The 72,089-nt window shown below is 43.9% G+C and overlaps 1 protein-coding gene across 1 annotated transcript; it reads right to left on the reverse strand.

Moving 5' to 3' along the window:
- Positions 1 to 31,130: 31,130 nt before the first annotated feature.
- SDR16C5 (short chain dehydrogenase/reductase family 16C member 5) lies at positions 31,131 to 47,830 on the reverse strand. Its single transcript, XM_055546844.1, has 7 exons — positions 47,733 to 47,830; positions 42,916 to 43,262; positions 39,029 to 39,160; positions 36,869 to 36,968; positions 33,600 to 33,744; positions 32,451 to 32,576; positions 31,131 to 31,449 (listed from the first exon to the last, which is right to left on the reverse strand). Exons 2-7 carry the CDS (start codon positions 43,246 to 43,248, stop codon positions 31,356 to 31,358), a joined length of 930 nt encoding a protein of 309 aa, XP_055402819.1. The 5' UTR covers positions 43,249 to 43,262; positions 47,733 to 47,830; the 3' UTR covers positions 31,131 to 31,355.
- Between the last annotated feature and the right edge of the window lie 24,259 nt (positions 47,831 to 72,089).

Consider the following 72,089-nt stretch of genomic DNA (forward strand, 5'->3'; position numbering starts at 1 on the left):
CCTTTTCCATCTAATCTATAGACCTTATGCAAATTTCACCAATTTTCCCAGTAACATCTTAACTAGCAATTTTTTCCCCTCCCTGGTTCAAGTTGGATTCCTGGATTACACATTGCATTGGGTTTTCACATCTCTTCCATTTTCTTTAATTGGGATCAGTTTCTCCTTTTGTCTTTCACGACTGACATTTTCAAAGAGTATAAGCCATTTGTTTGTAGAATGTTCCCCAGTTTGGCTGATGTTCGATCTCCTCATGATTAGGTTCAAGTTGTAGGTTTTTTTGGACGGAGTCCTATCTAAGAGCTATTGTGGCTTTTCCAGTGCCTGATACTAGGAGACGCATGATGTGATTTGTTACTGTCACTGATAAGGTTAATTACTGGTAATATTAACTCTAGGTTAAGCATACATATTTCAAAGAGTTGATGTTTTAGTTATCTTCAGCTCAATGTAGTGTCATTATTAATAGATAGTTTTGGAAATATGCTAAAAATTAATGTAGACTTAAGTTAATCCACATTAAGTTTAGGCACAAAGCTTCCCCGGTGGCTCAGTGGTAAAGAATCTGCCTGCCAATGCAGCAGACACAGGTTCGATCCCTGGGATGGGCAGATCCAGTGGAGAAGGAAATAGCAACCTACTCCAGTGTTCTGGTCTGGGATATTCCAGACACAGGAGTCTGGTGGGCTACAGTCCATGGAGTCGCAAAGAGTGGGACACAACTTACTGACCAAGAACAACAGCACAGAAACAAGGGATGAGAGCATGACTACGATACCAGGCCAGGTTCTATCACAACAGAAAGGCAAATTAGAGGAAACTTTCAAATAAAAGTAAACATTGACATAAGCAAGAATAATGTGTCTTCAACTTCTGTATAATGTGTAGTTCCTAGAGAACCATTTGGATACCTATTTATGTCACATCTGCTGACAAAATCTAAGCACCAAATGTAAATTATAGCATTTGGGGGACATCATGTTTATGTGTGAAATTCCCCTTGAATGACTTGGCCCGAATTTAAAATGAGTGGGTTGACTGATGGTCCTACAGTATTTTAATCTTGGATAGATCACTGCAATGCTATTCCTATTGGTGGCTATAAAGGAAAATGATTTGTTTGCATAGTTCAACAATGAAAATTCATAAATACCTTGGGTTTGAGGATGCAATATACTTTATTTGTATGAATCCATTTAGAAGCAGAAGTAAGAGACTTGTGTTCAATCCCTGGGTGGGAAAGATGCCCTGGAGTAGGAAATGGCAACCTATTCAATATTCTTACCTGGAAAATTTCATGGACAGAGGAGCCTGGTGGGCTGCAGTCCACGGGGTGACTAAGAGTCGGACATGACTGAACACATTTAGAAGCTATTAAGTATGGAGAAGGCAATGGCACCCCACTCCAGTACTCTTGCCTGGAAAATCCCATGGATGGAGGGGCCTGGAAGGCTGCAGTCCATGGGGTCACTAGGAGTCAGACAAGACTGAGCGACTTCACTTTATTTTTTCACTTTCATGCATTGGAGAAGGAAATGGCAACCCACTCCAGTGTTCTTGCCTGGAGAATCCCAGGGACGGGGGAGCCTTGTGGGCTGCCGTCTATGGGGTCGCACAGAGTCGGATACGACTGAAGTGACTTAGCAGCAGCAGCAGCAGCAAGTGTGGGGAAATTAATCTTAAAGGATGTTGATGGCAGAAAGCTTTACTTTTCTGTAGGAAAGCAATTGGATTTCTGTGGCGTCTTTATTTTTGAACTACTCTTGTTAAAATGTGGTTTGCCTCTTACTGGTGATACTGTTAAACATGGCAAATGGTGTTTTGTTTTAATAAAAGTTTTAGCCATAGCTGAACCACTGTGGGTTTAGAAAGAACAGCAAAAATGCTTTATGCAGAATGGACTCAGCGATTCTTTAATTTGGAAGTAGAATGATTCTTTTTTTGGAATAAATCAGATTTACCAGTTATTCTACATTGCCGGTGACAGCAAGAAGAAAGGGGGGGAACGAGGGAAAGTGAACAGAAGTGGGATTCAGGAGCATCAGTGCTCAGGTCTTGGGTAGTGAAATAAAAGGAGTCTGGCTAGAATAATTCATGTTTCCATAGCTGTGAGTCCAGTCCTTCTTTGAAACCTTGTATATAGTTCAGTGGGTCTTCCCTGGTGGCTCAGTGGTAAAGAACCCACCTGCAGTGCAGGAGAGAGGGGAGAGGGTGTGTGGGGGGACGGCACTCCAGTATTCTTGACTGGGAAATCCCATGGACAGTGGAGCCTTGCGGGCTACAGTCCATGGGGTCTCAAAGAGTTGGACTCGACTGAACAACTAAAAAAACAAAAAATAAAGTTCAATACCATGAAGCGGCAATGCGGGCCAAGGGTGAAAATGGCAGTAGCTCTATGCTGCCATCTGGTGGTGAACCGCTGCACTGCTTCCCCAGTGAGTCTGACTCACCCGCCCTCAGCGGTGCACTCTGCACCATAGGAACTCCTTTGTTCTTTTAGTTTTCTTTTATTCTCTGTGGACAACGTCTCGCCTCTCCTCAGATAACTTGGTGCCCTTCCTACTGTCTCCTCTTTTCCATCAGTATACTGGAAAAGACCCTGAGGCTGGTTAAGATTGAAGGCAAAAGGAGAGGGCGGCCGAGGATGAGATGGTTAAATGGCATCACCAACTCCATGAACATGAATTTGAGCAAACTCTAGGAGATAGTGAAGGACAGGGAAGCCTGATGGGCTGCAGTCATGGGGTCTCAAGAGAGTTGGTCACAACTTAGTGGATAAACAACAACAATGTAATAATGGTCATGTTCACACATGATCAAAGGGGTAAATATTCATTTTGTGATTCATTTGCATCAACTACAATTTTTTAACTTGGAGAATAAAAACTCTGACTGATTTTAATGCAGTATTTAATAAATATTATATTTGATATTATTTTTTTATCATAAACTTTAACCAAAAATAATAGCCAACCAACCAACTGTTCATCCAACCATCCAAATAAAGATTCTTATTAAACTTAATGACCCTGATGCTGTACTAGTTACCATATTTTCAAGAATTTCTTTCTGGTCTGGTTTTTAAATAGACAAATGTTTAAAATTAAAATATAGACTTTAATATTTTATTGAATGTATTTAATATCATATAATTAAAATATGGACTTTGTTTATGGCAAGTGGTGGTGGTTTAGTCACTAAGTCATGTCTGACTGTTGCAACGCCTTGGACTGTAGCCTGCCAGGCTCCTCTGCCCATGGGATTCTCTAGGCAAGAGTACTGGAATGGGTTGCCATTCCTTCTCCAGGCGACCTTCCTGATCCAGGAATTGAACCCAGATCTCCTGCATTGCAGGCAGATTCTTTACTGACTGAGCTACAAGGGGAACCCTGTGGCAAGTGTTAGGTATTCAATAAATCCTTTGTCTGTAGCACTATGTTCCTGAAACCCTGTTTCCATCCACTGTCTGGCTCTGCCCTTTTGATTTACAAGGATCCCAGAATTGGATCCTGAGCTGTACCCACATGGAGGTTCAGGCATGTCTGGAGGTTTCTGGAAGGACCCCCAGAGAGCAGCTGTCCTGAGATGCTGGAGAGGACATTGGATAGAGTTTCTGGCCTGCTTCTTTTCAAGCTTCAGAGTAAGAATGAGAGGGACCATGGGAAGCTCAGTGGAGAGAGGTGGTGTCGCTGGGTGTTCTGCAGTGTATCGTCTCCAGGGTTACTGTGCCTTCAGGTTTATGTGCCTGATGCACCGTGAATCCAAACACGCGGAAACATTGCAGTGTGGAGCGGAGACAGGTTTGTTGCAGGGCCCTTCAAGGACACAGGTGATTCGTGCCCTAAAAAGCTCTGAGGTCCCTGGAGGGTTTCAGCAAAGCATTTTTAAAAGCCAGGTGGGGCGAGGGTGTGGTTGCCGAGTTTGTGATCAGCTTGAGCACAATTCTCTGTTTGGCTGATGGTGAGGTCACAGGGGTTCACTCTATTGGTCCTTAGGCTCCAGGAGGCCTGGGGTTGTGTGTTCATGGTCCTCAAATAGTTAACATCTTCCATTTGATGGAGGGTTTCCACATCTGCAAAGCAACTTGGGAAATGTGTGTCCAGTACTGTTCTCTTGGTTCTTCAGGGAAGAGCTGCAACAGAGGATATGGGGGAAGGCTTGTCCCGGGAAGAATCTATGGGGTCCTGCTCCGTTACATTTTGAGCAAGGAAGTTGTGACACACACACCGAGCAAGGCCAAAGGGGCCTGTGGAGACACCTCCAGGTGGGGCACCAGCAAGATGGTGGCATTGTTTTCACCCAGACAGATCATGGAGGGAGCGCTTTGGGGAGTGAGTGGGGCACAGCCTCTGGGTCGGATACTGCAGTTTGGCTGCTCCCAATACCACTCCCAGGTGGCGTTAGTGGTAAACAACTTGCCTGCCGATGCAGGAGACTTAAAAGATGTGGGTTCAGTCCCTGGGTCAGGAAGATCCCCTGGAGAAGGAAATGGCTACCCACTCCAGTATTCTTGCCTGGAGAATCCCATGGACAGAGGAGCCTGGTGGGCTAGAGTCCATGGGGTCGCAAAGAGTTGGACACGACAAAAATGACTTCACTTACTTAATGCCATTCCCAGGTTCTTTCCCTTCCTCTACACAGGCTGTGGCTTACCTACTCTTTCCAGGTTATTTCACAGGAATGGTGGCCCTGCTATTCATTTCAACAGTAAAATGCATTTGTCTCCATAACAATTTTCTCAGGATTTTCCACCCAGAAGTTGGCTGATGTTGAGCAGATTCTCCGGGCCAGTTCTTTTCTAACACATGGCACTCCCATGGCAACATTTCTGAAAGCAAGTCCTGCAGGCCACCAGTTCTTTTGGAAATCTCCAAGGGGGAAAAAAGAAAAGCAGCGTTAGGGGTAAATACATTTAGAACGCACTGAATTTAAAAAGTTAAGCCAGTTTCTCTGTCTCATATCCAGTTACCCAAACAACTAGAAATCTGCAGATTGATAATCTGCAGTTGTTGTGTCTGACTCCTTGAGACCCGATGGACTGCAGCACACCAGCCCTCCCTGTCCTTCACCATCTCCCGAAGTTTGCCCAACTTCATGTCCATTGAATTGGTGATGCCATCCAATTACCTCATCCTCTGTCACCCTCTTCTCCTTCTGCCTTTAATCTTTCCCAGCATCAGGGTCTTTTCCAGCGAGTCAGCTCTTTGCATCAGGTGGCCAAAGGACTGGAGCTTCAGCTTCAGCATCAGTCCTTCCAATGAATATTCAGGGTTGATTTCCTTTAGGATTGACTGGTTGGATCTCCTTGCTGTCCAAGGGACTCTCAAGAATCTTCTCCAGCACCACAGTTCGAAAACATCATGTAATAATTACTTAATATTAGAATAAATAATGTATTATTATCATTTATTTCCCTTTGGTGTCTAATACATCTTCAAGTCCTATTCATTTTACTTCCTAAATATTTCTCCATTTTTGTCTTTCTCTCTCCATCCTAATTCCCCTACCAAATATCCTATTTCAGGATTTGGCTGCATTTCCTAATCAGCCTCTTCCAACCCCACTGCCAGATCCTATTTAAAAACATAAACGTCACACATCATGCCCTGCTTACAACCAGGCCACTCCTCACTGGTGCTTTCTAACTGGTTTTCACTGGGATGTTCAAAGAGGTGCAAGAAAAATTCGTCAGGAAGCCTTGGATAAGCCAGTTTAAACAGAGTTCTTTACCTCCTAGAGCTCTTAAATTTTGACTAGGGGGATTTTTGCTGAAACCAATGCCTGTGGGTAGTGATGTTTATTTTGGTTGGCTGAAATTTAGTTCTGTTATTTCACTAATACTTTGATGGTTATTATAGTCTATGGTTACACCTGACATACCTGTAAAGTCTTCACATTTTCGTGTAATGTTGTCTTCCATACACTCTTCTGTAGATGCAAAGGAGCATTCTCCAGCACGGTGGGTTTCATTTTAACTTTTCAAGTCATAATCAGTCTCTAAGGTTTTTTGCCGTTTTGTTGGTCTAATATTCACATCGTTTGAATCAACACTATACTCTGAAGAACTATCATCCTCCGAGACACTAGTATACATGTCACTTGGACCATCAGAGAAAGTATCTGCATAAATTTCACTGTAAAGTTCTTCACTCAAAATTTCATGATGTGTCATTAAAAAAAATTTTTTTTATGTATATAATATACACAGGGCAGGAAGGGAAGGGGACAACAGAGGATGAGATGGTTGGATGGCATCACTGACTCAATGGCCATGAGTTTGAGCAAGCTCCAGGAGATGGTGAAGGACAGGGAAGCCTGGGGTGCTGCAGTCCATGGGGTCGCAAGGAGTCGGACATGACTCAGTGACTGAACAACAACAAAGGTTGGAACAAAAGCCTAACCAAGTGAATGTGAATGATAACGACAATCGTAAGTTGGCTAATGAACCCTTGGTCAATTGTAGGCCCTAGTGAGTTTACCTGGTGATGTTAATTGTTGTTGTTGTTCAGTTGCTGAGTCTTGTCGGGCTCTTTGCAAGCCCATGGACTGTGGCATGCCATCGTCATGTTAATACATAATGTTCATTGTTTCACTCTCTAAAACATTGATATGTCTCTGGGCAACAACATTCTGGTAACAAAAGAGGTATCTCTAGTCAGTAATGTGTGGCAGACTACTGACCTTTGTGACCCTTGTCAGAGAAGATGCGAGATAGAGCCTTTCCTAAATCTAGCCAGATGGGCCCCACACTTTCTCCAGGGAAGCACAACAGCGATTAGGATTACAAAGTAAGTCTTTTGAGAAACACTTCCTATAGCAACTGTGAGAATTCAAACCAGTGGGGATTCACTCCACTCTGCCTCCCCTGTGTATGAATTAGTGTCCCTTTTGATGTTGCCCCTAACCATTTTTCTTGGCTACATTGTCTTCCTCACAGCCCTGGTGAGATAAAACGAAATAGATTTGAGGGTCAAAGAGATTGGCCTTGCAATTTCAACCACTTACTAGACCTACCAGCTGGTGTAAGCTTCTGTTTCTTTAGTCTCTTTCCTCCATCATTAAATTCTGTATAAAATCTACCTCACAAGAATGTTTTGATTAAACAACCAAAGTGTTAGTCATTTAGTTGTGTCCGACTCTTTGTGACCCCCCGGACAGTAGCCCACCAGGTTTGTCTGGCTGTGGGATTCTCCAGGCCAAGGATACTGGGGTAGGTAGCCTTTCCCTTCTCCAGGGGATCTTCCCAACCCAGGGATCAAATCCACATTTCCTGTATTGGTGCACGTGCTCAGTCACTCAGTCGTGTCTGACTCTTTGTGACACCATGGACTGTAACCCACCAGGTTCCTTTGCCCATAAAATTTTCCAGGCAAGAATACTGGAGTGGGTTGCCATTTCCTACTCCAGGTATCAAAACCACATATTGACCCAGGGATCAAACCCACATCTCTTGTATTGGCAGGTGGATTCTTTACTGTCTGAGCCACCAGGGGACCAACTGATTAAACAATACACCATCTATAAGGTAAAAAGCTCAGTGACTGGCATGTAGAAACAGCTCAATAAATGCTATTTCTACCTATGTTTGAAGGGCCTCACTGGTGGATTAGTGATAAAGAAGCCCCCTGCCAGTGCAGGAGATGTGGGTTTGATCCCTGGGTTGGGAAGATCCCCTGGAGAAGAGAATGGCAACCCACTCCAGTATCCTTGCCTTGGACATTCGATGGACAGAGGAGCCTGGCGGACTACCATGGGGTTGCAAAAGAGTCAGACATGACTGAGCAACTAAACAGCAGCAATAACCACTTACGTTTGGACTTCCAGGGGATCTGAGCAGGAAGGCCATGAAACAGGCTCACTATTTGCTTCTGCCTCCACTCTGAATAGTAAGTATGTCTCCTGTGTATGAGGAAGGCTCTTGAGAAAATACCTTATGTGATGTACAGAATATTATCCATACAATGAGTACAGGACCTAAAGAGTGGGCATCAGGTGACCGTCTCTCCACTGTCTGTGTGAACTCATCAGCTTCATGCCGCATGGTGCCCGGTGAGGACTGCAGCGCCAGGCCAGGGACGCCTTCTTGCAGAGGCGCCAGTGATGCATTTAACTGCACATTGCTTGCATTTGTGTTAAATAAGGTGAACACAGCTGGCCCTTGCCTTGTGTCAAAAATTCTTTTTCCCCTGGAATTTATGAACAAAATCAGTGGTGTCTTTTGTTTGTTAAAGATAAATAACTGTCCAGACTTTGCAGCTGTGCTATCCACTAATTTCTATTTTAAAAATTTTGATTAAGGACATTAGGAAAAAAAATACACACACTAAAATTTTAAGGAAGATGTGAACAATATTTAAAAATAGTCATGGGGTATGTATGGAGGTGGTGTAATGTTTTCCTAAATAGTGATGTGCTTAAAATAATCTAGAAAAAGACTTGATTAAATATTCAGTGGACAGAGTATGAAATTAGGTGAGACAATTCCTAGGAGCAATATAAAAATAAGAAATCACTGAAGCTGTCAAGTCGCTGTTATTCTTCATTTTATCGGTAGATGGCACCCTTCTCCTATCTTCAAAGCTTTTATTTACACTAAGGTGTAAAGGACTGACAAGTCCATTACAACAGTAACTAAGTCCTCTTTGGGTCTCAGCTAAATACATACATACAATCTTATAACACTTAACAATACTTGCACATAGGATGAATTGCATGGCTAAACCAATATTTTAAGAACAATAAAGAATTCTATCCTGTATTTTACTTGACTATATATGCAAATTCACTTTTCCCATTCATCTCTTGGTGATTCACCAGCATAGTCCCAAATATCCTCCTCTTTCCAATACTCTAAATTCACCCTGAACCTGGTGGGCTATATATATACTCTATAGGGTCACAAGGAGTCAGACATGGCAGAGCAACTTCACCCCAGGCCTCTTAGTCTAGACAGATGACTCACCTACTACTTTATCAAAAAGATCAATCCCTTCATTTTTTCCATTCATTTATTTATTCAATCCACAATCATCCATTCAGTACCTACTATATGATAGAAGGGGCTTTCCTGGTGGCTCAGCAGTAAAGAATCTGCTTGTCAATACAGAAGATGACACAGGTGTGATCCCTGGGTTGGGAAGATCCCCTGGAGAAGGAAATGGCAACCCACTCCAGTATTCTTGCTAGGAAATTCCATCGCTAGAGGAGCCCAGTGGGCTACAGTCTATGGTATCGAAGAAGAGTCGGATATGACTTAGTGATTAAACAAAACAACAAAGATATGCCAGATACTGCTAAGTTCAGAAGGATGCAAGATGTATGGCTTATGGGCTTTGCCTTTAGCTCAAAACTTGTTTGGACTTCTTAGGTAACACTAGTGATAAAGAACCCACCTGCCAATGCAGGAGACATAAGAGATGCAGGTTTGATCCCTGGGTCGGGAAGATTCTCTGGAGGAAGAAATGGAAACCCACTCCAGTATTCTTGCCTGGAGAATCCCATGGATAGAGGAACCTAGGAGGCTGCAGTCCATGGGCTCGCAGAGTCGGAAACGATTGAGTGACAGCACCAAAACTTATTTGGAGGAGACAGAGAGAATTATTATTATGTACTACATAACTTACTACAATAGTAGAGATATGTACTGGAGAAGGCAATGGCACCCCACTCCAGTACTCTTGCCTGGAAAATCCCATGGACAGAGGAGCCTGGTAGGCTGCAGTCCATGGGGTCGCTAAGAGTCGGACACGACTGAGCAACTTCACTTTCACTTTTCACTTTCATGCACTGGAGAAGGAAATGGCAACCCACTCCAGTCTTCTTGCCTGGAGAATCCCAGGGACAGGGGAGCCTGGTGGGCTGTCCTCTCTGGGGTTGCACAGAGTCGGACATGACTGAAGCGACTTAGCAGCAGCAGCAGAGATATGTACTTGATGTTATAGGAGCCCAGAGAGAATGGACCAAATCCATCCTGTGGGAGGGAGTGTGGGGACACTGCCTGGGATTGTAAGCAGTACCTACAGCTAGTCCTGAGGGATAAAGAGGAATTGGTTCAGCAGACATCATCCATCTAGGGGAGGAGGGTTGTGGGTAGAGGAATGGAGATGAGATGCATCATAGATGTGAGGGTACTTTTCCAAACAGCTCAACTCTAAATGCTACCAGTGGTTCTTGGTCCTGGGTCCATATCAGATTACTTGGGGACTTTCTGAAAAATAACAATCCCTGGACTTCATTCCCAGATACTGTTCTTTCAGTTCAGTTCAGTTCAGTCGCTCAGTTGTGTCTGACTCTTTGCGACCCCATGAATTGCAGCACACCAGGCCTCCTTGTCCATCACCAACTCCCGGAGTTCACTGAGACCCATCCATCGAGTCAGTGATGCCATCCAGCCATCTCATCTTCTGTCGTCCCCTTCTCCTCCTGCCCCTAATCCCTCCCAGCATCAGAGTCTTTTCCAATGAGTCAACTCTTCGCATGAGGTGGCCAAAGGACTGGAGTCTCAGCTTTAGCAACATTCCTTCCAAAGAAATCCCAGGGCTGATCTCCTTTAGAATGGACTGGTTGGATCTCCTTGCAGTCCAAGGGACTCTCAAGAGTCTTCTCCAACACCACAGTTCAAAAGCATCAATTCTTCGGCGCTCAGCCTTCTTCACAGTCCAGCTCTCACATCCATACATGACCACAGGAAAAACCATAGCCTTGACTAGACGAACCTTTGTTGGCAAAGTAATGTCTCTGCTTTTGAATATGCTATCTAGGTTGGTCTTTAGTAGAAACTAAAGTCGTGTTTGACTCCTTGCGACCCTATGGACTGTAGCCCGCCAAGCTCTTCTGTCCATAGGATTTTCCAGGCAAGAATACTGGGGTGGGTTGCCATTTCCTTCTCCAGGGGATCTTCCCAACCCAGGGAGTGAACCTGTGTCTCCTGCATTGGCAGGTGGATTCTTTACCACTGAGCCACCAGGGAAGCCCCTGGGAATTAATTCTTTAATTCATCTGGGGATGCCTAGGTGCTGGTATTTAACAAAATAACTCCCCTAGGTGATTTTAACAAGCATCCAGGGCTGGGAAACACCATTTTTGCTGCAGAGAGTGATGGAAAATGACTCAAGAGGGTTCCCAGTTTACATCTGGGAAGCTCGTTAAATGTGGAGATCCCAAATCCCTGCCCAGAAAACAACAGGTTTCAGATGAATGTGCTAAAAGTGGTCAGAGGTCATTTCTGAGAAATGCCAAAATATATCAGGAAAACCTTGAGTGTCTGGTTAAGGCGTGTGAACTTTCCCTGTTGTCACTGTGGTACCATTTGAGAGGTTTATTTTGTCCTGTTTGTTTTTTGAGTTTGTTTTTGCAAGGGACTGAGATGGTTTTGAAACTGCTTTTTCAAGGAGCCAGCATGGTGGTCTTGAGGGAAGAATGGTATTTAAGGAGACAGGGAGATAGTGCAAAAAGCTCTTATAGAACTTCAGCTGGGAGGATAAGAGCCTGCCCAAGGGTGGTGGCAGTTAAGGATAAAGGTCTGGATGGAGGAAGGGGTAGATATAGAAATACCTGGGGCACCAAATTGCCAGGACTTGGTGATGAGTAGCAACAATCTGGAATCAAGATTCCCCAGATAAATAGCAACAACCTCAGATATGCAGATGATACCACCCTAATGGCAGAAAGTGAAGAAGAACTAAAGAGCATCTTGATGAAGATGAGAGAAGAATGGAAAAGGTGACTTAAAACTCAACATTCCAAAAACTAAGATCATGGGATCTGGTCCCATCATTTTATGTCAAATAAATGGGGAAAAAGTGGAAACAGTGGCAGGTTTTATTTTCTTGGGCTCCAAAATCACTGTAGATGGTGACTGCAGCCATGAAATTAAAAGATGCTTGCCCTTAGAAGAAGAGCAATGACAACCTCGACAGCATATTAAAAAGCAGAAACATTATTTTGCCGACAAAGGTCCACTTAGTCAAAGCTATGGTTTTTCCAGTAATTATGTATAGATGTGAGAGCTGGACCATGAAGAAGGCAGAGTTTTGAAGAATTGGTGTTTTTGAGCCATAGTACTGGAGAAGACTCTTGAGAGTCCCTAGGACAGCAAGTTCAAACCAGTCAATCCTAAAGGAAATGAACCCTGAATATTCATTGGAAGGACTGATGTTGAAGCTGAAGCACCAATACTTTGGGCACCTGATGTGAAGAGCGGACTCATTGGAAAAGATTCTGATGCTGGGAAAGACTGTGAGGGCTGGAGAAGAAGACAGAGGATGAGATGGTTGGACTCAATGGACATGAGTTTGAGCAAACTCAGGGAGATGGTGAAGGACAGGGAAGCCTGGCGGGTTGCAGTTCATGGGATCGCAGAGTCAGACACCACTTAGCGACTAACACTAAATATTATCAGTATCTACATACTGCAGATGAAGATGTAAAAGATTAGTAGAAACCTTAGTGAAATAGCGCCAGGAGACCAGCAGGCGGAGCACTCACGCCCCGTGACAGGAGCGGAGCCAGACAGCAAGGACTCAGCCAAAGACAAGCCATGGGCTTACTGAATCCCTCCCCACTTCTTTCCCCCTCTAAAAAATCTCCCCTTGCCTGCAGGGACTTGCTGTGGTTGCCGACCCCAAGTTGCGAGGCTCTGCGGGTCCCGAATAAGACCCTCTTTGCTTGAGAAGCATCGAGCAGTCTGTCCACTTCAAGTCTTCATCCTGGTGGCCTACGAGGGGTCCAGAGAAGACCCCTGAGGGTGCTGGGCTGGTGAACAAGAAGGTCCGGGAGCCACGTGGAGCCCATCAAGCTTTCGGCTTCTCTCAAGGACCCTGGAGCTTGAAGGTAAGTCTCCTTCATCGCAGCCTCCACCCTCTTTGCGTTTGAAGCTCTCTGGGCTTAATTTGAAATCTTTAAGGTTCTGGTTTTTCTTCCCTGTTCCGCCCCCACCCCCACCACCCCGCCTTTTTTTTTTTCCGGGTGAAGTCCTTCTTCTGTATGAGTGTACTTGTTTGGTACTTTTGTCTGATTTTTTTTTTTTCTTTTATTATTTATTTTTGGCTGTGCTGGGTCTTCATTGCTGCTCGTGGGCTTTCTGTAGTTGTGGTCAGCAGGCTTCTCATTGCCGGCTCCTCTTGTTCTGGAGCGCTTGCTCTAGGTTACTCCAGCTTCAGTAGTCTTGGGGCAAGAGCTTAGTTGCTCCGAGTCATGTGGGATCATCCTGGACCAGGGATCTAACCTGTGTGCCCTGCATTGGCAGGCGGATTCTTAACCATTGGACCACCAGGGAAGTCTCTGGTCTGATTTTTGCAGTATACTGCTGCTACTAAGTTATTTCAGTCATGTCTGACTCTGTGTGACCCCAGAGAGGGCAGCCTACCAGGCTCCTCTGTCCCTGGGATTCTCCAGGCAAGAACACTGGAGTGGGTTGCCGTTTCCTTCTCCAGTGCATGAGAGTGAAAAGCGAAAGTGAAGTCAGTCAGTCGTGTCCAACTCTTTGCCACCCCATGGACTGCAGCCCACTACACTCCTCCGTCCTTGGGATTTTTCCAGGCAAGAGTGCTGGAGTGGGGTGCCATTGCCTTCTATATGTTTCACTAAAACCATTCCCATTCAGCTGTTCAGCTGTTCCTTTGGAAGAGGAGCTGACCTATATGAACTGCCTGAAAAGCCCGACTCGGCTCCTCTGGGACCTAGCTGTTCCTTTAGAACTGGCTGTTATTAGCCCTGAAGGTTGTTTGGGATGTTTGAACTGTTTGAATTGTCTGAGCTGTAAACTGAGCTGTTTAGATTGTTTCAAAATTATTCTTTTACTCTAGGGGGAAAAAAATGAGAAATGGGATACTAGTTATCTAAAGAATTTGAGAGTGTACCCTCTGCAGGGATTCCAGCTGATTTTATGTTTAAAAACCATAGTCCTACCTTGTGCCCTTTTCTAACTAAGCAGACCCACCTGACCAAAGGAGGTTATCACATCAGTGGCCATGATGGGGACCTTGGAAATCCCCAAAGCTAATTTTCTTAAAACCAGATTGGACCTCTAAAAGAAGGTCAACCCTGAATATTCAATTGGAAGGACTGATGCTGAAGTTCCAATACTTTGGCCACCTGATGCAGAGCCGACTCATTGGAAAAGACCCTGATGCTGGGAAAGATTGAGGGCAGGGGCAGAAGGGGGAGACAGAGGATAAGATGGTTGCATAGCATCATTGACATAATGTATATAAGTTTGAGCAAACTCTGGGAGATGGTGAAGGACAAGAAAGCCGATGTGTTGCAGTCCATGGGTTGCAAGGAGTTGGACGTGACTGAGCGACTAAACAACAGTTCCCACCAGAAGTAAATTCTCTATTGTAACTGATTGATGCAGTGCATTCCTAGGTATCCAGTTGACAAACTACCTATTACCTTTTTGCCTTCACTTGGAAAGAAAAACATTTCTTTTGGGCAGTAATGCCTCAGAGTTTTTCTGAGAATCTTCCAATTTCTCACAAATCCTGGAGGGCAATCTGGATAATATAAAGTTCCCTGGACGTTCTACTTTGTGGCAACATGTATGTGATTTTGCTGCTTTGTTCTCCTTCTGCAACCACCTCACAGGGATACAGCATCTACTCATGACTTTTAGCCTTAAAGAGACCTTCTGTCCCCAAAGAAAAATAGCAGTTTGCTCACACCCAGGGTGACTTTTTGATGATAGCCATTCTGACAGGTATAAGGTGATATCTCACTGTGGTCCTGATTTGCATTTCTCTGATGGTTTGTGATGCTGAACACCCTTCCATGTGCCTCTTGGACATCTGTGTATCTTTTTTGGAAAGATGTCTACTTAGGTTTTCCAACCATTTCTTAAAATCAGATTTTTTAAAAAAATATTGAGTTGCATAAGTGGCTTCTGTGTTTTGGGTATTAATCCCTTGGGCTTCCCTAGTGACTCAGCAGTAAAAAAAATCCTCCTGCAATGCAAGAGATGGAAGATACTCGTTTAGGATCCCTGGTTGGGGAAGATTCCTTGGAGGAGGGCATGGCAACCCACTCCAGTATTATTGCCTGGAGAATCCCATGGACAGAGGAGCATGGTTGGCTCCTTTGGGGTCCATGGGGTCACAAAGAGTTGGACATGACTGAGTGATTAATCCCTTATCGATCATATCATTTGCAAATATTTTCTCCTATTCAGTAGGTTGACTTTTCGTTTTGTCAGTGGTTTCCTTTGCTGTGCAATGTTTTTAGGTTAATTAGGTCCCATTTGTTTTTCTTTTGTTTCTTTTGCCCTTAGGAGACCAGCCAGGGAGTGTGTGTCATGGTGAGAAAGGAGTTAAAGATGGGCTGCTGAGAACAGCAACATGTAGTGAGATAGTGTTTTAGGGACTGAGTGTGTCTCTCCTGGCTCCCAATTCATATGTTGAAATTCTGACTTCTCCCAAATGTGATGATGTTGGAAGTGGGGCCTTTGGGAGGTGACTAGGTCATGAGGATGGTGCTCCCATGAATGAGATTAGTGCCCATATAAGAACAGACACAGGGAGCCCCCCCACCCCACCCTTTCTTTCTATCTTCCTCTCCCACTCCAGTATTATTATTTTTTTTAATAGTTGTAGAATGGTATCCCACTAGGTTTTTTTTTAAATTGTGGGATAATAACTTTACAATATTGTGATAGTTTTTGCCATACATCAACATGAAACAGCCATAGGTATACATATGTCCCCTCCCTCTTACACCCCCCTCCCACCCCTCTAGGTTGTCACAGAGCACTGGGCTTGAGCTCCCTGTGTCATACATGAAACTTCCACTGCCTATCTATTTTGTATATGGTAATGTGTATGTTTCAATGCTATTCTCTCAAATCATCCTACCCTCTCCTTCCCCTACTGCGTTCAAAAGTTTGTTCTTTATTGTCTGTGTCTCCTTTGCTGCCTTGCACATAGGATTGTCAGTACCATCTTTCTAGATTCCATATATATACGTTAATATATGATATTTGTCTTTCTCTTTCTAACTTCAGTATGTATAATAGACTCTAGGTTCACCCACCTCATTAGAACTGATTCAAACTTGTTCCTTTTTATAGCCCACTCCAGTACTTTTGCCTGAAAAATCCCATGGACAGAGGAGCCTGGTGGGCTACAGTCCATGGGGGTCATAAACAGTTGGATATGACTGAACGTGCATACACACACCACTCTTTATACCCTGAATCAAACAAACCCAGGCCCTGAAGATGTGGATTGGCTCAGTCAGGCAGGAAGGAGCCTGGGCTGAAGATTCCAAGTATCAGCTGCTAGGAATCCCTTGCAACAGCTAGGGTGGGTGTGTCAGGGCAAAAGGGATCTGAGTGGACTCCACGAGCGTGTATGATATCCTCATTACCATTTGAGAGACACAGGAGAGAGAAGTAAAAAAGCATCACTGCGGTCACATTACCTGTGAAGGCTTATGGACATAAGCTTTTCTCCATATGATTTTAAATTGTTTTAAGTTTCCCTTTATGTAGTTATGATTCTGAACAATTTGTTTCCATGCTTTTTAAAGCCCTGGATCAATTGTGAGAAGCACTTCTCAATCATCATAAGAGTTTTTAGAAACATAATTTTTAATGTAATACAAACATAACACTTCTCATCATGATGAAAAATTTAAGAGTAAGTAGTACATATCTGATTTCATGTGCTATTTAAAAAAATAAAAGTCTGGATAGGGCTTGTATGAGTATCTAGGTTGACAGCTGTCACTGGTCAGGGGTGAGCAGAGAGCAGTGGTGCTGGGTTGGTAGGTCCAGATCTGTGGGACATGGAGGGTTTGTGCAGAGAACCTTACAGTCTCTGGTGATGCATCCATCAAGACAGCAAAGTGACTATATTCACAGGCAATATGACTCAGATGGTAAAGAATTTGCCTGCAATGCAGGAAGCCGGGGTTCAACCCTTAGGTTGGGAAGATCCCTGGAGAAGGGAATGGCAACCCACTCCAGTATTCTAGCCTGGAAAATCCCATGGACAGAGGAGCCTTGTGGGCAACAGTCCAAGGAGTCACTAAGAGTCAGACATGACTGAGCGACTGATATACACGTATGCCATCAGAATCCAAATTTGCATGTTTATGTGGGAAAGCAGGTAACACAAACAGATAAATATCAGGTGAAGGGAAAGGGTCCATGCCCAAAAGGGGAATTGCCAAAGCATATTATCATGCAACACCTTCTTACTGCTTCAGTAAGAATCCAGAAGAGAGAGTCTGTGTGTGTTTAATCCTAGTAAAAGGAAGTTTTGGAAAATTAGGAATAAGAAGCTCTTTCTTTACCTTCTGGTATTCCAGTTATGCATATGATACACATTTGAAATTGCCCCACAGTTCTTTAATGTTCTGTTCTGTTTTCTCTCCTCAGCTTTTCCTCTTTGCATTTCAATTTGGGAACTTTCCATTGAACTGTCTTTTAAAAATCAATTTATTTTTAATTGGAGGATAATTGCTTCACATATTGTGTTGGTTTCTGCCATACATCAACATGAATCATCCATAGGTGTACATATGTCCCCTCCCTCCCACCTCCCACCCCATCTTACTCCTCTAGGTTGTATTGATCCATCTTTAATTTCATTGATTCTTTCCTTGGCTATATCTAGTCTATTAATGAGCCCATCAAAGACATTCATTTCTTTGTTATGGTGCTTTGAAGTTCTATCTTTTTTTTTTATTCTTTCTTAGAGTTTCCATCTTTCTGTCTGCATCACTCTGATGAGTGTTTTCCAACACCACCAACTGCATTGGAAAGACTTCCACACTCCTAACGCTTCCAACATCAGATGTGTGTGTGTGTGTGTGTTTTATCCCCACATAAACCAGTTTTCCATTTCTCAGTGGACACTGACCAAGTGTCTTATAAATAGACACAGTTCTGACACTATCTACCTGGAGCTAGCATCTGATTCTACAGGTTAGGGCTCAGTCCCTTAAGACTGACCCCGCTTCAGATGCCAGTTGTAAGCACAGGTTGTCACCAGTGTTTCTGACCTACTGGCTTGAAATAGGAAGTTCCCATGCCTCCTTTTTTTCAGTTTGATTAATTTGCTAGAATGGCTCACAGAAGTCAGAGAAACATTGACTTACATTTATGAGTTTATTATAAAGTGAAAGTGAAGTGAAAGTGTTAGTTGTTCAGCTGTGTTTGACTCTTTTGCGACCCCATGGACTGTAGCCCGCCAGATTCCTCTGTCCATGGGGTTCTCCAGGCAAGAATACTGGAGTGGGTTGCAATTTTCTTCTCCAGAGGATCTTCCAAACCCAGGGATTGAACCTGGTTCTACTACATTGCAGGCAGATTCTTTACCATCTGAGCCACCAGGGAAGCCCTACAGAAGTCAGAGAAACACTTACACATTTAAGTTTATTATAAAGGATGTTATAAAGGTTACAGATGAAGAGCCAGAAGAAGAGATGAATTGGGTAGAGGTGGGAAAGGTTCTGAGTGCAGGAGCTTCTGTGCCCTTGGGACTGGGGGTGCCCATCCTCCAGCCATGGGAAGCATTCACCAACTGGGACACTTTCTGAAGCCTGTCCTTCAGGTTTTACAGAAACTTCATTACATGGGCATGATTGATTGTATCATTGGCCATTGGTGACTGATTCAGCCTCCAGCCACTCTTCCCTTCCCAGAAGTTGAAAGTTCCAACCCTGTAATCATGATTGGTTCCCCTGGCAACCAGCCTGGACCCTCGGGGACTTTCCAAAGTCCCCTCATTAATCTAAACTCAGGTGTGAGTGAAAGGGACTTGTCAGGTGAGTACTAGGACATCCATTTTATCTTTATCACTCATCACTTAGGAGTTGTGAGAGTTTTAGGAACTCCGTGCCAGCACTGGGGAAGAGGAATGTGTATGTCTTAATACAAATCACAGTATCACAATTACCTGTCTATTTGTGCATGTTATCTACTATTTCCATGAGAGCCCTTAATATATTAATCTATTTATTGTAAATTTCTTGCCTGCTAATGTGAATATCTGTGTCATATATGAGTCTGGTTTCAATGATTACTATGTCTCTTCAGACTGTGTTTTTTCAAAAGGCATGCTTTGCAATTTTTGATTGAAAGCCAAACATGTTTTATTGGGTTCTGGGAATGGGAGTAAATAAACTTTTGGTGTGAGGGTCTTTCCCAATGATCCCTCTTCCCAGAGCCAGGAAGGGATCTTTCTCAGACCTTTACTGTGAGAACCTGCTGGGATTCCTGGAGAAAAAGCCCATTGAAATGTGGGGGTCTTTAAGATTTTAGTTTTCAAAAGTTTCTTGTTGTCATGCTAGTTCATCATCGTTGTTTAGTTGCTTGGTAATGTCTGACTCTTTGCAACTCCATGGACTATAGCCCACCAAGGTCCTCTGTCCATGGGATTCCCAGGCAAGAATACTGGAGTGGATTGCCATTTTCTTCTCCAGGAGACCTTCCTGACGCAGGCACCGAACCCACATCTCCTGCACTGCAGGCAGATTCTTTATTATCTGAGCCATCAGGGAGGCATATCTATAACTATCTATATATATATATTTTTTAGATTCTTTTCCTTTATAGGTATTACAAAATATTCAGTATAGTTCCCTGTGCTGTACACTAGGTCCTTGTTGGCTATTTATTTTATATATGCTGCTAAGTCACTTCAGTCGTGTCCTACTCTGGGCGACCCCATAGACGGCAGCCCACCAGGCTCCCCCGTCCCTGGGATTCTCCAGGCAAGAATTCTGGAGTGGGTTGCCATTGCCTTCTCCATTTATTTTATATATAGTTGTGTGTATATGTTAAACTTCTAGGTTGTAGCAATGTGTCTGGTACCCTTGAAATTCTTTATAACACATTTGCAATGACATTTTAAAAATATAAATTTATTTATTTTAATTGGAGGCTAATTACTTTACAATATTGTATTGGTTTTGCCATACATCAACATGAATCCACCACGGGTGTACACGTGTTCCCCATCCTGAACCCCCCTCCCACCTCCCACCCCATCCCATCCCTCTGGGTCATCCCAGTGCACCAGCCCCGAGCATCCTGTATCATGCATTGAACCTGGACTGGCAGTTCATTTCACATATGATATTACACATGTTTCAATGCCATTGTCCCAAATCATCCCACTCTCGCCCTCTCCCGCAGAGTCTAAAAGACTGTTCTATACATCTGTGTCTCTTTTCCTGTCTCGCATACAGGGTTATCATTACCATCTTTCTAAATTCCATATATATGTGTTAGTATACTGTATTGGTGTTTTTCTTTCTGGCTTATTTCACTGTGTATAATAGGCTCCAGTTTCATCCACCTCATTAGAACTGAATCAAATGTATTCTTTTTAATGGCTGAATAATACTCCATTGTGTATATGTACCACAGCTTTCTTATCCATTCATCTGCTGATGGACATCTAGGTTGCTTCCATGTCCTGGCTATTATAAACAGTGCTGCGATGGACATTGGGGTACATGTGTCTCTTTCAATTCTGGTTTCCTTGGTGTGTATGCCCAGCAGTGGGATTGCTGGGTCATAAGGCAGTTCTATTTCCAGTTTTTTAAGGAATCTCCACACTGTTCTCCATAGTGGCTGTACTAGCTTGCATTCCCACCAACAGTGTAAGAGGGTTCTCTTCTCCACACCCTCTCCAGCATTCATTGCTTGTAGACTTTTGGATAGCAGCCAAAGAATTAATCTCAAAAATATACAAGCAACTCCTGCAGCTCAATTCCAGAAAAATAAACAACCCAATCAAAAAATGGGCCAAAGAACTAAACAGACATTTCTCCAAAGAAGACATACAGATGGCTAACAAACACATGAAAAGATGCTCAACATCACTCATTATCAGAGAAATGCAAATCAAAACCACAATGAGGTACCATCTCATGCCAGTCAGAATGGCTGCAATGACATTTTAAAACTTATATGTAAAGGGTATTTTAGTATTTCACTGCAGAAAGTAGAATTATTTACAGCTATGGATTTCTACAGAATATTCTTTTTCAAACTTTTAAGTTTTTACTTTGTATTGGAGTATAGCTGATTATATAACTCAGCTATGGATTTCTACAGAATATTATTTTTCAAACTTTTAAGTTTTTACTTTGTATTGGAGTATAGCTGATTATATAACTCAGCAGTGGCCACAGGACTGGAAAAGGTCAGTTTTCATTCCAATCCCAAAGAAAGGCAATGCCAAAGAATGCTCAAACTACCGCACAATTGCACTCATCTCACACGCTGGTAAAGTCATGCTCAAAATTCTCCAAGCCAGGCTTCAGCAATATGTGAACCGTGAACTTCCTGATGTTCAAGCTGGTTTTAGAAAAGGCAGAAGAACCAGAGATCAAATTGCCAACATCCGCTGGATCATGGAAAAAGCAAGAGAGTTCCAGAAAAACATCTATTTCTGCTTTATTGACTATGCCAAAGCCTTTGACTGTGTGGATCACAATAAACTGGGGAAAATTATTCAAGAGATGGGAATACCAGAACACCTGATCTGCCTCTTAAGAAATTTGTATGCAGGTCAGGAAGCAACAGTTAGAACTGGACATGGAACAACAGACTGGTTCCAAATAGGAAAAGGAGTACGTCAAGGTTGTATATTGTCACCCTGTTTATTTAACTTATATGCAGAGTACATCATGAGAAATGCTGGACTGGAAGAAACACAAGCTGGAATCAAGATTGCCGGGAGAAATATCAATAACCTCAGATATGCAGATGACACCACCCCTATGGCAGAAAGTGAAGAGGAACTAAAAAGCCTCTTGATGAAAGTGAAAGAGGAGAGTGAAAAAGTTGGCTTAAAGCTCAACATTCAGAAAAAGAAGATCATGGCATCCGGTCCCACCACTTCATGGGAAATAGATGGGGAAACAGTGTCAGACTTTATTTTTCTGGGCTCCAAAATCACTAGAGATGGTGACTGCAGCCATGAAATTATGGTACATATACACAATGGAGTATTACTCAGCCATTAAAAAGAATACATTTGAATCAGTTCTAATGAGGTGGGTGAAACTGGAGCCTATTATACAGAGTGAAGTAAGCCAGAAAGAAAAACACCAATACAGTATACTAACGCATATATATGGAATTTAGAAAGATGGTAACAATAACCCTGTGTACAAGACAGCAAAAGAGACACTGATGTATAGAACAGTCTTATGGACTCTGTGGGAGAGGGAGAGGGTGGGAAGATTTGGAAGAATGGCATTGAAACATGTAAAATATCATGTATGAAATGAATTGCCAGTCCAGGTTCGATGCACGATACTGGATGCTTGGGGCTGGTGCACTGGGACGACCCAGAGGGATGGTATGGGGAGGGAGGAGGGAGGAGGGTTCAGGATGGGGAACACATGTATACCTGTGGCGGATTCATTTTGATATTTGGCAAAACTAATACAATTATGTAAAGTTTAAAAATAAAATAAAATTAAAAAAAATAATAAAATAAAATATATAATTAATGAGAAAAAAAAAATAAAAGACACTCCTTTGAAGGAAAGTTATGACCAACCTAGATAGCATATTTAAAAGCAGAGACATTACTTTGCCAACAAAGGTTCGTCTAGTCAAGGCTATGGTTTTTCCAGTGGTCATGTATGGATGTGAGAGTTGGACTGTTAAGAAGGCTGAGCGCCGAAGAATTGATGCTTTTGAACTGTGGTGTTGGAGAAGACTCTTGAGAGTCCCTTGGACTGCAAGGAGATCCAACCAGTCCATTGTGAAGGAGATCAGCCCTGGGATTTCTTTGGAAGGAATGATGCTAAAGCTGAAACTCCAGTCCTTTGGCCACCTCACGCGAAGAGTTGACTCATTGGAAAAGACTCTGATGCTGGGAGGGATTGGGGGCAGAAGGAGAAGGGCACGACGGAGGATGAGGTGGCTGGATGGCATCACTGACTCAATGGACGTGAGTTTGAGTGAACTCCCGGAGTTGGTGATGGACAGGGAGGCCTGGCGTGTTGCGATTCACGGGGTCGCAAAGAGTTGGACACGACTGAGCGACTGATCTGATCTGATAGCTGATTAACAATGTTGTGATAGTTTCAGGTGAACAGCAAGGGGACTCAGCCATAAATACACCTTTATCCGCTCTCCCCCCAATCCCCATCTCATCCAGGCTGCCACATAATATTGAGTAGAGTTCCCTGTGCTGTACAGTAGGTCCTTGTTGGTTATCTGTTTTGAATATAGCAGCATGTACCCAACCTTCCCCAAACTCCCTAACTCTCCCTTCCCCTCAGCAACCATTAGCTTGTTTTCTAAATCTATGAGACTCTGTTTTCTAAGTTTGTTTGTATCATTTCTTTTTAGATTTCACATATAAAGGATATAGTGTGATATTTCTCCTTCTCTGTCTGACTTACTTCCCTCAGTATAAAACTCTATAGGTCCATCCATGATGCTGCAAATGGCATTATTTCATTCATTTTTATGGCTTAGTAATATTCCATGGTATATATGTACCACATTTTTTTTTACCCATTCCTCTTCTCAGTGGACATTTAGGTATATAATATTCTTTTAATTCTTTGTAATCTAAAAGAATTTGCTATCTTTTGGACTACACACACACACACAAAGAAAACATAATGTTCTACTTTGATGTTTTTACTCATGTTACTATTCACTATACTCTATGTAGGCCACTTACACTGATATAATTTTGGATAAACTTTGGATCTTGACTATCTTATGGTTCCTATTTGTTCTCTCTTTCCTCCTTTCTCCTTTCTAACTTCTGTCTCTATCTCTTCCTGTATTCCTTTCAAAAATATGTCCTGAATATCTATTTTGTTTCACTTTGCAAAGTACTATGTGTACAAAATGTATTAGGTGTGCAAATGTATGCTATAGGCTCTTTAAAAAAAATTATTTATTTATTTATGTTTTGGCTGTGCTGAGTCTTCTTTGCTGCACAGACCTTTCTTCAGTAGTGGCAGGCAGGGCTACTCTCTAATTGTGTTATGTGGGTTTCTCATTGCAGGGGTCTCTCTTGTTGTGGAGCACAGGCTCTAGGGCACAGGGACTTCAGTAGTTGTGGCGCGTGGGCTCAGAAGCAGGCCCAGCAGTTGTGGCATATGGGCTTAGTTGCCCTACAACATGTGGGATCTTCCTGGATCAGGGATCAAACCAGTGTTTCCTGCCTTGGCAGGTAGATTCTTTACCAATGAACTGCCAGAGAAGCCCCAGTTACAGGCTCTCAAGTGGAACATTTTCTTGATACCTTGAACTTCTGGCAGAAGCCACAATGCTGAGGATGATAAGGATCTTTATATTCTGAAAAACCGTGTTAAACATAAACATGCAGAACTAGCTGATAGATGCTAACTTCTGGTTTCAGACTTCATCTTCTAAACATCAGGTTTCATCTCTGACATAAAGTCATCATTCCAATCTTAAACAACAAAATCTGGATAAACTGAAAACAAATTACTTTTCTTTGACCCATCAGAAAACTGAAGGCAATAAATTAGGTGTTTGGGATTAGCATAGGGGACACAGTAAAAATCTGGTGTGTGTTGGGCATTGTGTGTGGGTGTTTTCATCACGCAGTTGTGTCCGACTCTGCAATCCCATGGACTGTAGCCTGCCAGGCTCCTCTGTCCACGGGATTCTGGAGTATTAAGCATTAGTAGGTACCAAACCATACGTTGGGCATTTAATAACTGTCAGCTCATTTACTCCTTATGAGGAATTCAGTTCAGTTCAGTTGCTCAGTCATGTCCGACTCCTTGTGACCCCCATGGACCATGGCACACCAGGCTTCCCTGTCCTCCACTATCTCCCAGAATTTACTCAAACTCATGTCCATTGAGTTGGTGATGCCATCCCACCATCTCATCCTCTGTTGTCCCCTTTTCCTCCCACCTTCAATCTTTCCCAGCACCCAGGTCTTTCCAATGAGTCAGTTCTATGCATCAGGTGGCCAAAGTATTGAAGTTTCAGCTTCAGCATCAGTCCTTCCCATGAATATTCAGGACTGATTTCCTTTAGGATTGACTGGTTGGATCTCCTTGTAGTCCAAGGGACTCTTCAAGAGTCTTCTCCAACACCACAGTTCAAAAGCATCAATTCTTCAGTGCTCAGCTTTCTTTATTGTCCAACTCTCACATCCATACATGACTACTGGAAAAACCATAGCTTTGACTAGACAGATCTTCTTTGGTAAAGTAACATCTCTGCTTCTTACTAGGCTGTCTGGGTTGGTCATAGCTTTTCTTCCAAGGAGCAAGCGTCTTTTAATTTCATGGCTGCAGTCACCATCTGCAGTGATTTTGGAGCCCCCCCCAAAATAAAGTCTCTCACTGTTTCCACTGTTTCCCCATCTATTTGCCATGAAGTGATGGGATGGGATGCCGTGATCTTAGTTTTCTGAATGTTGAGTTTTAAGCCAACTTTTTCACTCTCCTCTTTCACTTTTATCAAGAGGCTCTTTATGAGGAATTACACCTGAGTAATTACAGTCATTTGCAGCATTGCAAAAGGGTTTCAGAAAGCTCACATCACTTGACCTAAGTTGAATAACTCAACTGATTTGAATTCCCATCTATGATCTGAGATAGCCTGTGGCCAAGATCACTGAGGCCCAGTTTCCCATGTTTAGAAATCTCTGCAGTTATGAAATGGAATCATTGCTGCTATAGTAAAAGCAACAACCCTCAGTCTCACTTGCATCTGACTAATAATGTTTGAGGAGTGTGTTGTGTGGCTGTTTCTAGAAATATTCTTAAAAGGCAAATTGTGCCTGTGTCTTTTTCATCCTTATCCCTTCCTACATCTGCTGCCTGGAGGGCTCTCTGACAGCTGCCATCTTGTTGGAGATGCTATCGCCACACTATGGGCATGACCAAGTGAGGAGCTGTCTGTGGCCCAGGTCACTGGAACTTCATGGAGCAGAGCCCACATGGAAGGAAGGCATGCTCCACTTACCTTCGGACTTTCCCATGACAGAATACACTTATAGTTCCTAACTCTCTGTTATTTACAGTCACTGTTACAGCTGAACCTTATTTTAATTTTTTTGTAATTTATTTGTTATACATAATCTTGTTTGAGTTATATTCATTGTCTTAATATCACCCTTTTTTTTTCTCATAAAGCATCTAGGAAATAAATGTGAAAGCTGAAGTCCTAAAAATTTAACAATCGACTTACAAAAAAGTTTTGTTTTCAAACTTTAGCATTATCTAAACCCACTGATAGGCTTCCCTGGTGGCTCAGATGGTAAAGAATATGCCTGCAATGTAGGAGACCCGAGTTTGATCCCTGGTTTGGGAAGATCCCCTGGAGAAAGGAATGGCTACCCACTCCAGTGGGCTTCCCATGGGGGTGCTAGTGGTAAAGGACCCACCTGCCAATGCAGGAGACATAGGAGATGTGGGTTGAATCACTGGGTCACTGAACCTTGTTTTTAAACTAATTTATAACTCATTACCTTGCTTCTTGGAGGAAAATCTATGACAAACCTAGACAGCATATCAAAAAGCAGAGACATCACTTTGCTGACAAATGTCCATCTAGTCAAAGCTGTGGTTTTTCTGGTAGTCATGTACAGATGTGAGAGTTGGACCATAAAGAAGACTGAGGGCCAAAGAACTGATGCTTTTGAATTTTAGTGCTGGAGAAGACTCTTGAGAGTCTCTTGGACAGTAGGGAGATCAAACCAGTCAATCCTAAAGGAAATAAACCCTGAATATCATTGGAAGGACTGATGCTGAAACTAAAGCTCTAATACTTTGTCCGTGATGCAAACAGCCGACTCATTGGAGAAGACCAGACTCATTGGAGAAGACCTGACTCATTGAAAAGGACCCTGATGCTGGGAAAGATTGAGGGCAAGAAGAGAAGAGGACCACAGAGAATGAGATGGTTGGATAGCGTCACCAACTCAATGGACATAAATTTGAGCAAACTCTGGGAGAGAGTGAAGGACAGGGAAGCCTGGTGTGCTGCAGTCCATGGGGTCACAAAGAGTTGGACACAACTTAGCAACTGAACAATAAACAATAACTCAATACCATGTTGAGCAATGCTTTGTATGGCAGAGATGAAAATATGTGATGTAAGTTCAAGTTCTCATGGGGGAGGTGGCAAGGGCTCATAATCATATGGACTAGAAATCTAGTGATCCTTGTTTGGCATATGGGAACATTGGGTTCACATTGACCTTACTCTACCTTGAAAGTTCTGTCACTCACTAAGGGAGACTGCAGTGTGAGGGGGAAAGCTAAAACAAATTCATAACTTTGCTACAATTTGGATGTTTCTGCTGCTTTCAGCAATCTTCTGGAATTGAAGACTGGAGAATACCTATGTGCAAGTGGAGGTTTAAGAGGATGAAAATCTGTTCCAGGAGGCCCTCTCTACCTGCAGAGAAGAGCCTGGAATGGTTGAAGCAACCAGCACTCTCTGTGTCTGATGAGAAGTCCTGGGAAGTGTGGATTCAAGATAGTGGCCTTAGCAGAAATAAGACTGTGGTCCTAAGCCTTTCCCCAGCAGCTTCCATTAAAGCTTGTCTTCTAGACCATAGAATCCAGCATGGCAGCAAATATCACCTTTCACCTTCTTGGTCATCAGACTGAGAAGAGCCATTTCTGGACCTGATGCAGAGTGCTGCCCTGGTCCAGATGTCCTGGACTTTGCCTGAGACGCAGAGTGGGAAGGTCTTGAAGGCAGAGTGGGTCTGTGGTTTCCATCTGAGAAGAGGATACATAGCCATTTGGGGAAGCAGACTGTGACAGAGCTGTAAGTTGACATCAACAGGTGTCTTTATCTTTTTCCATAGTGCTATAACCCCTGATGTTTAGCTGGCTCATGCAGTGCAAGTCAGGGACCACACTCAGCCTCCATTGCAGGCTAGTTCAGTCATGTGACTAATTCTGGCTGATAGCATGTGGTGTTGGAAACCCTAATTCCTAGTGTGATGATATGTGGAGATGGAGCCTTGGGGAGGTAAGTAGGGTCAATTAGGTTGTGAGGGTGGGGCCCTCGTGATAGCATTAGTGCCCTTATAGGAAGAGCATGGCCTCTCCCTCTCAGTGGTCACACACAGGGGAAGGCCATGTGAGGATGGGGAGAAGAGGGCTGACTGCATGCCAGGAAGAGCCTTCACCAGAAACTGAACCCACCGGCACCTTGGTCTTGGACTTTCAGCCTCCAGAACTGTGAGAAAATACACGTCTGATATTTAAGCCCTTCAAGTCTCTGCTATTTTGTCATGGTGGGCCAATCTGAGCTGACTAATACAGCTTCACAATATAAACACCAAGCCAGGGACTTCCCTGGTGGTCCATTGGCTAAGACTCCATGCTCCCAGTGCAGGGGGCTGGAGTTTGATTCTTGGTCAGGGAACTAGATCTCACATGTCCCAACTAAAGATCCACCACAGCCAAACAAATAAAAAATAAAAGTAAATATTAAAATAATAATAATAAAAAAAACAAGCCAAAAAGCTGTCCCCAAACCATGGTGGTACATATCTTCCCCAGCCAAACTCCTTCCAAGATCAAGAGTTCTTCCTCATTCTTGAGCGGTATGCTGACTGCAGGATGTGAGGTGGCGCAATCTGGAGGGCAGGGTGCCCATTCCTGGGGACAGCTCTTGTCTCCGGCCTTTTGAGTCTTGAGGCCTCTTTGGGTGTTGGGCTCTTGATCTTGGCTTCATTAGGATTAAATTTCAGGTGGAAGCTTCCAGGAAACTCTCTGAGGATGTTTGTTCCCCCGTGGTGTTAATTCACCTTGGTATTTATCACCCTCTGGAATTCTCTAATTTACATGTGGTCTCTTCCCCTCTGAGTGCTTTGAGTAGATCCAAATTCATTTAGACAATTGTACGGGTACTGTAAAACCACAATTGAATTTTGGGCCTCTGTAGTCGTCCAGCCAAGATGCACTCCAATTAGAAATAATTGCTGTTAATGCTGTTATGAGGTGGTGGGTGTCCGCTATGCCCCAGACCCTTGTTCTACAAAATCCCCTTAGAGTCTCTTCTTTATACTTGTTAAAAGACAGGCCCCTAGAATCTACGTGTTTGGAATCATAATATGGGAGCAATATTGTGCCTCACTCTTAATTAACCTTGTTAGCCAAGGATTTGGCACAGGAGTTGGTTGATGTAAGTGGGTCTTTGATCCTCTGAATGCAGGTCCCTGGTTGAGGAGGATGTCACCCTTGTGAAATAAATGCCGTTTCTTCTTCAGCATCCATCAGATACCTTTATGATTCTCATTTAATGAAATCGTGTGTGTAAGTGGCAAGCTTTGTGCCAGGCACAACAAATATAAGCTATTGTTTTTATGATCATAAAATAAGTTTTTAAAAAATACATAATACCTATATTGTTCAGGCCTATATTTCTTCAAAATCCTTACTTTGTTGAAGAATTTTCTTCTTCTCCAAAAAAAAAAAAAAACCAGTAAAAAACAAAATATTTTAGCCCAGCACTTTTGCAGTTTATATAATCACTGACATATGTGTGTGTGTGCTCAGTCGGGTCCAACTCTTTGCAATCCCATGGACTCTAGCCCCGCCAGGCTCCTCTGTCCATGGGATTTCCCAGGCAAGAATACTGGAGTGGGTTGCCATTTCTTTCTCCAGGGGATCTTCCTGATCCAGGGATTGAATCCACATCTCTTACATATCCTGCATTGGCAGGTGGATTCTTTACCACTAGTGCCTCCTGGGAAGCCCAAACAAAGTACTTGAAATAAGGAAGATACAGTTGCTTTGGAATATTGAAAATAATCACCCATTTTTGCAAAAAGAAAACATATTTTCAAATGTCTTTGTGGGCTAATTTTATGAAAAACGAGTTTTTTAAAAAAGGCTTTCTGAAGGGAAAGGAAATACAGGGGCAAAATTGTCAGAATCCTACAGGCAGCTCAGGAGAAATCAGTCCCTAATAGATTCTAGATGCCACATTTCCTGAGATGGCCGTCCCTCTAAGAGCATCTTACCCACAAAATGACTCTCACAGGGATTCCCAAGGTGCTCCTCCCCATTCCCCACTCTCCAGTGACAGAGACAGAAGACAAAGGCTGCTGTTTCTCTCTCAAGGCAGGTGCTTCCTCCCACCCGGGGAAGGACCTCTGGGGCTATGGTAATTAACATATTTCTTTTAATCTTACTTTTGTAGTTAATCTCCAAAGTGTGAAGAGTTGGCCAGTCGATTAAACCCTAAGCATGCAATACAAATGAAATGAAGGCAGCCCTGATGAATATAAATGGATAAATTTGTTCCTTCTGTAAAAAAAAAGTACCTTATGAGAAACCCAGTTTGAACTACTAAATGAAACACTTGAAATTACCCACAGGAATGGTTTCTGGTTTAATAGGGAACAGTTCATCTAACTCTGGAGAAGGTCATTTCTTCAGGGTCATAAGCAACCACTCTTTGGTATCTTCTAGGAAAGCAATGTGATCCTATTTAAAGTTTGGTCCAGGATCACTGAGGCTTCCCAGATGGTGCTAGTGGTAAAGAACTCACCTGCCAATGTAGGAGATGCAGGTTCGATCCCTGGGTCAGGAAGACCCCTGGAGGAGGGCATGGCAATCCTACTCCAGTATTCTTGCCTAGAGAATCCCATTGACAGAGGAGCCTGGTGGGCTACAGTCCATGGGGTCGCAAAAGAGTCAGACACAACTGAAGTAACTTAGCATGCACTCCAGTATCACTGGCCCTTGGTTATGCAGGAATGTGCAGGAAAGCTCCCTGACACTGTGCCCCTGGGGAACCTTCAGCAGGTCTGGCACTTGCTCTCTGAATACCCACGGCTGTAGAAACAAGCATATTTGTGGGGAGGAGGATGAGTATCTGTGTGGGGAGAAGGATGTGGGAGGCTGACCTTTCCATGCCAGATGGCACAGTTTCAACAAGGCCAAGTCTGAGAACAAGGTGATGGGGAACGAGCTCTGTGTCCTCAGGACACCCCACCTCCGCATGCTGGGTGCTTCTTCTCAGCCCTCACTTCCCCTGTCCAGTGCATGTTCAGCCACAGACACCCAACCAAAATGATGGGCAATTCACAAGAGAGAGAGGATTATCTTACTTCCACATATGGGGTCACAAAAGGTTGGATGTGATTTAGTAACTAAAACAACAGCAACAATCACTTCCACAGCAGTTGCAAGCAAACACCAAACATGGACTTTTTTTTTTAATTAAAAAAAACTCAACAGAAAAACAGAGTGCAACATTATTTTCAGAGGCACTGGTTGCAAATACTAGTCTAGACAGCAGACTGGTGCTTGTGGTCTCCAGGTACATTCTGTCAACAAAGACACTTCTTCATTGAAATAGATGTTGTGTAACTGTGGGTATCTGGGGATGTCAGCCACAGAATCGGTCTTCAGTTTTTCTTCCTGGCGCCAGTGAAGCCATCCATTAAATTAAAGGCCCCCAGGTACTCACCCAAAAGCAGCCCCAGCTTGAGGGGCAAGAAGCTAAAGAGAACACAAGAGGGAACATCTTGGTTATCATTCATGGAACATCTTTACGAGCTCCACTGAAAAGCAGGGCCGTTGACTTGCTGAAGAAGGCGTCAGTCACTCATGCCCACCTGAATGTCCCTGTCTTGTGGTCACTCGGCTCGTCCACCACGTGGGAGGACACCGGCCCAGGATCTCTGTGTTTCTCTTTGCTTTATTTACATTATTCACTCACTTCCATGTCAGTCTCAAGGCCTGACTACACTCTGTAATGATGGACAGGAAGCATGCAGCCTTGAGGAGTCTTGATCCTGCCTTGCAACCTCGCCCTGTTGCTCACAGTGCTACTGGGCTCTCAACACTCTGTTCCTCCCACTGTCCAAAGAGGTCATTGACCTTTCTTTCCTGGACAAAAGAGAGAAGTCCATGCAATAGCCCCTCAGAGGTTTGGCAAGACCCAACTAAGACTGTCCATCTTCTCCATCCTGCTCACCCCTCCTGACACTTTGATCCTGTCCATCATGACGTTCACACTGCAGGACGAGGAAGGGCACAGTCAGCCAACAGGAGACTTGTCCTAGGAGTGGGGACAAGAGAAGGGCCTTGGGCTCATGGTCCCTCTGGGGGCAGCCTGAGATATCCAGGGGGTTCCTGCCCTTCGCAGGTTCAGGTCCCTGGTCAAACATTATCTTCTCCATGTGGCCATCCTGACGCTTAAATCAGGATGCATACTAGAGCCCTTGCTCCACAACAGGAAGAGCCACAGCAGTGGGAAGCCTGCTCACCCCAACTACAGAGTAGTCCCCACTCGCTGCAACTAGAGAAGTGCCCACGCAGCATGAAGACCCAGCACTGACAAAAACAAAATAAATAAATAAATATACAAAAAACAGTTATCTTCCCCACCCTGCCCCCCACACCACCAGTTATCTTCTAAATGGCTCCTCTCTGTTGGCTCTGGAGTAAGCTGTTGACTGGACTGGCACGTTGAGAATTAATAGGAGCAGAAACATTACCTTTTTAAAACCACCATGAAGTATATAAACTTGGGCATATACAGGTACATGTTTTCTTGCAGGATAGCATCTACTATCTTCCTGACTGCATATTCTGGCTCCAGAATCGGTAAGAGACAAGGACAGCTTGGGGAGGGGGAGGAGGGTAAAAAAAAAAAACAAAGAAATTAGAGAAAGCAATTCTTAAAAAGGACAATAAAACAGTTGTGAGCTTCCCAGGTGGAGCTAGTGCTTTGAACCTGCCTGCCAATACAGGAGACATAAGAGACACAGGTTCCATCCCTGGGCCAGGAAGATCCCCTGGAGGAGGAAATGGCAACACACTCTAGTATTCTTGCCTGGAGAATCCCACGGACAGAGGAGCCTGGCAGGCTACAGTCCATAGGGTCACAAAGAGTCGGACACGACTGAAATGACTTAGCAAGCATGCACACACAAGACATTATCATTTATTGGCTTCTTTTCCTTCCAGATTTGATATTTTTCTGTACTTGCTGTCTTATTATCAATATGGTGAGTAATAACTAGAATTTGAAGTGGAAAACAGGGATTCTAATTAATACAATGATGTTATAATAGGCACATGTGTGAAACCAAATTAAACAAATGGCCTAAATGTTGCAAAGCACATCTTTGAAAAGTAACTGCCTGTCATCTGATGAGTGCAGACTGGATATTTACGCCTCTTCAACAACTTCTCGTTCTTCTGTGGAATTGGGATGAGAGCAGGATGGAGTTGGTGGCAGAAAGGGGGTGTGTGACAGGAGCGCCAAGGAGATGGGGGAGCAGGTTGAGGCCACAGGGTGGCCTTGAAGACGTGGGTATAGCCTTGATGTTTGTGTGCTGTTTGAGTCTGACTCTTTTCGACCCCATGGACTGCAGCCCACCAAGCTGCTCTGTCCATGACATTTCCCAGGCAAGAATACTGGAGTGGGTTGCCATTTCCTTCTCCAAGCCTTGATAAACCATCACTATTAAACCCAGTGTCTTAATCACTAACACATCTAAGGAAATTAATTCTAAAACCGTTTATAAAGCAGACTGAATTCTGGAAAAGTCTTTTTAAATCACTTTAGCCAGAACAAAATAAAATCGATGGTCGATCATTTTTCAAAATACAGTTCCTTTTTAATCAAACGACATGCTTACCCAGTAGTACATCCATCAAACATTCCAGTTTTTATAAAAAATGGACACACGATAGTGGTTTTGATCCCGTTCTGTCCCTTGGTAAATGATTCTAAAAATATCGATTCAGCAAATCCATAGGCTGCAAATTTACTTGCACAGTAATCTGAAAAGACAAATGATACTATTATATAGTGTAAAGTTTTAAAACGGCTTTATAGGAAGATTTCCTCGTAACACGAATACCGGCAGAGACAAACCATTTCAGAGTTCTTGTTTTGCATGATCTTGGTCTGCTCTGCCTGGAAGAGGTGATGCGTGAGTGGGAAGGTCAGTGATCACCTCAAGGTGAGATGACAACGGCCATGTGGGCTTGAGGAACAGCAGGGCTGCTGGGAGTCACACAGCTGAACTTTACTCCTATGGCAGTGATGGTAAGGCACTTGGGCCCTGACATGGGGCACCAGATGTGGGTTCTCTCCCAAAGAACTCTGGCCCAAATGGGGCAGGAGGACACATAGAAGAAGAAATAAAATAATAAGTCAAGGGACTTCCCTGGTGGTCCAGTGGCCAAGAATCTGCCTTCCCATGCAGGGGATGCAGATTGGATCCCTGGTCAGGGAACTAAGATCCTACATGTCTCGGAGGTACTAAGCCCACAAGCCACAGCTATGGAGCCCATGCACTCTAGAGCCCTTACTCTGTGACAAGAGAAGCCCCTCCATGCCAAAACTAGAGAAAAGCCCAAGTACCACCATGAAGACCTAGGGCAGGCAAAAAAAACATACACTAATAATAAGTCAAGTGGGAGTCTAGGCGGTAGAGATCAGTGTTGGTCATGATACCTGTCAGAGCAAGTTTTCTTCCAACTTGAATTCTTCCACTTCCAGAAGGAAAACAAAGTTTTTCTTATTTGGGCTTCCCTGGTGGCTTAGACAGTAAAGAATTCGCCTGCAATGCAGGAGACTGGGGTTTGATCCCTGGGTTGGGAAAGATCAGGGCATGGCAACCCACTCCAGTATTCTTGCCTGGAGAAACCCATGGACAGAGGAGCCTGGTGGGCTATATTCCATGGGTTGCAAAGAACACACTGCCCCTTCAACCTTGACTGCTTGACTATCTTCAAATGCAGGGGAAGTGGTATCTGGGTCAGTTTTGAGCTTTCTGTCCTCCGTTACACTCACTTCAAGTCAAAACCTGGGCATTCAGTTTGCTGAATAGAAATGTCAGGAGAAGAAAAGGCATTTAGGTGACTTATCCTTCCCTCTGCCTCACACAGCAGAAGACATACACCTTGGTGCTCTGCTGGAAAGCAGCTACTCCAGCCAGCAAGAACCAGGCTGCACGTGCCAGGCATGGGGTATCAGGCAGTTGCTGCCCCAGACGCTGGGAAAGACACAGAAGAAGTGGCGAGGGGTGCAGGGAAGTAGAGGAGGGGTCCTGAACCGCCTCTGGGATCATATGAGTCATCTGGTAGAACTATAGCTCACTGAGCTCCTCTACCTCCGAGACTGGGATGAGCAGGTACAGCCCAGGGCCAGGGAACCTGCATTCCAAGTAGCAGCCCCAGTGGTTCTGATTCTGGGGAGTTGCTGCCCATGCTGGGAATACTTGTTTCTAAGGGAGCCAGGGAGGAGAGACCTGCATTTGAAGAGAGAGATGCTGTATCTAACAAAAGGATTAACAGGCCCTGTAAATACACCTGTGGTATGTCAAGGACTTGTGACTTCTCAGATGTACGAGAGAGAGGGGTAATAATAATGCCTGATGGATTCTAAGGAGGACAGAGGCAGGGAGACCCAGGCTATAGGGAGACATGTACAGACTGCTAATATTAGGGTGACAAGTGGTTCTGGAATCCTATCCGGCAGCTGAGAGGTACTTACTGAGACCAGTGTTGTGAATCTGGAACCAGCTATGAGTCAGCCAAGCTGGCTGGTCTGCTACCTGAGTGTTGCAATTAGGGTTCTGATGGATGAGCCTCCGGGGGGCACCCCCGGGGGAAGGGCAGGACTTCCTAGAGCCAGCTCCCCAGTGGGCCCTCTTCACTGAAGATCTTGTATGTCTTATCCCCTCCCCACTGCTAATGTCAAGTCGGTTGCAAGGGACATGGAAGTGACAACAAATTCCTGCCAGTCTCCAACCAATGGAACAGCAAAAGTTAATTTTAGGTTTCCTGGGGTGAAGATATTTTCTCCAAGCTCCCAGCCAGGGGAGACCACTTATGGAAAATTCGTAGAGCAGAAGGGTCCTCTCTCTTTTTTGGGTGCGCTGGATCTCATTGTAGTGTGCAGGCTTTCTCTACTTGCAGTGTGTGGGGCTTCTCTAGTTGTGGAGCACAGGCTCTAGAGCGTGGGCTCAGTAGTTGTGGTGCATGGGCTTAGTTGTCCTGAAAAGACTCTTGAGAGTCCCTTGGGCAGCAAGGAGATCAAACCAGTAAATACTAAAGGAAATCAACCCCGAATATGCATTGGAAGGACTGATGCTGAAGCTGAAACTCCAATACTTTGGGCACATGATGCGAAGAGCTGACTAACTGGAAAAGACCCTGATGCTGGGAAAGACTGAGGGGGCGACAGAGGATGAGATGGTTGGATGGCATCACTGATTCAATGGCTGTGAGTTTGAGTAAACTCTGGGAAATTGTGGAGGACAGGGAAGCCTGGTGTGCTGTGGTCCATGGGGTCGCAAAGAGTCAGACACGACTGAACAACTAAACAGCATATGAGATCTTAGTTCCCTGACCAGGGGTGAACCTGCACCCCCTGCATTGGAAGGCAGATTCTCATTCATTGGACCACAAGGAAGTCCCAGAAGGATCCTCCTTAACACCCTGATTACAGTGTCAGGGGAGTTTGGGGGAAGGTGACTATGCTAATCACTTATGTAAGGAATTTATAAGTAGGGTCTCTTTTTTTTTTTTTTTTAAATTGGAGGATAATTGCTTTACAATGTTGTGTTAGTTTCTGCTGTATAACAACATGAATCAGCTATATGTATATGTATACTCCCTCCCTCCTGAGCTTCTCTCCCACCTTCTTATCCCACCCATCCAGGTCTTTTATTAATTCCAAGTGATTGCATAAGGCCTAATGATTCTAAAGTGCCCAGTTCAACTTCGGGTAAGTATAGCAGCTGGGCAGTTTCGCTGGATGATAAAGTTCTCAACAACTTACCTTACTGAATATATGTCTTCATCTATTACCATTTGTTGTTAATGCACCAAGTCAGTGCTGATTATTCAGAGCTGTTGCTCAAGCTGCGGTTGTGAAATACCATATTTCTCTTACCTGCCAGTCCATTTATTCCAATTAATCCAGCTGAACTTGAAATGCACACCAAATGTCCATGGTCATTAGCAATCATAGCAGGTAGAAAGGCTTTATAAGTCTAAGAAGATCAAGGTAAAATATTTAACATTTTATAGCACATTATATATTTTTTTCAGATGTTTATATAATCATCATGATTGAAAACAGTTGTTCAAGTTCAAAAAAATACCTGAAGGAAATGGGACATTCAAACTTAAATATCTGGCAAGTAACCATCTTAACTTGTTTAAACTGTGGATCAATATTTTGCTGGTGGTTATTCCAGTATTTTAATTGGAATTTCAATTATTAAAAATAATTTACTCAAACTTACATTTGCTCATATTTGACTTTTAAAAGCACAACAAAAACAATCATTGAAACAGTACAGGAAAATCTTAATTGTGATATCCACAGTCCACAAACCAGTAAGACCACTCAAAGATATGGTTATTTAGATTTATGGTGCCTTTTTTTCCTCCCTTGGCTTATATTTGAATTTCAAATTTTTCCTGAACTTTGTTCACAGGACATGTGGCTGTTGGTTTCAGTTTTAAAATATCAGTTTGTTTTTAAACTCATCTGGCCTGTCAGGGAGACGTGGTCATGAGCAAGAGCCAGGAGGGGCAGAACGAGGGTGTGTGCATGGCTGGAGAGGCTGATGTGACTGGTCTGTGCAAAGGCCAGGACAATGCAACTTGAGTGTGGGCACCTCTCTTTGAGAGTCAGGACAGTGCCTTTTAATGTTCAAGGCACGTAGTTATCAGGCTGCTGGTGGGCATGCTGTCCCTGGAAGAAAAGCTATGACAAACCTAGACAGTATATTGAAAGGCAGAGACATCACTTTGCTAACAAAGGTCCACATAGCCAAAGCTATGGATTTTCCAGTAGGCATGTATAGATGTAAGAGCTGGATCACAAAGAAGGCTGAGGGCTGAAGAATTGATGCTTTTGAACTCTGGTGCTGGAGAAGACTCTTGAGAGTCCTAGAGGATCTCTGTGCTGTCCTTGATCCATCCAATCAATCCTAAAGGACATCAACCCTGAATATGAATTGGAAGGACTGAGGCTGAAGCTGAAATTCCAATACTTTGGGGACCTGTTGTGAAGAGCTGACTCACTGGAAAAGACCCTGATGCTGGGAAAGAGTGAAGGCAGGAGGAGAAGGGGGCAAGAGAAGATGAGATGGTTGCATGGAATCACTCAATCAATGGACATGAGTTCAAGCAAACTCTGGGAGATAATGAAGGACAGTAAAGCCTGGAGTGTTACAGTTCATGGGGTTGCAGAGTCAGACATGACTTAGCAAATGAACAGCAACAACAAAGTTGACTGTGCATCTTCGTGTGCCCCCAAACAGACCTGGTGGATGTTTGCTCGTTAATTATGCCTCCTTTCAAGGGAGTTCTTGCCTAGGCAAATGATGAGGTCACCTGGTCATGTCTAAGCATGGTCACTTTTAACTTCTATGAGCCCTTATCTCACTGGGCTGTTTGAAGGCTTATTCACAAGGTGCCTGGGATGGTACCAGACAGGACGCTGGCCATCAGTACATGATTAGGACACAAGAGCAGCTGTGTCTTTGCAGGATTCCCTGAGCAGAGGTGTGGGGAGGTAGAGCTTAAGTTGGATCAGGAGAGGACAGCTTGAGCTAGAACTGAGAAGTCTGTGCTTTAAGACCAGTACTGCTGTAAGAGTCCTGTCTGCAGTGGATTCTGTAAGAATCTGCCTGCAATGCAGGAGACCTGGGTTCAATCCCTGGGTCAGGAAGATCCCTTGGAGAAGAGAACGGCAACTCACTCCAGTATTCTTGCCTAGAGAATCCCACGGGCAGAGGAGCCTGGCAAAGAGTCAGACATGACTGAGTGACCAACACTTTCACTACTGTAAGAGAACAAGAGGAAGCCTAAGTCGCTTCAGTCGTGCCCAGCTCTTTGTGGCCCCATGGACTGTAGCCTGCCAGGCTCCTCTGTCCATGGGATTCTCCAGGCAAGAGTACTGGAGTGGGTTGCTATTTCCTTTTCCAGGGATCTTCCTGACCCAGGGATCATCTCTTAAGTCTCCTGCACTGGCAGGTGAGTTCTTCACCACTAGCGCCACCTGGGGATGACATTTATAACGAGAAGAAAAAGTACTTACCCATATATGTGCTTTGAAATTCACGTCAAGAGACTTTTCTATAAGCTCATCCGGGCAGTCCATGAACTTTCTGCCTGTTACGATTCCGGCATTGTTGATCAGGATGGAAACATCACCAACTTCTTTCTTCACCTGAATTGAATAAGGAAATCAGCACCACCAGGGCGCACAGGCAGACCCTGGAGATACACAGGTTCAGTTCCAGGCCCCCCTCGCAGTAAAGCTGACGCTACAACATATTGAATCATAAAATGTTTCAGTTTCCTGGTGCATGTAAAAGTTATGTTTACACTATACTGTCATCTATTAAGTGTGCAAGAGCTTTAGGTTTAAAAAACAAGTTGCCTTAATGAAAAATGTTTTTTTTTGCTAAAAATGCTAACCATCATTTAAGCCTTGGCTGATCTGTAGTAACAAAGATCACTGATGACAGCTCACCAGAACAAATATAATAATGGAAGCGTGAAGTATCATGAGAAACAATGTGATGCTGAGACACGAAGTGAGCAAATGCTGTCGAAAGAAGCAAATGCCGTTAAGAGTTGCTCAAGGCAGGATTGCCACAAATGTTCAATTTGCAAAAAAAATCTTCAGATGGTAGAAAAAATGCAATGTCTGTGAAGTGCCATAAAATGAGGTGCGCCCATAATTCTTTACGTGAACTGGATTTATTTTCCTGTGGTTTTAGATGCTTCTGTCCTTGTTAACTCAGACTGAGCTGCTGCTGCAAGGCACTCTAAAAACAAAGCATGTCTATTTCCTTTGCAGAGTTCATGGCACATCAGAGATCTAAGTCTAATGCCTTTCTACTCCTCTTCCCCTCTTCTTATGATGGTTGCAACACCAGTAACACTACTTTCCTACAGGGAGAGTTATTCTGATACTCAGTAGTGACATGGTTAGTGACTTTGTCCTATGCTAAAATGAAGCATGCCAACAAAGGTCCATCTAGTCAAGGCTATGGTTTTTCCAGTGGTCAGGTATGGATGTGAGAGTTGGACTGTGAAGAAAGCTGAGCGCCGAAGAATTGATGCTTTTGAACTGTGGTGTTGGAGGACTCTTGAGAGTCCCTTGGACTGCAAGGCAATCCAACCAGTCCATTCTAAAGGAGATCAGTCCTGGATGTTCATTGGAAGGACTGATGCTAAAGCTGAAACTCCAATACTTTGGCCACCTAATGCGAAGAGCTGACTCATTGGAAAAGACTCTGATGGTGGGAGGGATTGAGGGCAGGAGGAGAAGGGGATAACAGAGGATGAGATGGCTGGATGGCATCACCGACTTGATGGACATGAGTTTGAGTGAACTCCGGGAGTTGGTGATGGACAGGGAGGCCTGGCATGCTGCGATTCATGGGGTCGAAAAGAGTCAGACACGACTGAGCAACTGAACTGAACTGAAAATGAAGCATGAGCAGCACAGCCTTTTAATGAATGTGGTGATATGTCAGGCACGATACCATGCCATGTAAATCAAGCCCTGGCACTTGTAGCAACGGGGGTGGGGCAGGGAGGGAACGAGGGAGTATGATAGTTATATGAGTGTTTCAAACATACAGGAGCTCAGAACCTGTCCGTCCTGTTTTCATCCCTTGGCTGGTTCTCTTCTCCGCAACACCAACGTTTAGGTGTAAGGTCTGTGAAGGGAGGATCAGAGGGGCTCCTGCCTGTTGCTGTCCAACCAGCACCGGCCAGACTAGATACTTAATAACTTTAATTTAAGAAATACAAATCCTGGGAGTGCCACTGGAGCCTTCCCTTTAGAGTAAACTGTTAGCAAGTGACCCAGGCTTGGTCAGATTTCTTTTTTGTTTTTGAGCACCGGGTGTTCCAGGCTTGATGGCAGGTGGGGCTGTCCCTTGGCTTGCCTTCGTGTTTGGACTTTCATTCCTGTAATTTGTATCACATAGCAGGGGCCCTGTGTCCCCCGAATCAGAGGGAACCGCTGGCTGCAGCACCACGTGCATCAGTCTCTGGCTCTGTGTGTTGTTCGCACTCGTGTGGGTGTGCAGATGTGGGTGTGATCCTGCCTGTGTGGGTGGTGCAGCGGGGGAGAGGGGCTGGATTACTGACAGCAGACACTGCCACTCTTGCTCTCTCAGAAGGTGTGAGTCCCAGCAAGGAAGGTGACGCGCTCGGTGTCCACTAGCCAATGAGATCCCTAGCCTCGGCGAAGTTTAGGATTGCGATGGAGACCAAGGAAACCTCATGTTTCATGTTGAAGTTTTCAGATAGAAGTGCTGGAAACAATCTAACTTAAAGTCTGATATGGAGAGTGGCTAAAATATTTAGTCAAATCAAAGCTGAACAGCAGTCAAGGTAGTCTTCCTGGGGTAAAATCACATGCTGAATGGGACTGTGTGATTTGAACAATAAACGACTCAACCAGGATGCCAGTTGGCAAGGATGGACTTTCTGAAATTAGTCCCAAGCTCTGATCTAGGGACACAAGATTTCAAAGTTACTGGGTTCTGTGGAAATAAAACACTGTCATATCAGCTCTAAAAATCCACACCTTGATTATTCCTCTATGGGATAAAAATTTCCTGGTTACCTTTCCTCTATCAAGAACAAGAGGTGGAAATGGCTGGTTTATAGTAGGAACATCTTAAGGTCTTTTGTCTTTCAATGTGAACCAGTCACTACTTAAGAGTGGCTCATAGCCAGAGAAGTGGCTCATAGCCAGGGGAAGTCAACCTGGCAGGAGATCGTGTTCCAAGTGCAAAGAGCTTAGAGTTTGCAAAAGTAGCTGCAGCAGACCCCCCCCCCTACACTTTGAAAGGCGGTCCCCACACAAGCCCATGCCAGCTTGTCTGGTCTGGATCCCCAGACTTGCTGGGCAGCCTGCGACTGGTGATGGTGGTGGTAACACATGTATAAGATGTAAAGACAAAAGTCACAACTTAAAAGCAACTCACTGGCCAGAGACCTGCACACCCCTCCACTGGGGAGTCATATGAGAAGTTGCAAGCAGAACCCAGTTAGAGCCTACAAGCTGGGCAGGAACCTTCCAGCAGGCACATCTACTTTCTTCCTTCTCCTGAAACCAGGGAACTCCGAGAGCCACAAAAAAGTAGTCCAGGAGAGTGATGTGTACAGTGCTCGTGCAACGAGCGGTTAGATAAATCCTTATGAGGGAAGACGAAGCGGCCACCACAGGGGCGTGTGTCTCCTCAGGCTCTGCAAAATCCACTGGAGCTCTGGGCTCCTGAAAGTGTTCTTTATACATGCTTCTCTACCATCACCAAAGGGGCAGCTGCAGTTAAGAGTCTTTAGGATGAATAACATACTCGCTTTTCATATGACCACGTGAGAGAAATGCAGGTTGAATGGAAATCACTGTTGGGGGTGGGGGAAACAGCTGGACTTGCGATCAGGCTAGATATGGCTTCACCTCCTGGCGTGGTCCTCCCCTAGCTCTGTGACTCCCAGCAGGTTACTTAATAGCCCTGCTTCTCAGTTTTTGTTATGCCTCCATGAAGGGTGCTATGGCCTTTCTCTTACATGGCAACAGGGGGCCTGGACAACCAGCACATGAGCTGGCCAGAGGGCGTTCTTCAGAGTCAAGAGACTCGCATCCCACCTGCAGCTCTGCTACTTATTACCTAAACTTCTCAGTTAAGTCACCTGAGAAACTCACCTGCACTGAGTCTCCATTTTCTTATTTGTGAAGTGGAGATAATAAGAGGCCTGACTTTACAGGAGTATAATTCAGAGGGTGCCAAGCATGGTGTGTGGCACATAGCAAGAACTCAAAAATGCTAATTCCCACACCCTGATATTTTTTAAAGAGAGGCAAATTAGCACTGAGGAAGGCAAATATGGATGGACATCAGAGACTACATCAAGTCCTTACTGCCCAGAGGAAGAGCAAACACACAGGTTTACCTGATTGGCCACTCTGTATATCTCCTCCTTCCGGCTGCAGTCACAGGTATAGGCATAGACCCTCGTGGCTCCAGCTTCCCCAGCCATCTTGCAGGTCTCCTCATTACTCTCCTGACTGATATCCCAGAGCACAAGCACCGACCCAAGCTGGGCAAATTTGAGGGCTAGGAGCCTTCCGAGTCCACTTCCAGCGCCTGTTATAAGTACGATTTCACCAGCGACATTCTTCCGTGGTTTTGGGATTACAGCAAAAACTACAGTCTCCACAAGAGCCAACACTGATTTTCCTAAGAAAATGAGCAATTTCTTGGCTGACTTCGGCTTGAGCACCATGTTCTGGCTGATACCTATAAAGCAAGAGGGACTCATGTAAGGACCTTATTCCATGGGGCCCATACTCCCTTGCAGAAGTGAAAGAAACTAAGAATTGTGATGTAAACATCCCTGTTGGTGGCAGACTCTGAACTGAGAAAGGGGGGAGGGGGTCCACGGGGACCATCTTGACCAACTTGCATCACAGTGCCAAGCTCATCACATCCCTGAATGCCTGTTATGTGTTCTAGGTGACAGAAATGCTCGTTACCCAGAAACTGTAACCACGGCTACATTTAACCCAAAGCAGAAGCTCACTCTTTCTTATAGCTGGTTTTGCTCCATAATATGTCCTGTAGGTTGATTTCACCTTTAAGGTCTTGACCCTATCGTGTTGATGACACAACTGTTCCCTTCCGGTTTTATTTTTTGCCTCCTTTGAGGTTTCTGTTTTCTCATTGCACTGTTGTTATTTAAAATCTGAGATTCAAGAGAAAAATGTGAAATCCTGCTTGTATTAATGTACCTGAAGAGGAGTAATTAGACATTCTAAACCTTGGCCCCTACAACTTGCCGTCAGCACAGGGTACTCAGTTTCCAGGCTCTGAGGCCCCCACGCCACATCCCTTACTACTCGGCCCTGTAATTGTATGACATCTGGGGAAGGGGTGAGATAGCTAGGCCCTGCCCCTGTCTGGCTGTGGAGCCTGCGGCAGGCCACGCCACCCCTCTGGGCCTCGGTCTCCTTACTTCCTGGTCCTGTGGTCTAGGGTGGTTTTGCAAGTAGAATGAGGATGTTTGCGCATGTGTGACCACAATGCTGCCTCGCAGCTAGCGCTTTATGATGTTACCTTGTTTCTCAGACTCACAGCATTGCCCACAGGAAGGTACCCGACAAGTTTATCGAATGAATAAAAGGCAAACTTAAACAGGGCTCAATGCCTCCACCCTATCAGTCACTCACACTTTAGCGAGAATGAGCTTATAAGATGCTTTCCTAACAAGCACCTGAGAAAGAAGGGAAGGTCTTATTCCCTCCAGACAAGGAGAGAAGGCACATACTGTGCTGTGGGCTCAGGTTTCCCTGAATGGGGTGGCCAGCTGAGAGTTGGATGTGAGCGCAGAAGATGGACTTCATTAGTGAAGTGAAGCAGTTCCACACTGACTTTGAAGCTTGGCTGAGGACACACTAGTTCTCATAGATTCATTAAAGGATGGCTTGAAGCATGGTCAGACCCTTAGGAAGTGGCAAACTAAATTGCTGCTACTTGGCTCTTTCTACAGATGGAGCCTGGCAGGTTATAGTCCATGAGGTTGCAAAGAGTCGGACACGACTGAGTGAGTGTGCAAGCATGTGTAGATGGGACCAAGGACCAGAAAGAATGTGTGTGTGGCTTATCCAGGATTCCTGTCTAGTTTGTGCAGGCCAGGTGAGCTCATTGTCACATTTCCTGGGCATGGATCCTGTGCAGGTACAATGCTGGGCCATGGGGCTGAGTGAGTGGGCAGTCTCCCATAATCTCTGCCCTGGGGAGATAAGAGTCTAACGAAAGAATGAATATACCAGTAAGAGCTGCAGTGTTATAAAGAAAAGTGTGTGTGTGTGTGGGGGTACTCTAGAGAGTAGCCAGGAGACCTGCTTTAGATGGGAGTCAACAGAGGAGGCAACAGGCGAGATCTGTGGAAAGTGACCTTTGATTGGACATGCAAATGATGAACGGGGCAAGGGAGGGCTTGGGAGCAGCTTGCCCAGCACAGGGATGGAAGAGTGTGAGCCTTGAGGTAGGTTTGCTCTACGTGTCCAGGAAATAGGCATGCTAGTAGGGCTGGGGGTGGGGGAGCTGGATGTTCTGGTCCAACGAGTGCTTCCTGCTGTGGAGCACGCAGCTTTACCACATTTTGGATGAAATGGCTCTCAGACTCTCTGTCATCTTTGCTTCTGGATGATTGATAGAATCTCCCAGGCCCACAGGACTTGGAGAGAAGGTACCTTAATGGGTGAACAGTGGTCTTCAGATTCTCATTTTAAACACACAGTCAGGGGATGGATTCCTTCAGACCTGAAGGAAGAGGATCAGACTTCGCACAGGGATGGCAACACCTTGGGCACCCTCCCCAGGAGGCAGCCTTGGCATCATCCGCACTACTTCCATGAGAAAATCCACATCAGCTGGCTGTGCATGAAACACTCCTTCTGTGAGAAAACCCACACTGGCCGGCTGTGGACAACTCCTTTCAGGGACACCATGATGTATGTCCTCGCCAGGAGGACAATGCTCCACCTCTCTCCTCAGTGTCTCCAGCACCCTGAAGATAGCTGGAAGCCTCACCACTCTCCTGGTTGACGTGTAAGTTATTCGTTTCAGGGGTTCTAGACTTCAGTTTTCCCTTGTCTCCATGCTGGTGTGACACAAGCCCTAGGACAAGCCACTTCTTAACCCGACCCAGCAGATGCTTCCCAGGTTCTCTAGAGTTGGGCTTCCTGAGGCCCCCTCATTTGGGGTTTAGGGTGTCTGTGGGGTACCGGCACAGGTAGTGAGGTCTAGAGACTGTGGGTTGGAAATCTTGATCTGCCACCGACCTCTCTGCATCCTTGGTAAGAACTGTTGCATCTCTTGTGTTTCAGTTTCCTTCTCTGAACAGGGGGCTTCTATTAGTACAAGTCAACATATATGAAATTTGGAAGGTGTGGAAGTTATATGAGGTTAATGCATGCTGCATTCTAAGTCGCTTCAGTCATGTCTCACTCTGTGTGGCCCCTTGGACTGCAGCCCGCCAGGCTCCTCTTGTCCATGGGATTCTCCAGGCAAGAATACTGGTGCAGGTTGCCATGCCCTCCTCCAGGGGATCTTCCTGACCCAGGGATCGAATCCTCGATTCTTATGTTTCTTGCATTGGCAGGCAGGTTCTTTACCACTAGCACCACTGGTATTGAGGAGTGTAATATGATCTCTACTGCTCCTTATAAAGGGCTTCCCAGAAGATAATCTGTTACAATGCAGGAGACGCAGGTTCGATCCCTGGGTTGGGAAGATCCTCTGGAGAAGGAAAAAACAACCCACTCCAGTATTCTTTTTCTCCCCCCAAACTTCATTGTTGTCTTATTTTAAGAAATTGCCACAGCCACCCCAACCTTCAGCAGCTATCACCCTGATCAGTCAGCAGCGATCAACATCAATGCAATATTCTTTACCAGCAAAAGGACTATAGCTTGCTGAAGCCTAGGATGATGGTTACATTTTTTAGCAATAAAGTATTTTTTTTGATTGACACTCCAGTATTCTTGCCTGGGAAATCTCATGAACAGAGGAGCTTGGTGTGCTGCAGTCCACAGGGTGGCACACAACTTGAGTCAGATAAAAATTGGCGACTAAACAACAACAAACCCATGTGAAACTTCTGAGCAGATTGGAGGGAAAAAAAAGGTCCCTATTGTGCCACAGAGCACAGCCCTCTCCAGGAGGCAGAGAGTGAGGGTGAAGGTGGAAGGAGAGGAGTTGGGCTAGATCTGAGTGCTGCCAGGTTTATCTCCCATCCACACCCACCTACAATGTGCCAGAAGAGTGCCAGGCGCATAGTGACAGCAAAATAAATACCAGCTAAGGTTGTGATTGGTGTTCCAGCTAGCATATGAATTACAGATAATTGGCTATGCCAGAGAAAGAGGCTAATAGTAACTTTACTGAGGAACACAGGTAAATGTCTGGCTCTCCCTTAGTGTAAAGACTGCTCCTTAGGAAGTCAGGGAACATATGTGTTAAATTTCATCAGGCTAAGACTTCTTTGGTGTCTTCATTCCATGGCTTACCCACTTAGTCCTGCTGCTAAGTCACTTCAGTCGTGTCCGACTCTGTGCAACCCCATAGATGGGAGCCCACCAGGCTCCCCGGTCCCCGGGATTCTCCAGGCAAGAACACTGGAGTGGGTTGCAATTTCCTTCTCCAATGCATGAAAGTGAAAAGCGAAAGTGAAGACGCTCAGTCATATCCGACTTTTAGCCACCCCATGGACTGCAAGCTACCAGGCTCCTCCATCCATGAGATTTTTTTTCTAGGCAAAAGTACTGGAGTAGGGTGCCATTGCTAACTTGGTGCAGCATAAACAGATGAGGCCTGCCTCCCAGGCCAGGGCTCTGCTGCCCTGCTAAGGGGGCACGGGGTGAATTGTGTGTGTGTGGTGGGGGGGGGGGGGGGGGAGGGGGAGGTAGTCTGGAGAGGGGCAGCGACAGACCAAGGCTAAGGTGGGTGCACAGAGCAGGGGAGGGTGGGGCACCTGGGCACAATGCCCGGAAGAAAACGAGGACACCCGGGTGGGGCGGGAGGCTGGCAGCTCGGTTCTCGGGGACCGGGGAGCGCGGATCGCCGACGCAGTGGGGGCCTCGGGGGCCCTGCACCCAGCCGCAGGGTCTCCCCAAACGCGCACGCTCATCGCCCCCACCCCCATTAACCTTAACGCCGCGGGCTGGCCTCGCACGACCCTGGCCTCCCGGAGACCTCGGTACTCACCTGGGGCAGCTGCCGCAGAGAAGCCAGCCTGTTCCACCGCGGGCACTTCGTCTCTGGCTTCAGCCCGGTGAGGTTCGGGGTTTATCCCTGGCGCCACCTGGAGACCAAGGCCAAGGGCGGGACGGCCGCGCCCGCTCGGGGGTGGGGCGCCCGCGGGCCTCTGCGAGCCCCGGGGGCGTGTGCGTTCCTATTTTTTTCTTCCCAGGCTGCTATATTTGGAAGCTGACAGTTCTGTCTGGTGGACCCGACGTATACCTAGATTCCGGGCAAGTGCATCCCCCGGGGACATTTAACATTTGCGATGCCCATGACTGCAGCTTGGATTATCAAGTCAGAATGGCTGGGTTGACAGGGGACCCTGGCACCAACAATTAAAAAATTCCCCAAGCGTTTCATAAACGCAGATCGAGGCTGGGACCCTTGGAGAGGAGAACACGGGGGAGGCAGATGCCGGGTCCGTGCGGGGAAGGAACCAGGTACTGTCCCTGTGGCCTGCAGTGTGGAGCAGAGAGGCGAGAACTGGGCTGTGTTTGGCTGCTCAGATTCCGGCCTGGGCCTTGGCATGTGGGCGTGGCACAGCTCGGGAAGCTGGTGGATGCAGAGCTGGCAGGGGGCCTGGAGAAGTCCGAGAAGTTAACAAACGCTGACCCCTGTGTATTGAACATCTTCTCTGTGTAGAAAGATCCAGAGACATAGCAATGCTACATATGTTGGGAAGAAATAAGAGATAATAATCAGCGAATAACCTTTGGTCATCATTTACTAGGTCACCAGTGAAATGAGGGGGGGTGTGGAGTTTCATGAATGGCATGAGAAGGAGTATCAGATTATAGGGTGCTAAAGGAAGAATTGGGAGTCAGGACAAGATTGCGTTTGGAGTTTACTGAGGGTTAAGTGGGACACCCAGGAGTGCCCAAGGTGCACAGGAGAGCTGCTTAGCCAACATGTATCTGGGACAAACCTGGCTGTGTGATTAAGTCAAGTCCGTGTGCTGGATGCACGGTGAGGCCAGACACACTGGCATGTTGGAGTCTGGAGCAGAGAAGTGTTTGCTGCAGGGCCCTGCAAGGAGATAAGGAGGCTCATGCCCTGAAATGCTCCAGCAGCTGGAAGGGTTTTGGCAAAAATTTTCTTTTAATATATATAATTATATTTCTTAATATTTAATTGGTTGATGATTGCTGTACAATATTGGCTTGATTTCTGTCATGCATCTGTTGAGGGAGTTTGTAATTTCTTTGGTTCTGTCTCACTGACGTGACAGACGGACTGGTGTTATTGCGCTCGGAGGGACCAGAGTTGTAGCCACATGTTCTGGGAAACAAACTCACTCAGAAGGACAATGCAGGTAGTGGAGTGCAGGTTATTACACCATTTACACCACAGAGGCCAAGGCAGAATCTCTTCTTAGCCAAGGACCCCAACCAGTTTTTGTGAAAACCTTATATACCCTAAGTGTACGTGCCCAAACCCACCTCCCCAAATTCCCTGAAACTAGTCTGAACAATTGAAAAGAAAGATATAATCAAAGTTAACCCGTGATTCACATGCCTTAATCCTAGGTAGTTAACAGTGGACAGTTATCAATAGGCCTATGGTCATACTCCAATAAGCATAATAGAATGTATCATTCTATTCTGTTACACAGATAACTAGGGTATTCTTTTAGGAAATGGAGAGTCTAGGTACGAGCCCTGGGGCTCTTCCTTCTGGGGGCCTGGTTTTCCAGCTGGTCTGTTGTTTCCATAGATACTGGGCATATAGCTCAAAGTCCACAGTCTGGCCCAAGATGGAGTCCTGCTTTCAAGACAGAGCCTGTTCTGTCTGTTTCTTCCTTCATTATAGCTCTGTGTTACAGCTCAGTTTTATTTGGAAAGCAAAGGGAACTATATCCTTGAGTCATGAGGGCAGGCCAACCCTAAAGATGTGAAAGGAAGCCAGACCAATTTTGGCTCCTCTTTTTATGTTTTTTTCTCCTCCCCCTGAGCCTACCCTGTGTAAACTGGGCTAGCCAGGAGGGCTGTTTGTTTTACCTGAGGTTCTCACTCCGGTCCTTGGACCTTCCTTTGTTCTGTTTTCCTGGACTTTCCCCTTCTTTGTCTTTTAGCCACCGCCCTTCTGGGCTCCTTTTTCCTATTCTACTACCTAACACATCAACATGAATTAACCATAGGTGTACATATGTCCCCTCCCTCTTGAATCTCCCTCCCACCTCCCAGCATTTCCCACCCCTCTAGGTTACTGCGGAGCCCCAATTTGAGTTTCCATTGGCTATCTATAAGGGCTGGTGGGGAGAGAGGTCCCAGGATGATCAGCTTGAGCACAATACTCTGATGGGCTAATGGTGAGGTCACAGGGTCATGTCACAGAGGTTAGTGAGATCAGTCCTTGGGTTCCAGGAGGCCTGAGGCTGTGTGCTCATGGTGGTTAGGTACTTAACATCTTCTATTTGGTGGGGATTTTCACAAATGCAAAACAGCTCAGAAAATTTGCATCCAATACTGTTGTCTGGGTCCTTCAGACAGGAGCTACAGCAGAGGATATGGGGGAAGGCCTGTTCCAGGCAGGCTTCATAGGGTCCTGCTGGGTTACAATGTGAGGAACTGCACATTTGTTCTTTATTTGGCTGTGAGAAGTGTCAGGCGGGTGGTTGAAACCTGGAGGAGTAGATGTAGGGGAGAGCCTTGAATGACTTTTCAGTGCTTAGGGGGGAATGGTGTGTCCCGGAGGCGGTGAGGAGCTGTTCTGTGTGAGGGTGAATAGGGCAGGTGTGTGTGTTGGTTTCATGTTTGCAGGCGTCACCCAAGGACATGTGCTGTAGGGGGGCTCTACGTGGCTGGGGGAACCACAGAGAGACAGGCAGGGAGGTGTCCCAAGTGCATGGAAGCGGGGGGTGTCCCCTCAGCCTGGATGAGGAGACGGAGTTGGCCAGAAGAGCCTTCCTAACTCAGAGACAGAACCCATCAAATGAGGGGCTGACTCAGTGGGGAGTGAGAGCGGGCTGTTACCAAGTCCAAGCTCGCTCTGCTTACTGCATGGGAAGTCAGTGATTCTGAGACGAGGCATTGGGACTAGGAAGAGACTTTATACGGGAGCCAGTTGACTGAGAAGATGGTAGGCTAGTGCCTCAAAATAACCATCTTGTTGGGGCTTGGTTGCCAGAATTTTTATGGATCAGAGATGGAGGGGTGAGGAAACAAAGTAAAAAGACTATTCAATCCTTGCCAATATCCCCTAGAATGGCAAGCTTCAGGCAGGGGAATGTGTTAGTTTCACTTCCTAACAGTCCTTCACAGGTGAGTGGCTTAGGTTATCTCCCTGCCAGTATGTATGCTTGCAGTGACAAAAGTGGCAAGATGAGGGTAAAGGTCATAGAAACAGATCCAACATAAATTCAAAATTAACCCTTCTGGCTTACAGACCAGGGCACAGAAAAGTTGGGTGATAGACTCCAGGTCACATAGCCAGCCTGCAAGAGTTCAGAGGTGGGGTGAAACCATTGGATGACATTTCAGGAGACTCTGAAGAGCCGTTGGTCCTCTATGTCTCAGCACAGAAAAAATTTGGCAAGAGGCAAAGTGATAGATAAGAAGCAATTTATTAGAATAGGACGCTTGAGAGGCCTACAAGTAGGCGGAAGAAAAGGTATCAGGCTGAGAACTTACTGGGCTATAGTTCTATAATCAAAGGAAAAGGGAGGGGGGAAACTTTTTTGACTTTCTTGAATAGATGTCATGCTTCCATCATCAGCTTCTCCTCCGGGTTGGGCAGGGAAGATTTCTTGCACCTACATGGTCAGGCTAGGGCTGCAAATGATTGTTTTTTAATGTGTGCAGGGAGCATGTCCTAGCTTACTGAGCTCACTGGGCAGGATGTGGGGCTCATGTCACCATCGTTTTATTGTTTGGAGGTACAGCCTGTGCTTCTGTGTCATGGTTTTGTTGCTAAGCAAGCCTGCTTGGTCTTGTTGTTAAACTAACCTGCTTTTTTTGAGTAATCATTAACTTAAAGATGTCTCCCATATCTTTTCTACTGCCAATCCCCTAGTGGGATCACTTGTGTGTGTTAGTCGCTCAGTTGTGTCTGACTTTTTGCGACCCCACGGACTGTAGACCGCCTGGCTTCTCTGTCCATGGAATTCTCCAGTCAAGAAGACTGCAGGGGATTGCCATTCCCTTCTCCAGAGGAACTGCCCAACCCAGGGATCAAATCCTGGTCTCCTGCATCACAGGCAGATTCTTTACCATTTGAGCTACAGGGAAGTCCATGAGTGGGATCACTTACTTTGTCCCTTTACTCTGTCCCCATCAGGGGGACATTGGGAAACGCCAGCCTTCTATCATCTTCATGGTTTCTCTGCACTGTCCCTCTTTTTTCTGGTCAGTAGTTCACAGTAGACCTCAAGAAAGAAGTCTCCAGCATTTTTAGAAAGCTCTTTAAAACAACATGAATGTGAAGCAGTGGGCTCCCCTGATGATGCCCTTCAGGGAACTAGAGGCACTGCCTTTGGAAAAGGCCTCCTTTTGACTTGGTATGGGGAGCACTCATAGGTGACTGGAAGCCTGAAAACTATAATTACCTTTAAAGGGTCCTTCATGCCAAAGTCTAGGAACAGACAGTTTCTGATGGTGGATGTAGAATGGTTGATGAACACATGAAAGAAAATGCTCTAACTTTATTCTTATAAAAATGCATATTAAGTTATTTCTTGCCTGCCAAATTGACAAATATTTGAAAAAAAGAGAGAATGTCTTCATATGGTAGTGATGTAAATGAAACATTTCTGGAGAGCAAGTATGTATCAGGAGCTAGAAATATATGAACCTCTCATCCCATTCCATCCATGACATTAATCTTTACAAAATAATTGGATATCATTTGTTGATTCCAGGAAGGAAAACCGGCCACTGGGAAGAACATTTTGATTGCTTTGACTCATGGAAATATATTACTTTTTCTGGAAACACATATATTATTAAAAATAAATTGATCTTTAATTTCTAAGAAATATGTGCAGATGGAGTACTTATAGTCATTTTAAAAAATAAAATCCTATTCTCAAGGATATAGAAAAATACTCTTCATGTGATATAAGTTTAAATATCATAGTATAAGACTCAATATATGATATGATCCTATTTTTCTATGAAAACTTTATCTACATGCATTAGAAATGCTGGTAGTGAATTCACCAATGTCTTCACATTATTTTTATTATTATTATTGAATAGTGGAATTTTGGTTGATTTTATTTTTTCTTTGTGTCTTTTTGTATTTTCTAAATTTTCTATTATGTGCTTTTATTTTATTTCACGGTAAAAATTTTTCTTAGAACAGACACACACAGATGTTTCCATTCAAGATGGCAGGATAAGTATAGGCACTTATCCCTATTTTCTTCCAAAATTCCTGTGAAATGAAGGGGAAGATGTTAAAGTGAATTTGAACATAATAGTGTTAGAAAAAAAGAAAGGCTGTCTCAGTGGGGACTGACTAGAGGTCAGTAAGCAGATGGATCCTATTTCCAGAAACCAGAGCAAAAGATACCTTAAACACACTCAGGGAAGGCACTGGAGAAATGAGTCATTCTTCCCAACAAAATCCCTGAGTAACTGCAATCCAGTAAATAAACACAAAGAGTGGAAATAGGATATAGATCATCCAGATGGAGTACGAGTCTTGATATAACAAGAAAAACAAAGCACTAAAAGTACTGAAATAAAATATACAAACATTGTTTTGTTACTTCTGCCACTGGAAACCAACAATTTTTTATCTGACTCCATAAAGAGTATGAACTATCATACAGTAAAAAAATATCATAAGCAAAGTAAAATAGCAAGCAATAGACCATGGAAAAATATTTTCACATAAAGAATTGACAATTAGACATAATTTATAGACTTTGTATAAACCACTCTGAGTAAGGCAGTAGAAAAAAATGGGTAAAGATATGCACAGAAAACTCATAGGCAATAAGTACAAGTGACTGAAAACTTCTGAAAAGATGCTACATTTCACTAGTATTCAGGAAAATGCACATTGAAAAAGAATATCCTTTTGATTCATCCATTGATATGGAGACATTACAAAGTTAGGTGAAAACCCAGAAATGATGCTGGTATGGGAACACAGGTATGCTTATGGATTTGGTTTGAGGGCAGATGTTGATGTGTCCTTTCCAGAAGGCAATTGGGCAGCAGCTTTCATGCCTCTGACCCTGTTCTTTCACATCTAGGGATCAATCACATAGGAGTATTGACACTTGTTCAGAAGGAATTCTCAGTGAAGCTTGTTTGCAGTGGCAAAAAACAGAAACTCCTTAAATACACATCTTTTCCAATAATTATAGTGTAGTCATATAATAGAATTCTTTGAGGCAGACAAAAAGAATGAAGTTATCTTTAAAAAGATAAACAAAATTGACAAACCTTTAGCCAGACTCATCAAGAAAAAAAGGGAAAAGGATCAACAAAATTAGAAATGAAAAAGGAGAGGTTACAACAGACAATGAAGAAATACAAAGGATTATAAGAGACCATTATGAAAACTATATGGCAATAAAATGGATAACCTGGAAGAAAATGGATAGATTCTTAGAAAAGTTCAATCTTCCAAGACTGAACTAGGAAGAAATAGAAATTATGAACAACCCAATTACAAGCACTGAAATTGAAGCTGTGATAAAAAAAATCTCCCCAAAACAAAAGCCCAGGACCAGATAGCTTCACAGGAAAATTCTGTCAAACATTTAGAGAAGAGCTAATGCCTATGGCAGAAAATGAAGAGGAACTAAAAAGCCTCTAGATGAAGGTGAAAGTGGAGAGTGAAAAAGTTGGCTTAAAGCTCAACATTCAGAAAATGAAGATCATGGCATCCGGTCCCATCACTTCATGGGAAATAGATGGGAAAACAGTGGAAACAGTGTCAGACTTTATTTTTGGGGGCTCCAAAATCACTGCAGATGGTGACTGCAGCCATGAAATTAAAAGACGCTTACTCCTTGGAAGGAAAGTTATGACCAACCTAGATAGCATATTCAAAAGCAGAGACATTACTTTGCCAACAAAGGTCCGTCTAGTCAAGGCTATGGTTTTTCCTGTGGTCATGTATGGATGTGAGAGTTGGACTGTGAAGAAGGCTGAGCGCCGAAGAATTGATGCTTTTGAACTGTGGTGTTGGAGAAGACTCTTGAGAGTCCCTTGGACTGCAAGGAGATCCAACCAGTCCATTGTGAAGGAGATCAGCCCTGGGATTTCTTTGGAAGGAATGATGCTAAAGCTGAAACTCCAGTACTTTGGCCACCTCATGCGAAGAGTTGACTCATTGGAAAAGACCCTGATGCTGGGAGGGATTGGGGGCAAGAGGAGAAGGGGATGACAGAAGATGAGATGGCTGGATGGCATCACTGACACGATGGACATGAGTCTGAGTGAACTCTGGGAGATGGTGATGGACAGGGAGGCCTGGCGTGCTACGATTCATGAGGTTGCAAAGAGTCAGACACGACTGAGCAACTGATCTGATCTGAATGCCTATCCTTCTAAAACTCTTTCAAAAAATTGCACAGAAAGGAATACTTCCAAACTCATCTGTGAGGCAACCATCACCCTGATACCAAAACCAAAGACAACACAAAAAAAGAAAACTACAGGCCAATATCACTGATGAACATAGATGCAAAGATCCTCAACAAAATTTTAGCAAACAGACTTCAGCAACACATCAAAAAGCATATACACCATGATCAAGTTGGGTTTATTCCAGGGATGCAAGGATTCTTCAGTATATATAAATCAATGAATGTGATATACCATATTAACAAATTGAAAGATAAAAACCATATGATGATCTCAAAAGATGCAGAAAAAGCCTTTGAAAAAATTCAGCACCCATTTATGATCAAAACTCTTCAGAAAATGGGCATAGAAGGAACCTACCTCAACACAGCAAAGGCCATATATGACAGACCTACAGCAAACATTATTCTCAATGATGAGAAACTGAGAGCATTACCTCTAAGATCAGGAATAAGACAAGGATGTCCACTTTGACCACTATTATTCAACATAGTTCTAGAAGTCCTAGCTACAGCAATCAGAGAAGAAAAAGAAATAAAAGGAATCCAGATCAGAAAAGAAGAAGTAAAGCTTTCACTGTTTGCAGATGACATGACACTGTACATAGGAAACCCTAAAGATAGTATCAGAAAATTTCAAGAGCTAAAATTTAGCAAAGTTGCAGGATACAAAATCAATACACAGAAGTCACTTGTATTTCTATATACTAACAATGAAAAATCAGAAAGAGAAATGAAGGAATCAATCCCATTCACCACTGCAGCAAAAAGAATTAAATATCTAGGAATAAACTTACCTAAGGAGACAAAAGAATTGTACATAGAAAATTATAAGACACTGATGAAAGAAATCAAAGATGACATAAACAGATAGAGAGATACTCCATGTTCCTGGGTAGGAAGAATCAATATTGTGAAAATGACTATACTATCAAACACAATCTACAGATTCAATATGATCCCTATCAAATTACCAATGGCATTTTTCACAGAACTAGAACAAAAATTTCACAATTCATATGGAAACACAAAAGACCCCGAATAGCCAAAGCAGTCTTGAGAAAGAAGAATGGAAATGGAGGAAGGAATCAATCTTCCTGACTGCAGATTATACTACAAAGCTACAGTCATCAAGACAGTATGCTACTGTCATAAAAACAGAAATATAGACCAATGGACCAAGATAGAAAGCCCAGAAATAAACCCATGCAACTATGGGTACCTTATTTTTGACAAAGGAGGCAGGAGTATACAATGGGGGCAAAGACAGCCTCTTCAATAAATGGTGCTGGGAAAACTGGACAGCTACATGTAAAAGAATGAAATTAGAACACTTCGTAACACCATACACAAAGATAAACTCAAAATGGATTAAAGACCTAAATGTAACATATGGAGAACACTTGATGACATAAATCAAAGCAAGATTGTCTATGACCCACCTAGAGTAATGGAAATAAAAACAAAAGTAAAATGTGGGACCTGATTAAGCTTAAAAGCTTTTGCACAGCAAAGGAAACTATAAGCAAGGTGAAAAGACAGCCTTCAGAATGGGAGAAAATGATAGCAAATGAAACAACTGACCAAGGATTAATTTCCAAAATATATAAGCAGCCCATACAACTCAATGACAGAAAAAGAACCCAATCAAAAAGTGGGAAAAGGCCTAAACAGACATTTCTCCAAAGAAGACATACAGATGGCTTACAAACACATGAAAAGATGCTCAACATAGCTCATTATTAGAGAAATGCAAATCAAAACAACAATTAGATCACCTCACACCAGTCAGAGTGGCCATCATCAAAAAGTCTACAAACAATAAATGCTGGAGAGGGTGTGGAGAAAAGGGAATGGTCTTGAACTGTTGGTGGGAATGTAAATTGATACAGCCACTATGAAAGACAGTATGGAGACTCCTTAAAAAACTAGGAATAAAACCACCATATGACCCAGCAATCCCACTGCTAGGTATATACCCTGAGGAAATAAAAATCGAAAAAGTCACATGTATCCCATCATTCATTGCAGCATTATTCACAATAGCTAGAATGTGGAAGCAACCTAGATGTCCATTGACAGATGAATGGATAAAGAAGTTGTAGTACTTATACACAACGGAATATTACTCAGCCATAAATGAGAATGCATTTGAGTCAGTTCTGATGAGTTGGATGAACATAGAACCTATTATACAGAGTGAAGTGAGTCAGAAAGAGAGAGATAAATATCATATTTTCATGCATATATATGGAATCTAGAAAAATGGTACTGAATAATTTATTTGTAGGACAGCATTGGAGAAACAGACATAGTGGATAGACTTATGGACATGGGGAGAGGAGAGGAGAGGGTAAGATATATGGAGAGAGTAAAATGGAAACTTACATCACCATATGTAAAATAGATAGCCAATGGGAATTTGCTGTATGTCTTAGGAAACTCAAACAGGGGCTCTGTATCAACCTAGAGAGGTGGGATGGGGAAGGAGATGGGAGGGAGATTCAAAAGGGAGGGGATATACGTATATCTATGGCTGATTTATGTTGAGGTTAGACAGAAAACAACAAAATTCTGTAAAGCAATTATCCTTCAATTAAAAAATAAATTAAAAAAAAGAAAAAAATTGGAAAAAAAAGCATGCACCAATTTCATATCTCAAAAATTTCTGCTAGGGTAATTCTCCTCTCCACACACAAAGATATTTATTTCAGCCTAGGTTAACAGGAGAAAACTGGAAACAAACTAAAATATGCATTAGAAAGAAAAATGTAGTTTGAAAGAATGCAGGAAAACCTACACATAATGATGTATAAATATTTCCATGATATATTGTTGAATAAAAAAGTGATGTAAAGATTAAAAAAAAAGAAGAATGAAGTTAGAACTCTATATAGGAGAAGGCGATGGCATCCCGCTCCAGTACTTTTGCCTGGAAAATCCCATGGACAGAGGAGCCTGGTGGGCTACAGTCCATGGGGTTTCGAAGAGTCGGACACGACTGAGCGACTTCACTTTCACTTTTTGCTTTCATGCATTGGAGAAGGAAATGGCAACCCACTCCAGTGTTCTTGCCTGGAGAATCCCAGGGATGGCGGAGCCTGGTGGGCTGCCGTCTATGGGGTCGCACAGAGTCGGACACGACTGAAGCGACTTAGCAGCAGCAGCAGCAGCAGTACTCTATATACTGGCAGGGAGAGATCTCCAGGTTATGTTACATGAAAAAAAAAATACAGTCTTATTCCATGAAATTCAAATTTAAGATGGCACTGTTTGTGTGCATGTGTGTGTGCATAAATACAGATGAAAACACATACAGGAATGCGTCTGAGAAGAAGCACCAAACTGTTCACAGTGGTTACCCCTAGGAGGGGACCAAATCAAGTGAGGGCCATTAAGGGAGGCTTCCTGAGTCAGGGTATATGTTTCTCTCTTTTTTTAAATTACTTCTTATTGGAGTATAGTTGATTTACAATGTTGTGTTAGTTTCTGCTGTTCAGCAAAGTGACTCAGTTATATATCCTTCTATATCCACTCTTCTTTAGATTCTCTTCCCATAAAAGTCATTACAGAGTACTGAGTAGAGTTCCCAGTGCTATAAACTAGGTTCTCATTAGTTATCTATGTTATATAGATAGCTATATATGTATATATCTCATTATATATCTATGTCTATGTAGTAGTGTGTATATGTCAATCCCAATCTCCCAATTTATCCTCCTGCACTTCTCCCTTGGTAACCACAAGTTTGTTTTCTACATCTGTATGTTTCTTATCATTAGACCTTCTACAAATGCCATGCATTATTTTGTAATCTTAAAAATCAAAATAATGACTGAAATGGACATACTTTCTGTTTAGAAAAGACTCATTTTAAGAACAGATTGTCAACCGAACATTGTAAATCAATTATGAGAGAGAGAGTGATAGTGTTGGTCATTCAACTGTGTCTGACTCTTTGCAACCTCGTAGACTATAACCTACCAGGCTCCTCTGTCCATGGGATTTCCCAGGCGAGAATACTGGAATGGGTAGCCATTTCCTCCTCCAGAAGATCTTCCTGACTCCGGGATCAAACCTGGGTCTCCTGCATTGTAGGCAGATTCTTTACCATCTGAGCCACCAGAGAAGCCCCAAATCAACTATAATTTGAAAAAAAAGTTTTAATTCCAAATCTCCAAAAAGAGAGAGAAGAGATTGCCTTTGGAGATTAGGTGACACATTCAAAATATATTAGTATTGCCAAAATGTACTATTTTGGGATACTGCCTGGAGTTGGTCGAAGGAAATTATAAAATTCTCAGAGAGCAAAATTAGCTTCTAAATACATTGGCTTGTTCCATGAACAGAGAAAAGCAGTGTCAGCCAAGACCGAAGTGGGCAACAAGTACGTTTGACTCAGTAAATGAGTAGGAAGAACAATACATGTGGATAAGCAGCCCAAGATGGAAGGAGGTGGGGGACAGTTGTGCTGGCTTCTGGCTGGGCAGAGGAACTGTACACCACAGAAAGTCAGAAGTTCAGAGAGCCAGGACTGGGAAAAAAAGACGGCGATAGAACAGACACAGGGCTGGAATCCCCTGGTGCCATGTTTCTCAGAAGGGCTGATCACACAGCCAAACACTCCTCAGACCCCTCTCACAGAAAAAGACAAAGAGGTGAGTTGATACCAGTTTGTTTTTGCCCTTCTATTTATCCCAAGATCATAATCACCTCCACCCCGCCCCTTCTTTTCCTCTGAGTAAACATGGTATGGGTGGCATTGTGATGAGTTTACGTAGGTTTGACCTGGATTGCAATACTAAGGAGGCTTGTGTCATGTTGGAAGGCAGTTCAGACACAGTCAATGTCTCATGACACTGATACGTCTTCTCCTCTTCATTTTGCCATTCTCTTCTTGGATTTCTTTCCCCTTTTGATTCTATCTGTGGTCAGGAAACTGCTAGTGAAGGGCTTAGCTGCCTGTATTGGCTATAGATGGCTCCCCAAGTGGCTTAGTGGTGGAGAATCACCCTTCAATTCAGGAGACCCGGGTTCGATATCTGGGTTAGGAAGATCTCCAGGAGAAGGGAACGGTTACCCCCTCCAGTATTCTTGCCTGGAGAATTCCATGGACAGAGGAGCCTGGCAGGCTACAGTCCATGGGGTCACAAAGAGTTGGCATGACTGAACAACTGAAGTTGCATGCAGCTCTTTCCTAAAGTAATCTGCCCCAGACTAGCCTTTGCTCTCCTGGCTCTCTCAAATCAAGCTGGCCCTACTGCATGAAAAGTGGGGGTACTTCTCACGCTCTCTGAATTTTACTCATGTTTTGCCCTGGGATGCTGGCCCTTCTGGGGTGACAATTGGATAATTCTAGAATGGATAGCCCCAGAGGAGGAGATTCTCAAGGGCATAGGAATGCTAGCACAGTGCAGAAAGGGGGCAGTGCCTCCTTATCCAGGTGCCTGACTCCTGATACTGCTTCCTGCCTTCTGTACCTTAGTGCTAGAATTTAGAAGTGAGGTTTTGTTTTTTAATTTTAGTTTTGTATTGGAGTATAGTTGGTTAACAACGTTGTGTTAGTTTCAGGTGTACAGCAAAGTGATTCAGTTACACATATACAAGTATCTATTCATATTCAAATCCTTTCCCATTTAAGTTATTACAGAATATGGAGCAGAGCTCCTTGTGCTGTATATCAGGCCCTTGTTGGCTATCTGTTTTAAATATAATGATGTGTACATGTCAACCCCAAACTCCCAATCTATCCCTCCCCCTATCTTTTTCCCTCTGGTAAGCATAAGTTCAGTCTCTGAGTCTGTGAGTCTGTTTCTGTTTTTTTAAAATAAGTTCATTTGTGTCTATATATATATATATATTCTGCATATAAATAATATCATATGATATTTGCCTTTCTTTGTCTGACTTCACTTAGGATGATGATTGCCATTATCATCTATCATCATAATCTCCATTATCATCCTAAGTGAAGTAAGTCCCTTCAAGGCTGTATATTGTCACTCGTTTATTTGACTCATATGCAGAGTACATCATGTGAAATGTCAGGCTGGATAAATCACAGGTGGAATCAAGATTGCTGAGAGAAATATCAACAACCTCAGATAGGCAGATGATACCACTCATATGGCAGAAAGTGAAGAGGAACTAAAGAGTCTCTTGATGAGAGTGAAAAGTTGGCTTAAAACTCAACATTCAAAAAACGAAGATCATGGCATCTGGTCCCATCATTTCATGGCGAATAGATGAGAAAACAATGAAAACAGTGACAGACTTTGTTTTCTTGGGGTCTAAAATCACTGCAGATGGTGACTGCAGCCATGAATTAAAAGACACTTGCTCCTTGGAAGGAAAGCTATGACAAACCTAGACAGCACAGTAAAAAGCAGAGACATCACTTTGCTGACAAAGTTCCATCTAGTCAAAGCTATGGCTTTTCCAATAGTCATGTACAGATGTGAGAGTTGGACCTTAAAGAAGGCTTGGTTTTAAATTGTGGTGCTGGAGAAGACTCTTGAGAGTCTTCTGACACTTGAAAGTCAGCAGGGAGATCAAACCAGTAAATCCTAAAGGAAATCAATCCTGAATATTTATTGGAAGGACTGATGCTGAAGCTACAATACTTTGGCCCCCTGATATGAAGAGCTGACTCACTGGAAAAGACCCTGATGTTGGGAAAGATTGAGGGCATGAGGAGAAGGGAGTGACAGAGGATAAAGTAGTTGGATTGCATTACTAACGGACGTGAGTTTGAGCAAACTCTGGGAGATGGTGAAGGACAGGAAAGCCTGGGTGCTGCAGTCCATGGGGTCGCAAAGAGTCAGACACAACTTAGAGACTGAACAACAATCTCCAGGTCCATCTGTGTTGCTGCAAATGCCATTCTTTTATTCTTTAAAATGGTTTAATAATATTCCACTACTTCCTGATGTTCAAGCTGGTTTTAGAAAAGGCAGAGGAACCAGAGATCAAATTGCCAACATCTGCTGGATCATGGAAAAAGCAAAAGAGTTCCAGAAAAACATCTATTTCTGCTTTATTGACTATGCCAAAGCTTTTGACTGTGTGGATCACAATAAACTGTGGAAAATTCTGAAAGAGATGGGAATACCAGACCACCTGATCTGCCTCTTGAGAAATTTGTATGCAGGTCAGGAAGCAACAATTAGAACTGGACATGGAACAACAGACAGATTCCAAATAGGAAAAGGAGTACGTCAAGGCTGTATATTGTCACCCTGTTTATTTAACTTCTATGCAGAGTACATCATGAGAAACGCTGGACTGGAAGAAACACAAACCGGAATCAAGATTGCCGGGAGAAATATCAATAACCTCAGATATGCAGATGACACCACCCTTATGGCAGAAAGTGAAGAGGAACTAAAAAGCCTCTTGATGAAAGTGAAAGAGGAGAGTGAAAAAGTTGGCTTAAAGCTCAACATTCAGAAAATGAAGATCATGGCATCCGGTCCCATCACTTCATAGGAAATAGATGGGGAAACAGTGGAAACAGCGTCAGACTTTATTTTTGGGGGCTCCAAAATCACTGCAGATGGTGACTGCAGCCATGAAATTAAAAAACGCTTACTCCTTGGAAGGAAAGTTATGACCAACCTAGATAGCATATTCAAAAGCAGAGATATTACTTTGCCAACAAAGACTCGTCTAGTCAAGGCTATGGTTTTTCCTGTGGTCATGTATGGATGTGAGAGTTGGACTGTGAAGAAGGCTGAGTGCTGAAGAAATGATGCTTTTGAACTGTGGTGTTGGAGAAGACTCTTGAGAGTCCCTTGGACTGCAAGGAGATCCAACCAGTCCATTGTGAAGGAGATCAGCCCTGGGATTTCTTTGGAAGGAATGATGCTAAAGCTGAAACTCCAGTACTTTGGCCACCTCATGCGAAGAGTTGACTCATTGGAAAAGACTCTGATACTGAGAGGGATTGGGGGCAAGAGGAGAAGGGGACGACAGAGGATGAGATGGCTGGATGGCATCACTGACTCCTATGGACATGAGTCTGAGTGAACTCCAGGAGTTGGTGATGGACAGGGAGGCCTGGCGTGCTGCAGTTCATGGGGTCACAAAGAGTTGGACGCGACTGAGCGACTGATCTGATCTGATCTGATATATATGTACCACATCTTCTTTATCCATTCCTCTGCTGATGGACATTTAAGTTGCTTCCATGTCTTAGCTCTGGTAAACAGTGCTGCAATGAACATTGGGGTGTGTGTATCATTTTGAACAATGTTTTTCTCCAGATATACACCCAGGAGTGAGTCTGAAGGATCGTAACTCTATTTTTAGTTTTTTGAGGAACCTCCATACTGTTCTCCATAGTGGCCACACTGATTTATGTTCCCGCGAACAGTGTAGGAGGGTTCCCTTTTCTCCACACCCTCTCTAGCATTTATTGTTTATAGATTTTTTTTGGTGCCCATTCTGATTGAAGTGAGGTGATATCTCATTGTAGTTTTGAATTGCATTTCTCTAATGATTAGCAATGTTGAACATCTTTTCATGTGCCTCTTGGCCATCTGTATGTCTTCCTTGGGGAAATATCTATTTAGGTCTACTGCCCATTTACCTGAATGATCACCTTGCCAAGGAGAGTATTCTTGGTTGTAGGTTTTTCCCTTTCTTCACTTTATTATTTTTTTTTCTTTCATCACTTTAAATATTATGTGTCACTCCCTTCTGGCCTGCAGATTTGAGCTGAAAAGTCAGCTGATAGTCTTATGGAAGTTCCCTTATATGAAACTCATTTTCCCTTGCTGATTTTAACATCCCGTATTTATTTTTAATTTTTGCCATTTTGATTACAGTGTGTCTTGTTGTGGTCTTCTTTGGCACTCTTTGTGCTTCTTGGACCTGGATGTTTGTTTTCTTTCCCAGGTTAGATAAGATTTCACCTATTACGTCTTCAAATATGTTCTCTGCCCCTTTCTCTCTCTCCTCTCCTTCTGGAATCTCTGCAATGTGCATGTTAGTATGCATGATGTTGTCCCAGAGGGCTTTTAAATTATTGTCATTTCTTTTTATTCTTTTCTGTCTTTTCAGTTCAACATGAGTGATTTCCACTACTCCATCTTCCAGTTCATCGATACATTCCTCTCTATCATCCAATCACTACTGATTCCTTCTGGTGCATTTTTCATTTTGGTTATTGTATTCTTCGTCTTTGGTTCCTCTATTTTATAACTCTTTGTTAGAAACAGAACTTCTCACTCTGCTCATCCCTTGTTCTCAGGAGTTCTTTGAGCACCTTTACTATCATTGCCTTGAACTGTTTGTCAGGTAGATTGTTTACTCCATTTAGTTCTTCTGTGGTTTTATCTTGTCCCTTCTCTTGGAACATATTCCTCTGTTGCCTCCTTTTGCCTAATTCTCTGTATTTGGTATGTTGGTTATCTTGATCTTGGAGAAGTGGCTGAATGTAGATGTCCTTTGGGGCCCAGTGGTGCATTTCTCTCTGGTCATCAGAGCTATATGCTCTAGGGGTGTCCTCTGTATGGGCTGTGTGGACCCTTCTGTTGTGACAGGCTGACTACTGTGAACATGCTGGTAGGTGTTGGTGTTGGTCTGGTTAGTTGTCAGGTCCTGACTAGTGCAGAGGCCACTGGTCCACCGGTGGGTGGGACTGGATCACTTGCTATGAAGCCTGCATCATCCTAGGGCTAGTGCTGGTCTATTGGCTGGTGAAGCCAGGTCCCAGAGTGACTGACTGTGGGGCAAGGGGTCCTGAAGCTAGTGTTGGCCTGCTAATGGGTGGGCAGGGTCCAGACATAGCTGGCTGCTGGGCTGCTGTAGTCCTGGTAGGTGAGTCTGGATCCTGGGGCCTCTGGCTGTGGGGCCCAAGAGGTCCCTGAGCTACTGTCAAGCTGCTGGCAGGTGGGACCTGTCCTGGCAGTAATGAATTAGAGGAAGGGTTCCAACATTGTGCTTGCTTGCTTCCATGTCCTTGTGATAGAATGAGCTCTGCTGCCAGAACTTGTGTCCCCAGTGGGAGTTGCAGTTGCCCCCTGCCTGTCCAGGAGGCTCTCCAGGATCAACAAGTGAGTCTGACTCAGGCTTCTTTAAACTGACTGCTTCTGCCCTGGGTCCCGGAGCATCTGAAATTTTACATTTGCCCTTTAAGAGCGGAGTTTCTATTTCCCAAACCCTTTGGCTCTCCCAGAAGTAAGCCCTGCCGGTCTTCAAATCCAAACATTCCAGGGGCTCATCTTGGTACAGGACCCTAGATCTGGGGAGTCTGATGCAGACAGGACTCCGACCTCTTGGTCTATAGGGAGAAACTCCACAACTATAATTTTAATTATACTGCATGTCCACCATTCCTACCCATCTCCTTGTGGTTCCTTCTTTATGTCTTTAGTTGTAAATCTTTTCTGCTAGTCTTCAGGTTGGGCTCCTGATGGTTGCTCTATAAATAGTTGTAATTTTGGTTTACCCATGGGAGAAAGTGAGATCCTCCTCCTGTGTAAGGAGGGTCTTACTGCTGTGCCATCTTGACCACTTCTCAGGATAAATAATTTAAAAAGTTTTTGTTGTTATTGAGTCACTTAGTCATGTCTGACTCTTTGGGACCCCATGGACTGTCGCCCAGCAGGCTTCTCTGTCCATGGGATTCTCCAGGCAAGAATACCGGAGTGGGTTGCTGTGCTTTCCTCTAGGGAATCTTCCTGACCCAGGGGATCTTCCTGACCCAGGGATCGAACCTGAGTTTCCTGTGTCCTGCCTTGGAAGGCAGATTCTTTACCACTGAGCCAAATGGGAAGACTTTAAAAGTTTTAGGGGTTGTTCAAACAAGTTTGAAGACCATTGACTTATACCAATCTTTCTTTCTTAACGTTTTAGTATTGTCAAAACCAGCAATACTTATCTTTGGTGTTAAAGGTCAGAATGGTGGTTACCTAACTGGAGTAAAAACAGAAATGGCTTGAAGGTGATTCTAGAGTGCCCTCTATTGTCTACAACATCATGATCTGGATGGAGGTCACATAGGCGCATTCACTATGAAAATATATGTCAAGCTATATGCACTGTCTGTACCTTGCTGAATATATGTTCTATTTCAAGAAAAGGTTTACTTAAAAAAATATTGTGATTCTTTCACACAACTAAAACCATGGCAACTCTTTTATGTTATATATTCATTCTCTTTTTATTGTTGCTGATAATGGTGATGATGTTCAGGTGAATATTTTGTCACTTATCAGGGGTCCCCAACCTCCGGGATCTAATGCCTGATGATCTGAGGTGGAGTTGATCTGGTGATAATAGAGATAAAGTAAATGTAATGTGCCTGAATCAGCCTGAAACCACCCCCTGTCTCTGGTCTGTGGAAAAATTGTCTTCCACAAAACTGGTCCCTGGTGCCAAAAAGGTTGGGGACCGCTGAGTAGCTTTTAGACTTTAGCCTGTAGAGAAGACGCAGCTTGGTGTTATTCTTTACCAGGTTCTATCTTGTTAAGGATTCATAATCTGCAGTTTTTTTGGCTGATGAAATCGCTAAGAAGCAGGAGAATTCTGAATCTCATCATATGTCGCAAGCTTTCACTTGTGCTCGGTTTCTTGCAGTATTTCTTATTTATGGCAGGACTGAGGCAGGGTTTGAAATGCCAGGTGCACAGGAGGATTTTTTCATCAAATTGCAAAACCCGGTGCTTGACAGGGACCCTGTGAACCTTCCCTGTGGGCCTGCCCACTGGCTTCCAGAGGGGCACAGATGGTGCCCCCATGCAGGGGCACTAGGGAGTCCCAGCTGATCATGTGATGTCTCTAATTGCACCCACACCCAGGCTTTCACCACTCCCACCCCATGTCATTCCATCCACCACACCCATTCCCACCATCTCCCAGGTATACCCCTCACACATAGACGGAACCTCAAGTTCCAAGACAGGCAATCATTTCAGCTTTAGGCTTAACTGACTCCTTGAAAATTTATCAGTAGATTCACATGTTCTTCAAGAAAGTCATTCACAGGCAGCTTCCATGTTATCCAATTCATTCTTGTGGGTTTTACACATCGGCTGCCACAATTTTGTCTCTACCATGTGAAAAATGACAATAAAATGTGGAGAAGCACCCCTTTAGGTTTACTAGGTGGAGAGCCCTCTCTCCCAGAGTGGGGACATCCTAGCTCCTGTGAGGACCAGCTGTTGATGTGAACCTGACTTCTCTCCCACCCTAAGGGGCCTTCCTTTATCCTATCTCTGTTCCCAGCCACTGGCCGCTTCTAGGTACACTAGGAGCCCAGCCTGGCCTCTGCCGCAATATGGCTGTTTCCGAGGAGGGGGTTTCCAGGGTGCACGGGAAGGAGAGGGAGCAGAGCAGTGGGCACAAGTGACCCTGGACCCTGGCTCCATAGAAATAGAGGAGGAAACGGACTTCTTCCTCTGGTTTGCGTGCACAGACTGACATTGTATGACAACAGCACAGATCACCACATGTTTGTTGATCTGTTTCCTTGGTCTGGACCAGTTCAGGGATGTCAGCCTATATGGTGGAAACTGCAGTGAAATTATATAGCAGAAAAGTCCGCAGGTGATGTTATCCAGTTTTGACCTGGGTTTATAAGATGTTGGGCTTCCCTGACGGCTCACACTGTAAAGAATCTGCCTGTAATGTGGAGATCTGAGTTCGATCCCTGGGTGGGGAAGATCCGTTGGAGAAGAGAATGGCTACCCACTCCAGTATTCTTGTCTGGGAAATCCCATGACAGAGGAGTCTGGCGGGATATAATCCGTGGGGTCACAAAGAGTTGGACGTGACTGAATGACTAACACACTAGCTGGGAAGGATGTTGGAAATCAGTTAAATCCAAAAGTTTTTGACTTGTGGTTTTGCAGATATGACTTAGGGGCTGTGGGCCCCTCACCATCCAGTCAGCAAGGTCAGATATGCATTGTATTCATTCGGGAACAGTAAGCGTTTTTGAGTTTGGGCCTTGAAGTCAGAAGGGCGGCAGCCAGGCTGAGACCCCTGTCCACCCCTCTGTGGCGGTGTGATTTTGGGTGAGCTGCTGCTGAACCTACTGGAGCTTCAGTTTTCTTCTCTGTAAGGCGAGCATCATAACACGTACCTGTCCTGGTTGTTGTAAGAAGTAAATAATGGTAATGAGAGATATTCAAAGCTAACACTCGTGCAATGCTTGCAACTTGCTACGTGTTTGTCTAAGATCTTTCCGTGTATTAATTGAGGACTTGTGTTACAGACAGGACACCTGCAGCCTAAGAGGGTGACTTGCCAAGAGTTACAGTTGCAATCGGTGGCACCAGGGCCAGACTCCACACAGGGCCACCATCTTGACGACAGCGTCTGCTTCTCGTCGTGAGTAATAAACTATGGAGAGCTGGAATTAACTGAGCCTTAACTGTGTTCTGAGAAGGCAATGGCATCCCACTCCAGTACTCTTGCCTGGAAAATCCCATGGATGGAGGAGCCTGGAAGGCTGCAGTCCATGGGGTCGCTAAGAGTCAGATACGACTGAGCGACTTCTCTTTCACTTTTCACTTTCATGCATTGGAGAAGGAAATGGCAACCCACTCCAGTGTTCTTGCCTGGAGAATCCCAGGGACGGGGGAGCCTGGTGGGCTGCCGTCTATGGGGTCGCACAGAGTCGGACACTACTGAAGCGACTTAGAAGCAGTAGCAGTAACTGCGTTCTAGGTACTGTGCTAAGAACTCTCCATGCGTTATTGCAATGTAGTTCTTCCAGCAGTGTTTGGAGATGTGCTGTGTTACTACACTCGTCTTTGTTGTTGTTGTTTGGTCTCTCAGTCGTGTCCAACTCTTTGCGACCCCATGGACTGTAGCCTGCCAGGCTCCTCTGTTTATTGGATTTCCCAGGCAACAATACTGGAGCAGGTCGCCAGGGTCTCCTTCAGGGGAACGTTCTGATTCAGGGATCAAACCCGAGTCACCTGTATTGCAGGTGGGTTCTTTACCTTCAGTCTCTTATTTTCTTTTTCTTATCAAGTCTTAATTGTGAGTCAAAAGTATGCTCAGTAATTTGACAAATATTTGTGCTTTGCACGTAGGATCTCAATAAAGATTAATTATGAGTCCTAACTAGAGATTTTTTTTTTTTTAGGATTGGAAGGGATCCAGATAATTTAGTCATTAACTTCCTCTGGTTTTCAGAAATGGGAAACTCCATCTTTCAGGAGTCACACTGAAGTCGTTTTTATCTCACTTTATTATTAGATAGTTCTTTGTTATGTTAAGTCAAAATCTACCTCCTTTCCAATATCAAGGAGAATAAATGGCTACTTTAAAAAATAAACTTATGCAAAAGAAAATGCTTTCATTTTCCAAACCCATGGAGGATTCTAGCCATCTATTTTAGAGTATCAAAACTTCAATCTCTTCAGCCTGTAAATTTTCTCAAGCATTTAATCTGTGCTGTGCCAAATCACTTCAGTCATGCCCAACTCTTTGTGACCCCATGGTCTGTAGCCCGCCAGGCTCCTCCTGGAGAGTCCATGGGATTCTCCAGGCAAGAATACTGGAGTGGGTTGCCATGTCCTCCTCCAGGGGAACTTCCACACCCAGGGATCAAACTCATGTCTCCTATTTCTCCTGCATTGAAAGGTGGGTTCTTTACCACTGGTGCCACCTGGGAAGCCCTAAGCATTTAATTTAAAAGTGGCTAATTCATAATTAACACTGTTTTCACATATATATATTTAACATTTTAACATAACTATTTTTAGTGCCTTGGATTAGGAAAACTTTTCTTCCTTGATGGCTCAGATGGTAATAAACCCACCTGCATGGCACAAAGACATGGCACAAAGAAATATAGATCAATGGAACAAAATAGATAACCCAGAGATGAATCCATGCACCTATGGACACCTTATCTTTGACAAAGAGGGCAAAAATATACAATGGAGAAAAGACAATCTCTTTAACAATTGGTGCTGGGTAAACTGGTCAACCACCTGTAAAAGAATGAAACTAGAACACTTTCTAACACCATACACAAAAATAAACTCAAAATGGATTAAAGATGTAAATGTAAGACCAGAAACTATAAAACTCCTAGAGGGAAAAATAGGCAGAATGAGCTCTGACATAAATCACAGCAAGATCCTTTATGACCCATCTCCCAGAGTAATGGAAATAAAAGCAAAAATAAACAAATGGGACCTAATTAAACTTAAAAGCTTTCGCACAACAAAGGAAACTATAAGTAAGGTGAAAAGACAGCCTTCAGAATGGGAGAAAATAATAGCAAATGAAGCAACTGACAAATAATATCAAAAATATATAAGCAGCTCAAGCAGTTCAATACTAGAAAAATAAATGACCCAATCAAAAAATTAGCCAAAGAACTAAACAGACATTTCTCCAAAGAAGACATACAGATGACCAACAAACACATGAAAAGATGCTCAACATTGCTCATTATCACAGAAATGCAAATCAAAAACCACAATGAGGCACCATCTCATGCCAGTCAGAATGGCCACTATCAAAAAGTCTACAAACAATAAATCCTGGAGAGGGTGTGCAGAAAAGAGAACACTCTTACACTGTTGGTGGGAATGCAAACTAGTACAGCCACTATGGAGAAGAGTGTGGAGATTTCTTAACAAACTGGAAATAGAACTGCCAAACGACCCAGCAATCCCACTGCTGGGCATACACACTAAGGAAATCAGAATTTAAAGAGACACATGTACCCCAATGTTCATCACAGCACTGTTTACAATAAACAATCTAGATGTCCATTGGCAGACAAGTGTATTAGAAAGCTGTGGTACGTATACAAAATGAAATATTACTCAGCCATGAAAAAGAACACATTTGAATCAGTTCTAATGAGGTGGATGAAATTGGAGTCTATTATACAGAGTGAAGTAAGTCAGAAAGAAAAACACCAATACAGTATACTAACCCAAAGAAAGGCAATGCCAAAGAATGCTCAAACTACCGCACAATTGCACTCATCTCACACGCTAGTAAATTAATGCTCAAAATTCTCCAAGCCAGGCTTCAGCAGTACGTGAACTGTGAACTTACAGATGTTCAAGCTGGTTTTAGAAAAGGCAGAGGAACCAGAGATCAAATTGCCAACATCCGCTGGATCATGGAAAAATCAAGAGAGTTCCAGAAAAATATCTATTTCTGCTTTATTGACTATGCCAAAGCCTTTGACTGTGTGGATCACAATAAACTGTGGAAAATTCTGAAAGAGATGGGAATACCAGACCACCTGAACTTCCTCTTGAGAAACCTATATGCAGGTCAGGAAGCAACAGTTAGAACGGGACATGGAACAACAGACTGATTCCAAATAGGAAAAGGAGTCCGTCAAGGCTGTATATTGTCACCCTGCTTATTTAACTTATATGCAGAGTACATCATGAGAAACGCTGGGCTGGAGGAAGCACAAGCTGGAATCAGGATTGCCGGGAGAAATATCAATAACCTCAGATATGCAGATGACACCACCCTTATGGCAGAAAGTGAAGAGGAACTAAAAAGCCTCTTGATGAAAGTGAAAGAGGAAAGTGAAAACGTTGGCTTAAAGCTCAACATTCAGAAAATGAAGATCATGGCATCCGGTCCCACCACTTCATGGGAAATAGATGGGGAAACAGTGGAAACAGTGTCAGACTTTATTTTTGGGGGCTCCAAAATCACTGCAGATGGTGACTGAAGCCATGAAATTAAAAGATGCTTACTCCTTGGAAGGAAAGTTATGACCAACCTAGATAGTATATTGAAAAGCCAACAAAGGCTATGGTTTTTCCAGTGGT

This window comes from Bubalus kerabau, chromosome 14 (genome assembly GCF_029407905.1).
Source record: "Bubalus kerabau isolate K-KA32 ecotype Philippines breed swamp buffalo chromosome 14, PCC_UOA_SB_1v2, whole genome shotgun sequence".
Lineage (NCBI taxonomy): Eukaryota > Metazoa > Chordata > Mammalia > Artiodactyla > Bovidae > Bubalus > Bubalus kerabau.

Bases quoted from the DNA above. Each gene is read 5' to 3' on its own strand.
- SDR16C5 (XM_055546844.1), bottom strand. From the start codon at position 43,248: ATGGTGCTCAAGCCGAAGTCAGCCAAGAAATTGCTCATTTTCTTAGGA. The intron at 32,577-33,599 runs GTAAGCATGTCG...CCCCTCCCCAAG, and splicing joins TTTGATGGATGTACTACTGG to CTGTCCTTGTCTCTTACCGA. The intron at 31,450-32,450 runs GTAATGTTTCTG...TGTTCTCTTTAG, and splicing joins TTCATGGTGGTTTTAAAAAG to CTTCTTGCCCCTCAAGCTGG.